The 72089-nt window shown below is 38.3% G+C and overlaps 1 protein-coding gene across 1 annotated transcript; it reads left to right on the top strand.

Moving 5' to 3' along the window:
• Positions 1 to 37701: 37701 nt before the first annotated feature.
• Positions 37702 to 39639, top strand: LOC128127880 (uncharacterized). The gene is made up of 2 exons (XM_052766605.1): positions 37702 to 38275; positions 38351 to 39639. Exons 1-2 carry the CDS (start codon positions 37702 to 37704, stop codon positions 39637 to 39639), a joined length of 1863 nt encoding a protein of 620 aa, XP_052622565.1.
• The last annotated feature ends 32450 nt before the right edge of the window (positions 39640 to 72089 follow it).

Genomic DNA, 72089 nt, shown 5'->3' with positions numbered 1-72089 from the left:
ACAATATAAACATTCGATTTCAAACACTACTTATGAACTCACCAACATTTCATATGTTGACGTTTTTCAAAATACTTGTATTCTCAGGAAACCAGTGAGTCAAGGGAAATCATGCTCAGTGACGGTTGCAGTTCATTTTTGAATGAACCAAACAATATTAATTTTTGGAATTGTAATATCTCAACAATGTATGACATGTAAACACTGCTGGTTGTATTATGTTGATGAATGGTGACGAATGTTGTTTGTTTCATATATATTCAATGTTATGGTATTCAATTGAGTCACGACAGCCCCCGGACGTTTCCGCCGTCTGGTTCGGGGGTGTGACATAAGGTGGTGACTCGGCACTCGGACAGCTCTTCGTTACTTCTTAAAACAATTTTTCCTTGACCAAAACCTTGTATTAATACCACCAGAGTTTAGTTTTAACGTTAATCGCAACTAATTAATAGTCTAGCTATTATTACTATTATATAAGCGTTAAATAACACTCAATATAACTCATAATAATAGCCCAAATAATTATTTTAAGGTCCTAATAATGTTGCTATAATTAAATAAAAGCTATATTAAATATAGTATAGGTGTAACTCACTTACAATGAGTTTTTATTAAAAACCGGGCTTCGCTGGAGCAGCGTTTCCGAGCCGAAAGCTTTTCTTCTCGGAGCCGTCGGGCGCTCCGGGGCTTTCCAATGATGATAGGGAGGGGTTTAGGGAGGCTAGAGAGAAGTTAGAGAGAGAAAGAGAGGCTTATGGTGTGAAGAAAATATGAGGAGTTCACCCTTGTATTTATAGGAGTTTTCTAGTAAAGTAGTCTCTAAGCATCGTCCGTAACTTTTGCATATGAGCTCCGTTTTTGTCTGTCTTTTGACCATTGAGTTCCTATTAATGAGATCTTCAACTTTCATTTAGACCTCGTTAGCTAATTCTCATTCTATCTCGGATTCACAAAACTGTATCGAATTTGCCGCGCTCGAAAAGTAGAGACTAAGCTTCGTCCATAACTTTCGCATACAAGTTCCGTTTTTGTCTGTCTTTTTACCGTTGAGTTCCTATTAATGAGATCTTCAACTCTCATTTAGACGTCGTTGGCTAATTCTTATTCTATCTCGGATTTACAAAACTTTATCGAATTCGCCGCGCTCGAAAAGTAGGGACTAAGCTTCGTCCATATATTTCGCATACGAGCTCTATTATCGAAGTTCTTTATATCCACATGTTGGTATTTATGAGTACTACAACTTTAATTTAGATCCCGTCAGCTAAAAGTCGACCGATCTAAAATTCAGATTTCGGGTTGTGCACTACTATGCTAAATCTTAGAAAAATCATAACTTCCTCATACGAAGTCAGATTTGGGTGTTCTTTTTACCGATGTTCTTAGTTTAACATATTCTACGACTTTCGTTTAGAGCGCTAAGGCTAAATCTCGCTCTATCGTAAACTCACTATTTACGCTTCCCGGTATCGTGCCGGTTTTGTCGCGAAACTTCGACGGGTGATAACTTCTTAATTATAACTCGGATTTCGGCGTTCCTTATATGCACGGAAACCTTGAGACATATTCTACAACTTTATGTAGAGATATTAGGATTATCTCACACTTTAATTTTGACGTTCATTTTTAATTTTTATTAATTATACATTTATAATTAAATAATAAACACATAAACACACATAATTCACATAATACTCAAATATTTCATCTTTATTACTTCAAAAAGAGTTACAAGAGTTGACCTAGACTATTACATTGACAAAAATGCTTAGCCCTGAAATCCGGGCGTTACAACTATGATGAGACCTTCTCACCAGTTGCGAAGATAAAATCTATTAGAGTGATGCTAGCTATTGGCGCATTTCATGATTATCAGATTTGGCAAATGGATGTCAAAACCGCTTTCCTTAATGGGAAGTTGGCTAAGGATGTTTACATGGCTCAGCCAGAGGGTTTTGTCGATCCGAAGCATCCGAATAGAGTGTGTAAGCTTGAGAAGTCCATTTATGGACTTAAGCAAGCGTCTCGCAGATGGAATCTTTGCTTCGATGAGAAAGTCAAAGAGTTTGGATTTGTACCAAGTGAAGATGAATCGTGTGTATATGTCAAAGCCAGTGGGAGTATAGTAAGCTTTCTCATTATGTATGTCGATGACATACTACTCATAGGAAACGACGTCCCGACTCTGCAGGAGGTTAAGTCCTGGCTCGGGAAGTGCTTCGCTATGAAGGACCTCGGAGAGGCTTCCTATATTCTAGGAATAAGGATAGTGAGAGAAAGAAGTAAGAGACTAATAGGACTTAGTCAGAAGACTTACTTAGATAAAGTACTGAAATGTTTTAGTATGGAAAACTCGAAGAAGGGAGAATTACCGATACAAAGTAATGCCAAGTTGAGTAAGACTCAAAGTCCGAGTACCGAAGCTGAAATAGCATAAATGAGCCGAGTTCCATACGCTTCCACAATTGGCTCATTCATGTATGCTATGACTTGTACTCGCCCTGTTGTAGCCTTTGCTTTGAGCATGGTTAGTAGATATCAAGGGAACCCTAGCAGAGCCCATTGGATTGCGGTTAAGAATATCCTTAAGTACCTTCGGAGGACGAAGGAATGGTTCTTAGTTCTCGGAGGGAGTGATGACTTGAAGTTGCGAGGGTATAGTGACGCCAGCTTTCAGACCGACAGAGACAACTACTGTTCGCAGTCGGGCTGGGTTTTTACACTGAATGGAGGAGCAGTAACTTGGAAAAGTTCCAAGCAGGAAACCGTAGTTGATTCAACGTGCGAATCAGAGTACATTGCAGCGAGCGAAGCGTCAAAGGAGGCAATATGGTTGAAGAACGTCATCGGTGATCTTGGAGTTGTACCTGCCATAAAGGAGCCCATGGAGATTTTCTGTGATAATGAAGGAGCATTTGCCTTGACCAAGGAACCGAGAGATCATGGTAGATCTCGACATATCGACAGAAAATATCACTTTATTAGACATCGTGTAGAAGAAGGACAACTCGTAGTGAAGAGGATATCATCAGAAGATAACCCAGCATATCCGCTTACGAAGGAACTGAGTAGGGTTAAGTACTTGCAGCATGCTAGGAGTATTGGGCTGAAGGATGATATTAGTATAGATTAGATAGTAGTAGAAACGTGTAATAGATAAATGTAATTAACATTTGATGATTAAATAAAAGAGTATTATTTATGAGTAATGTTACTGTCTTATGTTAATTGTTTAACTATTGTTTCATTTTGCATGTTTTGACTTCCAAAATAATTGAGTTTATTAAGAATAATCGAATTGTTCAAATTGTCCACAATCGTTCATATGTTGGAAGTAGGTATGAATGAAGATTGTCAAGAATTGGTGTGTAGATTGTCTAAATGGTGTTAGACATAGCAAAAGTTTGCTGCAACGTTCATGAGTGCTTATGAACTAGTTTTGAGCATTGGAACAAACCCGTGCTTGCTGGAATCACCTTATGGAATGTGATAAAAAGGGTGATCGCAAGACGATAATATCATATGGTCTTAAAACCAAGATATATGGTTTGTTATTTGTTAATTAGTTGTACATTTATAATGTGAAACCGCATCAGTAACTTGATGTTATAAAACGCATTGTTGTGTATAGTTGATTAATGAATAAGTAAATGCATATAAGTCGAAGTTTATCTATTACTTTTATCCTAAGAGGGTAAAAGCGATGTCTCGGCCGCTCGATGATTTGATTTGACGTATGTGCCTGGCCCGGTCAGAACTGAATTGATGTGTTCGATTAAGTTCTATGTCAAATAAATCAGAGATCGTGAAACCACATGCTAGACAAATTAGTTCCATATAAATGTCAGCATGATATCTAAACACAGGACTGTACGATCCCTTATCTGAAGGACAAGATTGATTAGATTAGAGTTTGATAGCGTCTTTGAGAGCTACGATTGCTAATCGGATTATACTTGAGTATATATGGTTACTAGACTTATCCAAGTGGGAGACTGTTGGAATAGTGTCTAAGGCTGCAACTATATTAAGCAAGTATTTAACCCGGTTGTGCATGGTCATTTTGGGTAGCCTTCATCATAGCAACTTGACAGGATGATTTATTATAAGAGAAGTAATATTATTAATATATTATGAGAATAATATAAAGATTAATAATATTATTATTTGATTAATATAAGTCATAAATTAATTTGGAATTAATTTGATGACTTAAAGAGATTAATTAAATAAAGGGGGATAAACTGTCAATTGTATGATAGTTGTACTTTGGGCTATAAATCCCTTATGGATAAAGGGGGATGATTTTAGGTGCTTAGGATAGCCATAGAAATTGTCCAAAGGCTTATCAATTAGGGTATTAGATTGCTTAAGGCCTAAGTTATCCAATTAGGGTTTCAGGGTGAAACCCTAGGAGCCTTACAAGTATAAATAGACCCCAAGGGTTAAGGAAAACGGCACCTGTGCTTTAGAGAGGAACCCTGGCCGATTTTGATCCCCTCTCCTCTCTCTCAAATCATCCTCTTGCCAGTTGGTGTTTGTAAGCCATTAGAGGAGTGACAATTGTGACTCTAAAGCTCCAAGGACAAGAAGATCAAGCAAGTGTTTCAAGGTAAACTTCTAATTCGGATATCATATTGTTGTTATAGTCTATTAACCATTAGAAGTCTTGGATTCAATGTATGTTCATATGGCTAAAACCCATTAATTTCTACTTATTCTTTATTGTTAATAGATTGTAATTGCTATTTAATCACTGGTGCGGAATCCCAATCAAACGGATAATGTCAGATCAAATAGAAGAGAACGAGAAGAAGAATAATATGAATCTTGTCTGAATTGATTAGAATGAAGTTGCCTTACACAAGATTCACACACTTTCACACATTTGCTCCTCTATTCTCTTCTGTTCATCAATCTAATCCTCAACCCTAACACCTATATATATATATATATATATATATATATATATATATATATATATATATATACTAGCGATTATGGGCTTGGTGAAAATGGCCCGTGAATGGGTTAACGACCGTAAACACAACCGTAAACACGTATACGGCCGTAAATACCAAACTATTTACGGTACAATCCACATAAATACATTTTCTATAATATTTCTATTTTCCATGTTCTCATAATTCGAACTATGAAGAGGAATGTTGTAACACCCCAAGTTCAGAAGTACAAGTTCAGGGTTCTTAGTGTAAATGAGGAAGGTCGACTCGGCGAGTCGAGTCGCGATTCTGGTCAGGTGTTAAGTGACCGACTCAGCGAGTTGGTGCTGGAATGAGAAAAACCCTAATCTTTGGGGTTGCCCCCTATTTAAAGGACCTTAAGTCCTCCACCCAGACCACTAATCCCCCAGAGAGTCCCAGGCGCCCTAATATCCATGAGTGTGAGCTTGGAGAAGTGTTTGGAGCTTTGAGGAGTGAACTTTGTTAAGGAGAGTTGTAGATCAAGAGGCTAGCACCAAGGATTTCGTGTGAATCAAGAATCCACTCCAGCTTGGGCACGTTTTGGGAGGTAATAAGTTTTTATCTTAACCTTTTCTACTAGAATCATTCACATGTGGAGGCTAGGGCTTTCCTTTGTTAAGGAATTTTTTTATGGAAGCTAGATCTGAAGCTGAAACTTCAGATCTGAACCTCTTTTGAGTCCTAAGCCCATAAACTTTCCAGTTCTTGCAAGGATAAGACTCTCCTAAGGTGTAAAGCCCCATTGGAAGCTTAGTTTGGTCATTTAGAGCCCCTAGAGCTTTGCATGCCCGTAAAGTTCACAACTTTACATTATAATCATGCCCTAGAAGCTTGGATCTACAATATGGAGCTGTTATATGGTTTAGAAAGCCACTTTATGGGTTAAGAACTGAAGCGACTCGGCAAGTCACATGGGTGGACTCGGTGAGTTGCATGTGTTGGATTAATGTCTAAGTCCATAACTATAATTGGTAAGACTTGACCCGACCCGGCATGGTCCATTTGGGTTGCATACCATCATGCACTTGGATAGACTATAATGAGAGAAATAAGACACTTATGGTTATTAATATATTATAAGTTCTAGTATATTAATAGTAAGAATAATAAGATTATTTAATTAGTATTGATCAAGAATTAATCTAGGATTAATTAAGTGATCAAAAGAAGACTAATTAAATATATGGGTTGATTGTGTAAATCATCCATACTTGTATAGTGAGCTAATGCTCCATGGATAATCAAGTTGGGCTAAAACCTATAGGATGGTCCATGGATGCTCCATGGTGTATTTGTACCCATGGATCATGGAAATGAAAGGCCATGTCAATTAGGGCTTACATGGTGTAACCCTAACTATATAAGCATCTTATTCTTGACCAAAATCGACTACTAGTGTGAGTAATGAAGGGCTAGCCGATTTCATGAGTTGTAGAATTCTCTCAAGTTATTCCATGTGTTTTGGTGATTGTGATTCCATTTGAGGCATCCACACTATTGGGGCTAGGAGCTCAAGCTTCATGAAGACTTTCTACATCAAAGAGGTATGTATTCTATCTTGTTACACTCATTGTTTTTGTATGCTAGATTAGGATTATACCTTGGATGTTCTTATTTGCATGTATAATAGAGAAAACATAGATCCAAGGTATTTAGGGTTGCATGTACACTTAGGAGTGTTAGAATGCTCAAAACCCAACAGTGGTGTCAGAGCCAGGTTTGTTTTCTTGTTATACCTGCAATAGAAGCTGAAAAAACGAATTTGGTGATGTCTGATCATCAGACTTGGCGAGTCCATCTGAGGACTCGTAGAGTCCATGCCTAAAATGTGATCAATTCGATCCAACTCGCCGAGTTGGTTCATGCACTCGACGAGTTGGACCCCCAGACAGCATATTTTTGAGTTTTTTGGCTAGAAATGGACTAGGAACATTACCCTAAGTTGTTTTTGAACTTATAAACTTGTTTTTGATGTGGTAATGTTCATGCTAATCCATTATCAAAGATAATTGTCAATAGATTCATGTTTTGTATTAGTTTAAGGTTTAGACTAATTACATGAAAAAGTTTGAGTTGAATTATCTTGTACTTATGAGTTGCTTAGATTAATAGAAAAGTTAATTGAAATAGTTGTTTTCAATCCATTTTAATCTAAGAGTTAAGTATAAAATGTGTTTGTGTAACTTGTCCTCAAGTTAAATGAAGAGTCACATTAAAGACTCATAAAATTCATAAAAGTTGGCAATGGTTACAAAATGAAGAGTCTTGTGTCATTGAATAATTTTTTATGACTCCATAACTTGTCCTCAAGTTATGGAAGTTCAAGAGTCACTTCATTAAAGAAAAATATGTAACCATAATTAAATCCATAAGTTATAAAATAAAGAAAAAGTTAGTTCTTTTATTAGTTTAAAGTCTTCCATAACTTGTCCTCAAGTTATGGAACTTGAAGAGTTTTTGGATTAAAACTACTTTAAACACATAAGTTATGGAATTAATTTGTTTTGAATAGTTTCAAAACTTGCCCTCAAGTTTTGGAATTTGAAAAGTTTTCACTTATGAATACTTTAATTCCAAGTTAGCCCTTAGAATTTTAAAGAGTTAAAATTCAACCCTTATACTTTATAATATTATAAGTTAATAATATATATATGTATAAGAGTAAAGTCAGTCTTACCGCTAGTACGCCTCATTCACGAAGCCGGTCTATAAGGTGGGTATAAGGTTGTTGCCTATAAAATGGCAACTTAATGGGTGTCCACTCTCACCCATCGCTTGCTTGACTGGTGGAGGGTCGTTAGCCGAACGGGTTTGACAGGACTATAATTCTCCCTTCATTAAAAGTATTAATGATAAATACTAAGTAACTAAACTCTTCATAATACCCAATCTTAGTTAGTTAGGAAAATGTGAATAAGGTGCTAATCCATGAAACTACACTTTGCACTTTGTTTAAGTCGGTTAGTGGAGCGTGTGTGGTTAACCGGCACACTAACGCGTATTTAACAATGTAGGCAAAGGGTAACTTAATGTTTATCATAGTATTGATGGAGCGTGTGTGGTTAACCGGCACATCGATTGAGGGGTAAACACTTAAGGGTACCAAGTAATTTGCATGGTTACTTCACACCTTGTTTTGTGATCCTCGGCATCCCGGTCACAAAACTTGAAGGGCACACTCGAGATTGAAACATGCCATTGAACAGTTCAATGAATCTCAAAGATCTAGGAGTTTCAAAACCAATTAAAACCTAATAATACATTTCGTTTATCTTGGTGGAAATTGGTGAATCGTCATTCACCTACCTTCAAATATTTTATAGCTTGGATTACGGCATACCTCTTCTAAGTTATAAAATAGTTTGTTGGGTCCTAGCCTTAATATTTCATATTGGGTGTCATATTAAGGACTTAAAATCAACTATCTTGAATATCTCCCAAAAGATGTCTGGTTTAGACACCTATGATCTTCCTAAATCTCTTGAAACAAGGTTTCCTAATAAAGATGATGTCCCATGGATATCATACTTCTTTCTCCTCCTCCAACTAATCTCCCTAACCGACAAGTTCTTGAAAAAAGTTTAAGGTCACTCAAGCCCTATTGGCAAGGCAAGGTCTAGGTGTGGTCACATCTTGGAAATGTAGTCACATATTGACAAGCCGGGAGAGTTGGGTGTCAAAGTCTTGAGAAAGTTGGTGGTTCAATCACTTTCTAAGTCACATAGTGAGTTCCTTTGGGACACCTATGAAACAGACTATGACAAGACCCTTAATGATCTTATATATTTGCTAAGATCAACTTCCTAAACTTCATGGACATTGACAATGATATCTAGTAAAGCTCTCTCTTCCCAGTGGAAAGGGATCGGCCATAGTCAACTCGGTTGACCAAATGGTAAAGAGAAAAGCTAAGTCTATGATAGTCTCGTGTACCATTATCAAAGGGTCCATATGTTTATATTGCCAAAGGAAGGGGCATTGGTTGCGAAGCTGCCAAATTTACCTAAGGATGTTAAAGTAAATAAGTTTGACTCTACCTCAAGTAAAGTCCACTATCTAACTCTGTTAAGTTTCTATTCTGAGATTCTTGATACATGATGTGACTGGGTCACATGGTGATGTTTTAAGAATCAAAGAAAAGTGAAGAAACTTAAAGAAAGAATATGCTGAATCTGATCACGTAGATGGATTTCTATCGCATAGTTTGAAGATCAGATTCTTGAGCTACTTCTTAGGAGTTATGAGATATTGCTTATGAGTAGATAACAACAAGTTTTCATGTGGATTGTAAGGATAAGTTTTTCCGCAAAGTTTTAAAATAAAAGAAAATTTTTTATTTTATTTATTTTAAAATATCCTTATAATGGCATTTGAGGAAAAATTGTTGCTTATATGATTCCATTAAGAGCAAGAGTGGAAATATGAAATTGATTGTTTCATTTGTGGTAATGTCTAGATTTACCAAATAAGGAAAGATTCTCATCACCCAAGTTTTAATTGGACCAAAACTTGGAATCATGTAAGTTGTATAGCATGATGAATGAGAACTTTCAAGTTTTGGAAAAATTAAGACTAATTACTTGTTCACATGGATGTGTGAGTCAAGTAAAGGACTAAAGGATCGAGTACACATTCTTGTGCACTGATTAAGTCCACCACAAAAGTTTGATAAGACTTTTCGTCATAATTTACTAAAGCTCAGTAAATATGATTATACTTACATGCTTAAGCGTAATTCTTAGACATTGGAAAAAGGTTCCAACGTATGGCAGAGCGAATAAGAAGAATCAACTTAGGCAGAAGGATAAAAGTTTCTCAAATCTAAAAAGGTGGGAGAGTACTTTAGTATCAGTTTTGTGATCATCTTAATGATTAAGAAACCATATCAAAATTACTTCTCAAAGGAAATCTTAGTGCATTCTTATGACTAAGAAGAGGAACTTGAATTGTTGAAATGGTTAAATCAAGAAGATGAGTCATACTTCGTTCCAGTACAAGTCTTAGAGTCATACTCCAAGATTGTAATTTGAGTGAAATGTCTCAAAGAAGGTTTAAAACACTTGTCAAATGTAAGAGTAAAAGTTTTCTACTCTTGTACATTTGAAATTGGTAAGTTGTGATGTTTTGGATAAAACAAAGACCAACTTAGGCCAATTGTGTGAAGTGTTTGTCTTGATTAGAATCCACACTATCTCTTGGATGTTTGACAACGGAGTCTTATAGGTCAAGAGGACAGTGGGAGTCTTAAAGGTCTTGAACGTCTCAAGAACTAATCAAGAATAGAATCTGAAGTTCTTCACTAGCACACGGCTTGAGGTTTATAACCTATCGTTTTGACATATTCTGTGCCCATTCCAGTTAAAGTTGGCTTTGCAAATGAGTTCTTAGAGTTCTCAATTTGTTGCTTAACAACTTGGAAGCAATGGCAGGCCCTTAAGCTGCCAGGTGGCAAGAAATTAAGATTGAGTCCAATCCATATGAGTTTGGATTTGTCGTTATCCTTGTCTTGTGATTATGGTTTTGACAAATTCATATGGGTAGGAACTCATACACCATAAAAATCTAAGTGTCATAAGGTTTCTCTCCGATTCATGAAAATGATGGTGAGGAAACACATTCACTACGTAGATTTTATCTAGATAGCAATTGTGATATTTGCATTCTCAAAGTCGTTAGTGGAGCGTGTGTGGTTTACCGGCACACTAACCTGGACTTGTGAGAAGTGGCAAAAAGGTCTAACCATTATGATTACGGCATACCTCTTCATAATTGTTTAGACACACAAGTGTGCTATCTAAGGGAAGGTGTATGATTTTGATAAAGTTTTATCAAAACAATCTAGTATCAGAAATCTGAACTTTGGTAAATGAAGTATTGATTTCTAGAAGTCCAGGTGATTTCTGAGAACATGTCAAAGCTAGTGGGAGCATAAGTGTTATGCTAATAATCATCATGTTAGTGGGAGCATGATAATTATGATAAGTATTGCAAGCTAGCAATGTTAATTATAGAAAACAAAAGGTTTCAATTGGGAAAAGGTTGTTTTGCTATAATTAAGGGAGACGAAATTATACTTCATCTCAAATCTATAAGCTTAGCTCGTGAGGTTTTAATCATTAGTCAAGGATATATATGAATTTCATGTTGGAATGGCTCAACATAAGGAAATTCTATATACGGATCCATTATTTGCATTCTAAAATTCGATTATGATTACGGCATCCCTTTTCATAATCTGAATTTTGAGAACTTGGCAAATAGAAATGGAAATGTTATAGCAAAAGACTGGTTTAGTCTTTATGTGAGACATCATGAATCGTGTCCCATATGCTTCGGATATAGGATCGATTACATGTTCTATATTCATCCTTTCTAAAATTTTCCAAATGCCTGGGGCATTAAGAAGGGAAAAGGTTTAGAACTGGATATAACTAAAAGGATTAAACAATTGTCGAGAACAATCTAAGGTTTACCAAAGATTGGTTGCTCAAGGATAATTGGAAGTGTAGTGATAATTCTGGAAGGACCATATTGACATAGTCTGTAAGGAGGCAACTCTTGGTCAGAAGAGATAGTCAAAAATGGAATCTGGAAATGTTTCAAAGTTAGAATTTTCAATCTGTGTAAGATTAAGGAAACTTAATGCAAGAAGGATGTTTCCAAGGAACTGATCTCCTTTGGAATGCTCTGTAATGTTTGTTGTCAAGTCTTTATGACTTTGTGCATAATCATTACGAGAGGATCAATGCATATAAGTTTAGAATCTAACAGATTTCAGTAAATGGCATGAATTTGGAATTGTTGCATTTGCGGTAAGGATTTGGGAGTGTGAAAAGAGAATCATTGAAGTTATGTTCAATTGATCTAGTTCACAAAGTAAAGGTCATAGACAAACATAGTATGCATACTTGGTGTATGGCATGTCTAGTGTCTAGAAAACATAGTGTACATGCTTGGAGCATGGGACAACTATTGTTTTAAATTCAAGAATAAAGTTGATAGTTGAAACAGTATACAATGAATAATGTGTAATCATATGGTGATAAATAAAAGGTGTTTTATTTATGTTCAAAGGGTTGATACCATATTGGATTCAATTATTATTGTGCTTCATTTTGCATGTTTTGACTTCCCGAATAAACTGGGTTATTCTTCTGGAATGACTAAGTTATTCAAACCATCCACAGTCGGTCATATGTTGGAAGTAGATATGAATTAAGACTGTCATGGGTTGGCTTGTAGAGGTCTAAGGTGTTGGACAAAGGGCTACAACACTCATGAGTGCTCATAAGTTATGAGTATTGGATTCAACTCGCGCTCATTAGAATCACTTCATTGATTTTTATCACGAGTGATCATGAGACGATAATATCTTATATTCTTCAAACCTAGAGATATGAGTTGTTACTACGAGTTGATAGTACATTGATTGCACGAAAACGCATTTGGTAACTCAGTGCTATAAAACGTGCCTTTGTGTATGATTCAACAAGTAGTAGAACAAGTCATATGAGTCGAAGTTTATCCGTTCCTTTTACCTTCGGGATAAAAGCGATATCTGTGGGCCCCTCGATGATTTGATGATGACAAATGGAAGTGCTCAGCCGGGCCAGGACTGATTTGATTTGTTCAATTAGTCAGTCGTCATAAATCGAAAATCGGGAAACAACAAATGGACAGAGAGAATGATTATAATCCATGTCTCAGTCCATATGATATCTAGAATGGAGGAATATATGATCCCTTATCTAATGGACAAGTCATTGACAAAGGTCAGAGTTCATCTAAAAGGTCAGAGTTCGACAGAAGCTTTTGAGAGCTATGATTGCCAGATGGTTCCTGAAGTCATACGCAATAATAGTTTTAGACTTATCCAAGTGGGAGACTGTTGGATTAATGTCTATATCCATAACTATAATTGGTAAGACTTGACCTGACCCAGCATGGTCCATTTGGGTTGCATACCATCATGCACTTGGATAGACTATAATGAAAGAAATAAGACACTTATGGTTATTAATATATTATAAGTTCTAGTATATTAATAGTAAGAATAATAAGATTATTTAATTAGTGTTGATCAAGAATTAATCTAGGATTAATTAAGTGATCAAAAGAAGACTAATTAAATATATGGGTTGATTGTGTAAATCATCCATACTTGTATAGTGGGCTAATGCTCCATGGATAATCAAGTTGGGCTAAAACCCATAGGATGGTCCATGGATGCTCCATGGTGTATTTGTACCCATGGATCATGGAAATGAAAGGCAATGTCAATTAGGGCTTACATGGTGTAACCCTAACTATATAAGCATCTTATTCTTGACCAAAATCGACTACTAGTGTGAGTAATGAAGGGCTAGCCGATTTCATGAGTTGTAGAATTCTCTCAAGTTATTCCATGTGTTTTGGTGATTGTGATTCCATTTGAGGCTTCCACACTATTGGGGCTAGGCACTCAAGCTTCATGAAGATTTTCTACATCAAAGAGGTATGTATTCTATCTTGTTACACTCATTGTTTTTGTATGCTAGATTAGGATTATACCTTGGATGTTCTTATTTGCATGTATAATAGAGAAAACATAGATCCAAGGTATTTAGGGTTGCATGTACACTTAGGAGTGTTAGAATGCTCAAAACCCAACAGTATGATGATGGGCAGGAACTCGACGAGTTAGAAGAACAACTTGGCGAGTCTGATAAATATTGCCTTGCACTCGGCGGGTCTGTTCTTGGACTCGACGAGTCAGGTCGCAGAACCCTGATCCCTTTCAGTAAAGCCTTGGATTAGCGATTCGATTGGGGACTCAGTGAGTTGGTCAGGATGGAACTCAGAGATCGTTGGAATCGGCGAGTCTTGGGGCAACTCAGCGAGTTAAGTGTGTTATGAAAGTTTTCTGGAAAAGGGAACTCGACGAGTCGACGGGGGGACTCGGCGAGTAGAGTCAACCAGGAAGGTTTACATTGACTTTGACTTGGACCAAGGGTTGACTAGTTTGACGTCCAAGGGTATTTTGGTAGTTATTGGTGTTTATTGGTTTTGGTTATTTGGTAATGATCAGTGGTGGAGTTCGCGCTGCCGGACGGAGCACGTGGTCTTATTTCTTTAAGTCGGCAGTGGCAGGTGAGTTATCCTCACTATATCGACACAGTCTAAGGCACCAAGGTCGGCCCTTTATCAGATGCGAATCCGGGTAGTTGTTTGTATTGTTATTGTTTTGCTATGTCTACATCCGGGTAGTTAGGATGATATAAGATAGAGACCTGGTTAAGGCCGGCATCCTGGTATATAGGATGATGCTATGATAGTGACCGGTTAGGTCCGTATCCAGGTTAGGGTGTTGCTATGTTATGTGATTTGCTAGATTGGTTGGTTAGTTGTGAATTGCTATATGACTATATGTTTATGTGCACACAGTTATTGGACTGGGGTTGGGTTGAGGCAGGTCCTGCTTCGTGCTATAGGCCAACATACCCAGGGCGGACCGGTTAGACCGAAGGCCCGGTGAGCGGTCCAGATAGGCTAAAGGCCCTAAGAGGGCGGACCAGACGTGCCGAGGCTCGGAGAGTGGACCAGACACACTGAAGGCCTGGTGCGGGCGGACCAGTCATCCTGTAGACTCGATATGCATGGCTATTCTGTTTATGATATGATATGTTATGTGTATGGTATATGTGGTTGGTATTTTGGGGGTAACTCACTAAGCTTTCGGGCTTACAGTTTTCAGTGTATTGTTTCAGGTACTTCAGGAGATCGTGGCAAGGCGAAGGCATGATCATACCGCTCCTTATGTTTAATGTACTTATGATGTGGTTCTGGGAAATACTCTGATAATAAATGAATTCAAAACTTTTTTGTAATAAATTAATGAATATGGGTTGTTTTTGAAAAGTTTAAATTGGTTGAAATTTTTTTTGGACGTTACAAGTTGGTATCAGAGCCTTGGTTTGAGTGAATTGGAGGAACATTCGTGTGAATGTAGTCTCAAATCAAGGAGAGTTTTCAAAGTGAAATTGAAATGGTTTTCAAAAATAAGTAGAGGAGGATGCGGAGGTACGATTAGCCAGAGCCAGTAAGTAGATCCCATAATACCAGACAAGTTATTTGATTATGTGATATGTTAGAACAGCATGGTAGTACTAGGCCAGGGATCTTCAGGGATTGCATGATAGAATTGCCTGATTTCATGATGCCTATTAGCCTAGGGTTTTTCTATATGAAATTGACATCCTTACTATAGCTGTTTAATGTATACATCATGGTTGTGCATAATCAAGATCATATAGCCTGAGAATGTTTGATTCGACCTTAGGGTAGAAGTGGGTATTCGAAAGTCTATCGGGTCCAGCGTTATGTGTGGCTAGTATACACTAATGTTGTAGGGTCGGTGGAAGTTTCATGGATTAGGTAGGTAGTGAGAGGTCGGGAGGCCAGATATGAGATGTTTAGCATTCCTTTAGGACTGACGATTTGATCGCTCGTTACATTTATGTATATTGTTAGGGCATTGTGATGATACTTGAGACAAATATGGGTAGGTGTGGAAGGTAGTATGGGGCTGTACTACTGAAAGCAAATGACCCATACGCGTGGCAACGAAGTCACAACCCCTAGGGTTGGGTTTTGGAGTTGTTTCGCTGTCATTATATAGGTTACTAGAGACCTTTTGGTGTATTTCCAGAATAGTGGTCACAAGACGTCTTTTGACCGGATCCAGGTTAGGATCGGCAGCTAGCAGCCAGGATAGGCCAGCATTGTCAGGGGATCGTGTTAGGGGGATCCTCTGGAAGGAGACGATCGAGATTGTTCAGGGATAAATTCCGAAGATGATTGGGTCTTTCAAGACCGCCATGGTTGGGAATTTTGTCGAGCGTCATGCAGACATTGTTGAGACGGTTGCCGCAGCAGGTTTGGCAGCTGTAGTGACGGCAGGGGGAGGAATCGGTAGAGGGTTCAGTATCAGGACTTTGATAATATGAAGCCCCCTACTTTTGATGGACTTCAGGATCCGATTATTGCTACGAGATGGTTGTCAGAAGTGGAGGGCTGCTTCTTCACGTGTTCATGCCCTGCTGATCAGAGGGTGAGGTGTGCTCTGAACCTGTTGAGGCTCTCGGCGAAGGATTGGTGGAGGTTGACTATGGGGTCTTATTCTGATGCGCAGCGGGCTGCGGTAATGTGGGATCAGTTTCGAGAGATGTTCAGCACTTGTTATGTTCCACGAGTTGAGAGAGAGAGGTTGGCTCAGGAGTTCCTGAAGCTGAAGCAGGACACAGAGTCAGTGACGGAGATCACCAGGATGTTCACTGAGAGGGCGATGTTTTAGCCAGAGTTTGCTTCAGAGAAGGCTCAGATGTCCCAATATCTGAGTATACTCAAGAGGGACATCAGGAAGTTTGTGTCCACGCAGAGATGTGATAGCTCGTTAGAGTTACAGGAGGCCGCCGGGTGGCGAGTGTTAGAAATTGAGTTGCAGTTGAGAGAGTAGAGGCAGGCCCCGGTGCAGTCGCAGCCGGCGCCAAAACGGTCGAATTTGTAGGTCCGGTGGTGCGTGTCGCAAGTGTGGGAGGGAAGGGCATTACGGGAGGGATTGCCGTCAAACAGCCCCAACACAGGATAGGAGGAATTGTTATAAGTGTCATCAGGTTGGACACTTGAGGGCCAACTGTCCACAGCTTACTGCATGACCGGTGCAAGCTCCAGCACCGGCCACATTGAGGACTTCAGGAGGAGGTCAGGGTGGAGCGAAACCTCTAGGGGCTCCGGGACACTGGAAGGGAGTGATGATTATGTTCAGCTAGGGTTTTGCAGCTGGAAGTGAAATGGCTAATTGATGAATTGGATTGACATTTGGTAGGGAAAGGATTGTGCCCTCTCAATTTCTCGAGATCGAAGGAGTGAGCAGACTTGTGACCTGGGGGCAGGTTGTTCTCCAGCATTGGGGTCAGCTGGTTGCGGAGGTTTGAAACATTATTCGAGCACCGGTAAGCGCAGGTGGGTCGACTTGGCATAAGTAAATGTGGAGTCTGGTTTGCCTTGGATCTCTTGCATCAGATGGTAAGGATTGATTGTACAATCTATTGCACATTGGTAGTGTAGATTATGTTTTGGGAGTAGTTGTAGCCCCGTTTAGGGAAGAGGTTGTTTCAGCTGCTGCAGTTCAGCTATGGACATTTGAGTTGATAATTGGGTCACGGTGCGAACCCTGAAGAGACTGATTCTAGTGCCTGGGAGTGGGAAGTTTATTGGAACACCTTTGGAAAAAGGGGTATTATTGGGGATGTCCGCGGATAGGGTTTCTCAGGATGGTCATACAGCATTTTCGGGACTCAGTGGTATTAGCAACCGTTTGTGATTGATGGACGAAGGCGCCAATGGAAAGGGGATTCGTTGTTGAGGTATTAGTCGGAGCATTTATCTCTTGGCCTTCAGGACATGAGTGTGGGGCGCTCAAGCATTAGTGAGTGATTGGTTCACTGGAGTTCAGCAAGTTCTCATCTGGTTCTTGGAGGTGTGTGATTATTCGGTATGGGCAAGTAATGGAACAATAGTGGGAAAGAGTTGGTCGACCTCAGATTGGTCGTCGGGAAGTGAGAAGGATTGAGAATCCTCTGGTTTTCATGTATTATGAAGGCTTACTCAAATCTAAGTGGGGCAGTGTTACCCCGCGATGCGGAAGTGGGAGAGGTTTTGAAACGGGGATAAGTTTCATAACCCGAAAGGGAGAATGGAGGCCCTAGTGGCTGTTTGGTTCGGGGTTATGTGAGTTGGGGGTTCGGTAAAACTCCCCATTATGTGTATCACATCTTCTCGGTTGTTGACAACAGAATTTGGGGATTCAGGTTGGAAGTGTGGTTATGATTGAGTTAAGTTCAAGTATTCACTCGAGGGTGTGCTCAACTTTGTGGCTTTTGGATTGATAGGTTGAAGGTTTTGTTAGCTGCCAGGGCTCGGCAGCATTGCAGCCCGGGTATGCGGGTCATTTTCCATGTGATAGACGCGTAGGGCAGGTAGCAGACCATGGGTTCAGATGAGGTAGTTGATCGATGCGAGGCCTGGGTTTAGGTCGAGGGAACAATTCAAGAGACGGATTTGGAGTTCGGAACCCCTAGAGGGCTAGAACAGACTGCATGGGAGAGATTTCCAGGAAGAATGGTTCAGGGTGATTTACAAGGGTTTTTGAGTGGTCCGGATAGACTGAAGGCCAGTAGGCGGTCCATTCAGGCCTAAGGCTCGGGGAACGGTGCAGAGAGCCTGAAGGCCCAGGAGGGCGGTCCAGACATGCTGAAGGTTCCGAGAGTGGTCCAGATAGGCTGAATGCCTAGAAAGGCGGTCCAGTCATGCTAAAGACTCTGTATGTCTTATTGGATCGGTATGAGGAGTATGAGTGAATATGTCGCCATGAGATGGTAATCAATATGGTCTAGCCCCAAGTATTGATCATGATGATTGAGTTGGTTAGAGGTCGTGCGTGGGCCTAGTTAGTATGTGATCGGATTCAGAGTATATGGGAGTTCGAGAATAGAAATTGCTCTACATGGATGGTGTAGAGTGGAGTTTAGCACAACGGCACTTGCAAGTGTGGCAAGGATTGTTGAGTAGATTCCCTGGAAGGAAAAGGTATATAGCTCCAGAAGGAGTGTGGGTCCTCTGAAAGGAAAACAGTAGTGTGAATGGATGACCGAAAGTACTTCAGTTATTGATAGTAAGCACTGAGGTTTTAGCAATGTTGGATAATGCGCAGACATGTTTTCAGTCTCCTTGGGAGAGGAGGAGGATAGTGGTTCCAGATTGGAGGTTTGGACAAAGGAAGGTGAGACAACAGGTTAACAGACTCGAGAGTAGTCTGGACTAGTGCTGAGGACTTTGTGAGGATATTACAGTCGGAGGTCAAGGACCTAGAGGTCTTGATAGGAAGGTGTGAGTGGGTTGCACTCCGTTGTGTAGAACCAGAGGAGTTCGGAAGGGATGCAAGGAGGGAGCCTTGGATTTTCTATATGATTGTGATCAGGAGGTTACGTATGTAGTGGTAATTCATCCTGGGGATGTCTGGAGGTATCGTCAATGTGTCAGGTTTTCCAGCCCGAGGATGTTAGAGTAGGTTCAGCATGTGTATGTGATTGCAGGGGAGAGCTCATGGGAGTTTCTCAGGAGCTGAAGGATGTGCCATCCTGTCAGCTCGCAAAGAAATGAGTGGGATTTGGAAAGGAAAGCAGGATAACTCCCAGAAGACAATGCAATAAACGATATGCCAGTCGAGGACCCGGTGGTTCAGGGTGATACCTAGTTTTTAAAAGTCAAGTGTTTGTTGTGATTTGGATTGATGAAAATATCATCGGTTGAACATTGGTTAATAAGGGTTGTTATCAAAGAAAGAATCCGGTGGCAGGTTTGAATCGGTTGTCGTAACTCTATGAGGGAAGAGTCGGACTTTATAGAGGTTTGATAGCAGTGTTCGTAGGAACCTGGGTCAATTGATCCCAGGAGGTGCATTGTGGGAGTATTATCTTAAATTGTGTGCCGTAGCAGGCTTCGATGACGAAGCCTAATTTAAGTGGTGGAGAATTGTAACACCCGGAGTTCAGAAGTACAAGTTCAGGGTTCTTAGTGTAAATGAGGAAGGTCGACTCGGCGAGTCGATGGATAGACTCGGCGAGTCGAGTCGCGATTCTGGTCAAGTACTAAGTGACCAACTCAGCAAGTCGGCGGCTAGACTCGGCGAGTTGGTGCTGGAATGAGAAAAACCCTAATCTTCAGGGTTTCCCCCTATTTAGAGGACATTATGTCCTCCACCCAGACCCTTAATGCCCCAGAGAGTCCCAGGAGCCCTAATATCCGTGAGTGTGAGCTTGGAGAAGTGCTTGGAGCTTTGAGGAGTGAACTTTGTGAAGGAGACTTGTAGATCAAGAGGCTAGCACCAAGGATTTCGTGTGAATCAAGAATCCACTCCAGCTTGGGCACGTTTAGGGAGATAATAAGTTGTTATCTTAACCTTTTCTTCTAGAATCATTCATATGTGGAGGCTAGGGTTTTCCTTGGTTAAGGAATATTATTGTGGAAGCTATATCTGAAGTTGAAACTTCATATCTGAACCTCTATTGAGTCCTAAGCCCATAAAGTTTCAAGTTCTTGCAAGGATGAGAGTCTCCTAAGGTGTAAAGCCCCATTGGAAGCTTAGTTTGGTCATTTAGAGCCCCTAGAGCCTTTCATGCACGTAAAGTTTACAACTTTACGTGATAATCATGCCCTAGAAGCTTGGATCTACAATATGGAGCTGTTGCATGGTTTAGAAAGCCACTGTATGGATTAAGAACTGAAGCGACTCGGCGAGTCACACGGCTGGACTTGGCGAGTTGTATGATGATGGGTAGGAACTCAACGAGTTGGAAGAACAACTCGGCGAGTCTGATGAATATTGCCTTGGACTCGGTGAGCCTGTTCTTGGACTCGGCAAGTCAGGTCGCAGAACCCCGATCCCTTTCAGTAAAGCCTTGGATTAGTTATTCGGTTGGGGACTCAGTGAGTTGGACATGATGGAACTCAGAGGTCGTTGGACTTAGCGAGTTAAGTGTTTTATGCGAGTTTTCTGGATAAGGGAACTCAGCGAGTCGACGGGGTGACTCGGCGAGTAGAGTCTACCAGGAAGGTTGATTTTGACTTTGACTTGGACCAAGGGTTGACCAGTTTGACGTCCAAGGGTATTTTGTTAATTATTGGTGTTTATTGGTTTTGGTTATTTGGTAATGATCAGTGGTGGAGTTCGTGCTGGCGGTCGGAGCAGCGTGGTCTTATTTCTTCAAGTCGGCAGTGGCAGGTGAGTTATCCTGACTATATCGAAAGGGTCTAAGGCACCATTGTTGGCCCTTTATCGGATGGGAATCCAGGTAGTTGTTTGTATTGTTATTGTTTTGCTATGTTTGCATCTGGGTAGTTAGGATCGTATATGTTAGAGACCTGGTTAAGGCCAGTATCCTGGTATATAGGATGATGCTATGATAGTGACCGGTTAGGTCAGTATCCTGGTTAGGGTGTTGATATGTTATGTGATCTGCTAGATTGGTTTATTAGTTGTGAATTCCTATATGACTATATGTTTATGTGCACATGGTTGTTGGACTGGGGTTGGGTTGAGGTGGGTCCTGCTTCGTGCTGTAGGCCAATATACCCAAGGCGGACCGGTTAGACCGAAGGCCCGACGAGCGGTCCGGATAGGCTGAAGGCCCTAAGAGGGCGGACCAGACGTGCCGATGCTCGGAGAGTGGACAAGACAGACTGAAGGCCCGGTGCAGGCGGACCAGTCATCCTGTAGACTCGATATGCATGGCTGTTCTGTTTATGATATGATATGTTATGTGTATGGTATATGTGGTTGGTATTTTGGGGGTAACTCACTAAGCCTTCGGGCATATAGTTTTCAGTGTATTGTTTCAGGTACTTCATGATATCGTGGAAAGGCGGAGGCTTGATCGTACCGCTCCACATGTTTTACGTATTTATGATGTGGGTCTAGGAAATACTCTGATAATAAATGAATTGAAAACCTTTTTGTAATGAATTAATGAATATGGGTTGTTTTTGAAAAGTTTAAATTGGTTGAAAAAAAATTTGGACGTTGCAAATGCCGTAATCATAATCGAATTTGGAGAATGCAATTAACATTTCCATATATCGAATTTCCTTATGTTGAACCATTCCAACATATCATTCATATACTTTTGACTAAATTTGATTAAAATCTGAATCTTTTAGATTTGAAATGAAGAATAAATTCCACTCCCTTAATTATAGCAAAGCAACTTTGCAAAAACTGCAACTTCGCAAATTGAAACCTTTGTTTTCTATAACTAACATTGCTAACTCGCAACACTTACCATAATTAATTATGCTTCCACTAGGATAATAATTATTTCTTTTTTAGCATAACATGTATGCTCCCACTAGCTTTGACATGTACTCAGAAATCAGCTGGACTTCTAGAAATCAATACTCATTGACTTTCATTACCAAAGTTCAGATTTCTGATACGAGATGCTTCGATAAGAATTTATCTAGGATTCTTGAACTCATACACCTTCCCTTAGATAGCCAACATATGTGTCTAAATAATTTTAGAACTTACAATAATAAGTCTCAAATGCTTAGACCTTTTCCATTTCTCACAATTTGAACTATGAAGAGGGATGTCGTAATCATAATGAAATTTGAGAATGAAAATATCACAATTCCTATCTCCTTAAAATCTACTTAGTGAAAGTGTTGCCTCAAAATCAATTTCATGAATTGAAGAGAAACCTTATGACACTTTGATTTTTATGGTGTATGTGTTCCTATCCATTGCGAATTTGTGAAACCACAATCATAAGACAAGGTTTGTGACAAATCCAAAATCATATGGACTGAACATGTTCAATCTTAATTTCTTGGCACTTGGCAGCACAAGGGAATACCATTGCTTCCACGTTGTTATGCAAACAATTGAGAACTCATAGAATCACATGCATAGTCAATTTTAATTGGAATGAGCATAGAAATAAGAATATGTCAACACGATAGGTTACAATCCTCAAGTCGTGTACTAGTAATAAATGACAGGTTTATTCTTCATTAGTTCTTGAAACTTGGAAAGAACCATTCCTTGACAAACAAATATTCAAGAGTTAGTGCAGATTCTTATCAAGACAAACACTTCTAACAATTGGTCTCAGTTGGTCTCTGTTTCATCCAAAACATCACAACTTACCAATTTCAAATATACAAGAGTAGAAAACATTTTACTCTACATTTGATAAGTGTTATAAACTTTTTTAAGACGTGTGACTCAATTTACAATCTTGAAGTATAACTCTAAGACTTGATTTTGGAACGAAGTATAACACATCTTCTTGATTTAACCATTTCAACAATTCACGATTCCTCTTCTTAGCCATACAAATGCACTAAGATATCCATAGAGAATCAATTGTGGTATGGTTTCTCATAATCATTAAGATGATAGTAAAACACGATACTAAAGTATTCTCTCATCTTTTCATACTGGAGAAACTTTTATTTTCCTGCCTAATTCGATTCTTCTCATTCGTTTTGCCATTCATTGAAAATTGTCAATGACTCAGAATTATACTTAATCTTGTAAGCATAACCATATTTACTAAACTTTAGTAAAATATGACCAATAGTTTTATCGATCTTTGTGGTGGACCTGACTAGCGAACAACCAAGTGTACCCAATCTCCTAGTCCTTCACCCAACTCACATATTCATGTGAACAAGGAGTCAGTCTTTATTTCCAAAAGACAAAGCTTCTTATTCATCACACACTACAAGTTACATGATTCCAAGTTTCTATCCAACTGAAACTTGCTTGATGAGAATCTTTCCTTATTTGGTAAATTTTTACACTACCACAAATAAAATAATCAAATCCATTTTCAAGTATTTCTAGAAACATACAAACATCAATTTTCACATGTGCCATTGCAAGGAAATAGAAAATAATGTAAAAACAATTTTTTTCTCTATTTTATAAGACTGCGGAAAAACATTTCCTTACAATGCAATTACAAATGAAAACTATGTTATTATAAATTTGTAAGTAATCTATCATAACTCTTAAGCTACAGCACAAAAATCCGATCATCAAACCATGTGATTTAAATCCATATTCGCAACCAGATTCAACATACTCTCTTTTAAGCTTCCTTCTTTTTGTATGATCCTACAAAACATCAAAATGTAACCTTGTCACATCACGTATTAGGAATCAACAATTAGGAACTTAATAGAGTTATATAGTGAACTAACCTAAAGTAGAACCATATAATCAGATTAAACTTCTCAGGTAGTTAGGGCAGCTTCACTTCCAATGTCCCTTTTCTTGGCAATAGAAACACAGGCTCATATGGAACAATCTTAGAAGTGGCCTTTCTCTTATGATCAAAACTTTTGACCATGGCCAATTCTTTTCCTTTCGGAGAAGAAATCATTTTTGGGATGTCCATGTCAGCTTGGGATGTAGATCTTCTAATCAAATTTGCTTAACCATTATGCCAAATCATTGTTGATTCAGCAGTAATTAACAAATAGGTAAGATCAATAAGGGTCATGTCTTGATCTGTCACATAGTAGTCATTAACGTACTCACTATAGGAATCGGGAAGTGACTGAAGAACCCAGTCAACAGCCAACTTCCTTGGGAAGACGACACCCAACATCCTAAGCTTGTCAAAATGCAGCTTCATGTCCCTGACATGAGCACATACAAGCTTTCCAACTTTTTGATTACTATCTAATAGGGATTGAGTGATCCTGAATTTGACACCCGCAGATCCGAGCTAGTTAACATAGAGATAATAGGGGTCGAAAACGACTTTTCGAAAAAATATTATTTATAATAAATAATCTTAACCAAGTTGTATAATATGTCTCAACGGTTCCATACATATAAAGAATGCCGAAATCCGAGTTATAACGAAGATGTTATGGCCCGTCGAAGTTTTTCGGCAAAACCGGCGCGACACCGGGATACGTTAATAAAGAATTTAAGATAGAGGACTTATTAGCCTTAGTGATCTAAAAAAAAAAGTTGTATTATACATTAAACCGAGAACATACAAAAAAAGAACGCCAAAATCTGACTTCGTATGAGGAAGTTATGATTTTTCTAAGATTCGGCTTAGCAATGCATGGCCCGAAACTCGAATTTTACTTCGAGCGATTTTTGGCTTACGCGACCTAAATGAGAGTTGAAGATCTCATTAATAGGAACTCAATGTTAAAAGGATAGACGAAAACGGATTCCGTACGAAGGAGTTACGAATTCTTCACGGTCATTTAGCATTCTAATCTCTTCCTACTGTTAAATTTAAGATTGCTCAAGAATTAGCTGACGGAGTCTAAATGAAAGTTGTAGATCTTGTCTTTCCCTACGCGTGGATATAAAGAACGTCGAAAACTGAGTTCGTATGCGAATGTTATGAATTTTTGAAAATTCGCTGATTTCCACCCAATGTGCGATGCCCGTGTCAACACCAGGCTGCGCCTGGCTGTAGCCAACCTGGCTCACGACGTGAATATAAAAAATTCACGACGTGAGTGACCTTGCAGCCTCCTATAAATAGAAACGCCCCTCTCCTTCATTCCTCACACCTTAACCCTTCATTCCTCTCTCTATACTCTCTCTCTAAGCCCTAAAACCCCCCGAAAAGCCTAGGGAACCTCCCTAGCACGAGGCGGAAGCCCCAGAGCACCCGACGGCTCCGAGAAGAAGAGCCTTTCGGCTCAGGAACGCTGCTCCAGCGGAGCCCAGTTTTGAGAAAAACCAGCTGTGAGTGAGCTACGCCTAACCTATCTTTAGTATAGTTTATGTTTTAATATAGTAACATTATTAGGACCTTAAAATAATTATTTGGGCTATTATTATGAATTGTATAGAGTGTTGTTTAACGCTTATATAATAATAATAATAATAATAATAATAATAATAATAATAATAATAATAATAATAATAATAATAATAATAATAATAATAGCTAGACTATTAACTAGTCACGGTTAACGTTAGACTAAACCCTAGTGATAATGATAATAGGTTTTATCGAGGCATAATTGTTTTGAGATAACGAAGCGTTGTTCGAAGACAAAATCACCACCATTTCAGGTGAGTGCATAGTCCCTTTCATCTTACACATAGATATGAAGTATTTTAATATAAATTACGTGCTATGTGTGCATATTGTTTTATACTTGTTGTCTATGCTGATGAAAGATTTTTATACATGTTTTAAATGATGTAAGCTGTATAAAGTATTTTATATCTACAAAATATGTTAGGTAAAACATGGGTAGATGAATGATGAGGGATAAAAGCTGAAATAGAGGAACATTAGTAGTACGGAACTAGTATCCTATAGGTATACATTGGCAGCAGTGGACCTAGTACCCTATACATGAGGACTGGAAGTTGCGCCACAACCCGTAGATATTTTAGATCTATGGTAAACGTCCTAGCAGCTGTGCTCTAAGGACAGTATCGGCAGCTGCGCCTAATACGAAGCCTAATGACCATGACAATAGCGTTTAAAGGTCAATACCGGCAAAAGCGCCTTATAGAAAATGTCCCAATTCTGGCAGCGGCGCCTATGTGATAGAACTAGCAGTTGTGCTTGAAAGTTGTGTCATTGAAAACAATGGATTTTGTACAGATTCGTTAGGATAATCCTTAGGAATGAATGAATGAGAAATAGCTGATCCTTAGGGTAAATCCTTAAGAAGATAATGGGAATGGGAAATTGGGTTGATTATTTGATGTTTAAATATAATAATTATATTATTGTGGGTTGAAAACCCTATGTACTCACCAGGTTTCCCAACCTGACCCACTCAGTTTATTTGTATCACAGATGTCGATATGAAGTTACATTACACTGAGAGATTTAAAAGAGATGTAGATCACTAGTGTAAATAAATGTCAGTTCTGTGTAACATACCGAAAATAGGAGACAAAAATTTCATTTTTAAAACATACAATTTGCAGAACATTAGAATTAAAACATTCACGGTTCATATCATTTTATAAAAGATGTTGCTTGTCTGGAAACCATTTTGTCAAACATAATACTGTAAGAGTACAAAATCCCAGGAGGATCCCATAGTACGGAATACAAAGCGTGTGTGTGATGTACCGCTACCGTGCCAGTTCCTTCCCCTTCGAAGAAGAGGTACCTGAAACCAAAACTGAAAACTATAAGCATGAAGCTTAGTGAGTTCCCCCATCTTAACACATACCGTACAATCACATATCATACACACTGTCGGGCAATTCTGGGGTGCCCGAGCTACCTGGTACGACCATTCTGGGGTGCTAACCTACCCGTGTCAAGCCGTTCTGGGGTGCTGACTACCCATGTCAGGCCATTCTGGGGTGCTGACTACTCATCGGTCCTAACAACCGATCCTCGGGGACTATTTCACCCCCTACTGCTACTATCACATATATCATAACATAACATATTATCAGACATATCTATGGTGTCCGATCTACCCTTCGGTCCTAACGACCGAACTCTACTACCATCACATACAACATACCATGCTAGCAAATAACATATCAGGTAGTAGAAAACCCAGATGATATCACATAGACAATCATCTAACATACAACTCCTACTGGTGGGCCGGCATTGTGGTCGTAGACCCACCGCTACTGGAAGGTAACTCACCTCAAAGTAGCTGCTGATCTGCGTGGGAATTGACTATCTTCTACAGCTGTCCCGGAAGTCCTCTGACTAAAATCCCCACAAAACACCCAGTCAAATACTGCTAACCGACCTCAGTGTAAAATGACCATTTACCCCTGACCGAACCATGAGTCAAAGTCAAAGTCAACTTCCAGTTGACCAGACTCGCCGAATTGGCCTGCCAACTTGCCGAGTCCTTATCCTTTTGTCTGACCATAACCCCGTCTCTACTCGTTGAGTTAGGCGTTGACTCGATGAGTTTTCCTTTTAATCCAAGGTCCAATAGTCTGTCATCCTACACGCCGAGTTGTATGAATAACTCGCCGAGTTCATCTTCATTCGAAGAACATGCTATGCTGAGACTCACCAAGTTGTATGAACAACTCGCCGAGTCTGTTCTTGAGGCAAGAAGATTGCCTTGGACTCGCGGGATCAGGGCATTGACTCGCCGAGTTTCTTCATGGGTGAGTCTAGCTTCCGACTCACTGAGTCACACCCCATGACTCACTACTCCACTCCGCATACACACAAATGGGAAACTCGTGGACTCGCGACTCGACTCGCCGAGTCCGATGAACGACTCACCGAGTCTGTCGCATGCAAACACTAAATATTCGATTTTGCTTGGATCTAGCTCATGCCATACATAGATCTAGGTTTCTAGGGCCTGTTTAACACGCAAAGTTTCCAAATTTTCGTGTAAATAAACGCTAATGAAAGTTTTAGGGCTCAAATTGCACTAAAAGAGGAGATCTAGGGCTTTCATGCAATATGGCTCCATAAAGGCAGTAGATCTAAGCTCCTGGAGCTCAATCATGCCTAGATCTAATGGTTAATCAACTTATTACAAACCCTAATTCATAATCAAGCTTGGAAATGGCTCAAGAAGGACTTTAATGAAGCTATAAAGGTCTAGAAGAATGAAAACATAGGGAAACTGAGTTATACCTTAAGGGAATCACTTGAAATAACACCAAGATGTTTGGCCTCCTTCTTCTCTTCTTGATTTACTCTTCTCTTCTCTCAAAATCTTCAAGAAACACACCAAAACACTTCAATCTCTCAAGGAATAAGGGTTTGGACGATGTTGGGAGCTCTGAGGGTGAAGGGGGCGAGGTTAGGGCGCATAAGTTTGGTTTAAAAAGGGTGCAAACCCTTGAAATTTAGGGTTTGATCAGACAGCAGGGACTCGCCGAGTCCAGAATGTGGACTCACCGAGTCGCCGACTTAAACGTGCTCCCAAACCCGTCTCTACTCGGCGAGTTTGGCCTGCAACTCGCCGAGTCCAAGGCCAAAATGCAAAATATATAGATTAATTTTTACGTACCAGGAACCAGGTGCTACATTCTGTTTATGCTTATGTCTCTATATTGATGATGACATCCGAAATGTTTTAAAACTGAATAAAATATATTTCTTTAGAAATGCTTTGATAACGTGATTATCATGTTTTTCTGGGAACAAATTCCGAAACATTTTTATTAAAAGAGATACTCTGATTTTTATAAAGCATAAACAAAATTGGTCTTTTCTGGCCGTAAAAATGGGGATGTCACAGTTGATATCAGAGCATTAGTTTAAGCGAACTAGGAATATGGATTTATTTCTAGACTTAAACTTAGAATGCTAAGCGATGATTGTGAGGTGTGAGCACTAGCTTACTTTAGGAATTGTGCCTAAAATGCTTTTATGCGCTAAATGTTTGTGCCTGGTATGCTGTTATTTGTTCGGATCTATGGTCTATTGCCGACCGGATCTGGAAAGCTTATGTGTTTAGGATTCTAAGCGATTAACTACGATGTTAGAACTAGCATATAATCATTTCGGGGTGATAAGGATGATTTAAACATCAATCCTAAATAAAGATCTAGATTCACCTTATTCGGTGTATAGATCATGATGGCAAGGACCCGTAGCGGAAACGTGAATGCAAATGGAAACCGAGATCAGCCCCCAGTGATTGAGCAAATACCAGTTGTGGTAGCCACTGCTGAGCCAATAACGATGGCCGGAATGCAAGCGATGATCCAGGCGACGTTGGATCGTCAAATGGAGGAAACCAGACGTTTGCTCCAACAAAATCGAGAGGAAGAGACCATACAGACCGAACAACCCAAGTTGAACGAAGGGCGGACTGAGGAAGGGAACTACAGTGGAACCGTTGGTCAAGTCAACCCACCAATAGTTTGACAAAAAAACCAAGATGACAGAGTCGAGAGGAATGGATGCAAGTACAAGGATTTTATAACTTGCAAGTCATCGACTTTCACTTGAAAGGAAGATCCGATCGGGGTCATGGATTGGATCTCGGAGATGGAGTTAGCTTTCATGACGGGTGGTTGCAGAGGCAAACTACAAACCACGTTTGTGGTACGCCAGTTCAGAGAAGGCACGGTTCGTTGGTGGAACACTCTGGGGAACACACTAAGCCACAATGAGCCCGTGCAACTGACGTGAGCAGAGTTTTTGGTGCAGTTCAAATGTAAGTACTGCTCAGCCCAAAATCTGCTCGAGCTAGAAAACCAATTCCTTACCATGAAGAAAGGAAGCATGTCTGTTGATGAATACACAAACAACTTCACAGAGAAGATGGAGTTCGCCTTATGTCTTGTTCCGGATGAGTTGACAAAAATTGACAAGTACACTAAAGGACTTCCATGGGAATATGCAGTGCCAGTACGCCAGGCACCTACTTTGGAGGCAGCTATCTGGGCTGCCAAGTCGGTTGAGGAGATGATCAAGGGAAGAGCCACCATCAAGACCGAGGTTGGCGAAAAGAGGAAGTTTGAGGGGTCTGCGAAGCCCGATGAGAGAAGCAAGTCCAGTACAAGGAAGTTTAGAGGAGGAGGGAGTGAAGAAAGATGGTGCGAGAAGTTCAAAAATAAACACTTTGGAAAATGCAGTGAGGAGGTGACTTGTTTCAAGTGTGGGAAGCATGGGCATTATGCCAACGAGTGTACATTCAATAAAAGGGTGTGTTATGGATGTAACGAGGAAGGGCACTTCAAGCAAGACTGCCCAAAGAGAGACGGGGCTACAAAGCCAAATGTGCCGCCAAATCCAAAGGCGACAACATTTCAAATGATCCTTAACGAAGCAGATGACAATGCGAGGATTCAGGAGTGAAGGCTTGACATCCAAAGATCGAGTTATGAAGTAGTCGTGTAGATAGTACCTCGCGATGTAGCCTGTTAGAGGCATAGTCTAGGCTGAACTTGAACACCTACGTAAACATTTCAAGGAATAATATAAAAACCTTCCTTTTGATATTTGATGTGTTAAGCTGTTATGTGATTTTCTTGTATGGTGACATGGAAAACTGCGGGACAATACTTGGGACGAGTATGACTATGTGTGAATGGTAGTAGAGGCCTATACTACCGGAAGCACAGGACCTACACATGGATCAGGGAAAGTCACAAGTTTACCAAAAAACTAGTAATTGATTTCGTTTTATTCAAGTATGTCGTTACCATTGTTTCGGTAATGACTAAGAAGATTGTTGTTATCCCGACCCTAGTGGCCATATCAAATTGAGTCCCACTACGATGAGTATGTTACATGGTTCAGGGAGCCAATTTCGATGTAGCATCTGACATAAGCTGGAAGATTGAAAAAAAAGATAATCAAAGCGATTAGTAGAAGTATCACGATAGTTGTTAAAGAAGCTTGTAGCTAGAAATACTATATGCTAGAATGTGATTATATCACATTAGAACATGAAGGAAAGTGTATTCCATTCCGAAATTTGACTCTAAGAGACCTAAGTGTAAGCGTTGCGACACACAATGATAAGTCATTGGAACATGATCCATCGGTCTATTGTGGAAATCAAACAACTTATCTTAAGTTGTTAAGAAGAAGAAGGAGTCTCCAGTAAGGATCGAGATTGTTACTTGAAGGTCATCATTTGGAGTCTAACGTGAGATAGGGAGCAGGTGCAAGATTAAGCACCGCTGCAGTCAGGAAGACTTAGAGTTAGATACTCGTTTGAAGAAACATAGAAGTTACGATTATTACCTAGGATGAAGATATAACTTATGGAGTCATTATACTTCCATGTTTTGTTGATGATTCCTGGACTTAATCATCCAAAGGGGGAGAAAATTATAACGCTCGCAGATCCGAGCTAGTTAACTTAGAGATAATAGGGGTCGAAAATGACTTTTCGACAAAAGATTATTTAGAATAAATAATCTTAACCAAGTTGTATAATGTGTATCAAGGTTTCATTACATATAAAGAACGCCGAAATCCGAGTTATAACGAAGAAGTTATGACCCATCAAAGTTTTTCGGCAAAACCGGCACGACACCGGGAGACGTAAATAATGAATTTAAGATAGAGGACTTTTTAGCCTTAGTGATCTAAACAAAAGTTGTAGTATTCATTAAACTGAGAACATACAAAAAAAAAAAAAGAATGCCCAAATCTGACTTTGTATGAGGAAGTTATGATTTTTCTAAGATTCGACTTAGCAGTGCACAGCCCGAAACTCGAATTTTAGTTCAAGAAGTTTTTTGCCTTACGCGAACTAAATGAGAGTTGAAGATCTCATTAATAGGAACTCAATGGTAAAAAGATAGACGAAAACGGATTCCGTATGAAGGAGTTACGAATTCTTCGCGGTCATTTAGCAGTCTAATCTCCTCCTACTGTTAAATTTAAGATCGATCAAGAATTAGCTGACGGAGTCTAAATTAAAGTTGTAGAACTTGTTTTTACATATGCGTGGATATAAAGAACGTCGAAAACAGAGTTCGTAAGCGAAAGTTATGAATTTTTGAAAATCAGCTGATTTCCACCCTGTGTGCGATGCCACGTGTCAGCACGAGGCTGTGCCTGGTTGTAGCTAGCCTGGCTCACGACGCGAATATCAAAAATTCACAACGTGAGTGACCCTCCAGTTTCCTATAAATAGAAACTCCCCTCTCCTTCATTCCTCACACCTTAACCCTTCATTTATCTCTCTATACTCTCTCTCTCTCTCTCTCTAAGCCCTAAAACCCCCCGAACGCCTAGGGAACCTCCCTAGCACGAGGCGGAAGCCCTGGAGTGTCCGACGGCTTCAAAAAGAAGAGCCTTTCGGCTCGAGAACGCTGCTCCAGCAGAGCCCGGTTTTGAGAAAAACCTGCTGTAAGTGAGCTACGCATAACCTATCTTTAGTATAGCTTATGTTTTAATATAGTAACATTATTAGGACCTTAAAATAATTATTTGGGCTATTATTATGAGTTTTATAGAGTGTTGTTTAACGCTTATATAGTAATAAGAATAATAATAGCTAGACTATTAATTAGTCACGGTTAACATTAGGTTAAACCCTAGTGATAATTATACTAGGTTTTATCGAGGGATAATTGTTTTGAGATAACGAAGCGCTATTCGAAGGCAGAATCACCACCTTTTCGTGTGAGTGCATAGCCCCTTTCATCTTACACATAGATATGAAGTATTTTAATATAAATTATGTGCTATGTGTGCATATTGTCTGAATACTTGATGTCTATGTTGATGAAAGATTTTTATACATGTTTTAAATGATGTAAGCTGTATAAAGTATTTTATATATACAAAATATGTTGTGTAAAACATAACTAGATGAATGATGAGGGATAAAAGCTAAAATAGAGGAACATTAGTAGTACGGACCTAGTGCCCTATAGGTATAAATTGGCAGCAGTGGACCTAGTACCCTATAGATGAGCACTGGCAGCTGCGCCACAACCCATATATATTTTAGATCTACTGTAAACGTCCTAGCAGCTGTGCTCTAAGGACAGTATCGGCAGTTGCGCCTAATACGGAGCGTAATGACCATGGCAGTAGCGTTTAAAGGTCAATACCGGCAGAAGCACCTCATAGAAAATGTCCCAATTCTGGCAGTGGCGCCTAAGTGATAGAACTAGTAGCTGTGCTTGACAGGTGTGTCATTGAAAACAATGGACTTCGTACATATTCCTTAGGATAATCCTTAGGAATGATTGAATGATAAATAGCTGAACCTTAGGGTAAGTCCTTAAGAAGATAATGGGAATGGGAAATTAGGTTGATTATTTGATGTTTAAATATAGTAATTATATTATTGTGGTTTGAAAACCCTATGTACTCACAAGGCTTGCCAACCTGACCCACTCATTTTATTTGTATCACAGGTGTCCATATGGAGTTACATTACACTGAGAGATTTAAAAGAGATGTAGATCACTAGTGTAAATAAATGTAAGTTCTGTTTATGCTTATGTTTATGTATTGACGATGACATCCCAAATGTTTTAGAAGTTAATAAAAATATATTTTTTAGAAATGCTTTGATAACGCGATTATCATGTTTTTCTGCGAACAAATTCCGCAACATTGTTATTAAAAGAGATACTCTGATTTTTATAAATCATAAACAAAATTGGTCTTTTCTGGCCGTAAAAATGGGGATGTCACACTGAACTTTTCAAGTCTTCGAGTGTGGGCCAGGGAAAATAATTCGAGGAGGTGGAGGAAGTGAAGTATGATTACCACGTCCACGATCCAATCGTGGAACATCATCTTCATGAAGAAAGCTTGTTCCAAAAGATTTACGAAGACTATAGTTGTCTGAACTAGACATCTACAAGGGATAAATTCAAGTTAGTTGATTTAAGTCCTTAATATAACACCCAAATGAAATATTAGGGCTAGGACCCAACACAATAATTTACAATTCGGAAGAGGGATGCCATTATCCAATTGTAAACTACTTGAAGGTCGGTAAATGACGATTTACCAATTCCCACCACGAAAAACGAAAAAGAATTTTAGGTTTTAAGTGAATTGAAATTCCTAGATCCTTTGAGATTCATTGAACTTTTCAATGGCATGTTTAAATCTCGATTGTGCCCTTCAAATTTGTTACTTGGATACCGAGGATCACAAACAAGGTGTGAATAACCATGCAAATTAGCTTTGTACACTCAATGTTACAACCACCTAATCAATGTGTCGGTTAAACACACACGCTCCACTGATCTATGATTAACATCAAGCTACCCTTTTTCATACACTGTCAGTACCAGATTTGTGTGATGGTTTACCACACATGCTCCACTAACGACTTAACAAGGTGGAAAGTGCAGTTTCATGGGTTAGCACCGAATTCACATTTTTGCTAAGTAACTAAGATTTGGAATTTATAAGTGTGTAGTTACTTAGTATTTCATTATAGTTTTAAAGGTCCTGTCAAACCCATTCGGCTAACGACCCTCCACCAGTCAAGGAAGCGGTGCATAGAAGTGGACACCCATTAAACTGCCATTTTATAGGCAGTAACCTTATACCCCCTTGTCTTATATATATATATATATATATATATATATATATATATATATATATATATATATATATATATATATATATATATATATATATTAAACCTACTAACGGTAAGACTGACTTGTCTTATACATATATATAATTATTAAACCTATAATATTATTGTAACATCCCGAAATTCAGGTGAAGCTATTTAACCCTTCTCTTTTGTCAAGTTGTCAAGATTAGCCCTTGAGTGAATTTTGTGGCAAATGAGTAGGCTGGGCGTACTGGGAGTACGCTGCGCATACTGATGCGCTTAATTTGGACGCGGACTCGCCTAGGTACACTGGGCGTACCTAGGGTTACGTTGGGCATAGAGGGCCCAGATGCAAACCCTAATACTCGGCTTGTGCACTATATAAGGGATGCTAAGGCTTATTCCTTAGCCACCATATCTGAGAGTGAAACCCTAAGAGAGCCTTCCTTCATCCATAATCTTGTGTGTGAGTGTTTTGAACTAAAAGTTCCTTGGTGTGTTGGTGAAGAAGAAGGATAGGAGCTTGTGGAGGCTAGGGCTTGAAGTGCAATTTTGGATATGAGATCTTCAGAGGAAGGAGCTTCATCTAGACGTATAAAGTTCAAAACTTTCCTCTTTATTTTGGTTTGGTGTAGCGTTGACCATTTCTAGGGTTAAAACTCTCAAAGGTGGAGACTTTATGAGTGTAAGGGACTCCATGGACCTAGATCTGTCCCATTTCAGTGATGTTTGTGTTATAGATCAATAAAAATCCCAACTTGGTCGTTGTTATGGGGTCATGCTTGAGTTATGAGCTTTTCTAAGGTTGGAAATGGAATGTTTTGGGTGTTAGTGACTTGTCCAGCCATACAAAGGCTTAAAGTCAAGAACTTTATGGATTAAGAGGCTTAGAAATGGTCAGATCTAGAAGTTGGACGTGTGTCTTAACTGTTTAAGACCCCAAGAGCTAAGGAGTCTGGAACTGGGAGTTACGCGGGGCGTAATCCCAATACGCACGGCATAGGGTGTCGTGTTCCCCGTTTCTGTGAGGTCGCCGGGTACCCCCAGCGTATAGGTTTGGTACGCGCAGCGTAACTCAGAGAGCTGACTTTTGTTGACATTTAGGGTTTGGTCAACTTTAGGGTCTTTGAACCATGAGAGGGGTAAGATGGTCTTTTACCCTTCTTAGAGTGCTAAGAGAGGCAATAGTCTTGCCTTGAGAATGGTATTAATTAGAGTGCTTATTCCATGTGATTAGGCGGAGGATAGACCGGGTTTTACCAAGTTCGTGATTTCCGAGTCACCCGAGGTGAGTCTTCTCACTATATTGTACCTGGAAGGGTACCTATGTGTGACCGGAAGGTCTTATATGCTATGAGATATATATGCTATATGCTGGTATGTGATATGTATATGTTATGTATGCTGTGTATGATAAGGACCGGATGGTCAAGATGATATGGACCGGAAGGTCGAGAGGACATGGACTGGAAGGTTAGGAGGTTACAGAACGGAAGGTCGATATGGGTAGGACCGTAAGGTCTACTGGGATTTGGGACGGAAGTCCCCTGAGACACTCGGACCGGAGGGTCCCACATAGTTATGGCCTGGAAAGTCGTATGTGTTGTATGTGGTATTTTGGGGAACTCACTAAGCATTTATGCTTACAGTGTTGTGTTATGTGTTTCAGGTACCAATGAGGATCACGGGAAGGCGCCGGTATGATCTGTACACACTGAGAGGATTTATGTATTTAAGATCTTTTGAGATTCTGAGATTTGCTTATTATGATGACATTGGATACAATTGTTGGATATTGTTTTTAGTGATTGAAAATATTATTTAAAAATGAAAAATTGTTTTGAAAATTTTGTCGTTACAAGTTGGTATCATAGCCTTGGTTTGAGGGATTCAGGTGCAACTTCGGATGTATCTGGACTCAAACTGAGGATTTGAGAAAGTTTGTCATAAAATAAACAATTTTTCTAAGAGAGTAAAGGACTTTGGAAAAAGGCAAAACGGAGCAGTGTGTATGTTCAGTCAGCACCAGAACAGTGTTTCCCAAAATACCCTTACATTATGTGTGATGAAATATGTTATGATATGATATGCATGAGTAGGCTAGGTATTCATATTAGGACTAGAGTGGCCTGATTTCTGATACCTTAGCCTAGGAAGATTTCTGCTACTATTAGATGCTTGACAGTGAGTAGGTAGAAGTGACGAGCTTATGAGAGGTTTACCGAAGGGTAGCCTATTTTAGCGAGATGTAGAGTACTTGTGAACCGATATCCAAGGAGGAGGACTTGGGGTGAATACTGATGTGGGGTGGACGGTAGTATAAGGGCCCGTACTACCGAAGACACCGTATCAGTGTGCAGTCCAAGTAAGAATCCTTAGGGTACTAGGGAACAAGTAGGGATGTGTTATCGAGTGCGAGTATGCTCGAGCGGGTCTCTGATATTTTATGTTCTATCAACCACCCAATTACTTGCAACAAAATCCCAACAACCCCACTCCACCCAATCCCCCTCAAGAGTTGACACTTAGACAAATGATGGAAACGGATGTTACACATACACCTCTTGCTATTGTTTATCCCGCAAACCGCCGAGGGATTGAATTGAAGTGAAGTTTCATCCATCAACTTACCAAGTTCCATGGTTTGGATAGAGAAGACCCTCAAAAGCATTTGAAGTCATTTCATATGATATGTGTTAGCATGTTGCCCGACAATGTGACATTGGATGATTTCACGTTAACCGCCTTCCTGCTTACCTTGGAAGACAAAGCTAGAGAGTGGTTATTCAACTTACCACCGGGATCAATTCACACATGGGAAGAGTTACTCAAGGCCTTCAATAGCAAATTCTATCCCACCTCCCGGATATCAAGCCAACGAAGTGACATTTTGGGGATTCGTCAAGGGGAAAATGAAACATTTCATGATTTTTGGGAGCGCTTCAATAATTTGTGTACAAGTTGTCCTTAACACAATATACCCGAACAACTACTTCTTCAACAATTTTATGAGGGTATGAATGAAAAAGATCGGAGGATGATTGATGCTTCAAGTGGTGGTGACATCTTCAACAAAACCCCTCACGAGATCCGATTACTTTTTGGTACCATTTCTCAAAATCAAAGGAATTTTGGGACTCGAAATGACATGAAGAGAAATTCTACACAAGTGGTTGGTGAAGTTAGCAACACTCAACACTTGGAATCAAAGCTCTTGGATTTGACTAATGTGCTAAGTCAAATGGTGGTGGAAAGTGGTCAACAATTGATGGTGTGTGGCACTTGTGCAATGACGGGCCATTATACGGATAAGTGTCCCACACTTGGAAGTGAACTGGAAGATGTGAATGCAATTGGCGGATATCAAAGTCAACCAAGACCCACGAGATTTCAAAACAATTTCAACCCAAATTGGAGGAATAACCAAAACAACCCTTATCCACCAAAGCAAAATCCACCAAATCTTTTGATGAGACCCCAACATCCACAATACCAATCCCAAAAACCTCCATATCCACAAAAGTCTTATAACCCTCCAAATTACCAACAACCTCCACAACAAGGCCAATCAATTGGTACCCATCAAATGAGCCTTCAAGAAATTGTCACTTCTCTTGCTCAAAGCCAAACCCAATTTCAACAAGAAACCAAGAATACTTTCTCCAACATTCAAGCACAAATTGGAGACTTGGCAACCGCTATCAACAAGATAGAACAAAGGGGTAGACTTCCATCTCAAACCTAGAAGAACCCCAATGTGAGTGCAATAACTTTGAGAAGTGGCAAAACACTTGGAGAAAGCAACCCTAAAAGAGTTTCAAGAGAAGAAGAATATGAGGTTATTGTTGTTGAGAATTCAAAGGTTGAACCTACTCCAAAGGAACCGGTTGTGCCAAATGTTGATCAACCCAATCCTTCCAACAAACCCATCAAACCATTGATCATACGACCTCCCTTCCCTTCCCGGTTAGCCTTTTCCAAGAAGATAGAAGAAGAAAATAAATTATTTGAAACTTTCCGCAAGGTCCAAATCAACATTCCACTATTGAATGCTATTAAGCAAATTCCAAGTTATGCAAAATTCCTCAAGGATTTACGCACCAAGAAGAGAAAACTCAAGGCAAATGAAAAGATTCAAGTTAATGCAAATGTGTCTGCGGTTATCCAAAAGAAGTTACCTCCCAAATGCAAGGATCCGGGGATATTTTCTATCCCTTGTACCATTGGTGATTTGAATGTCGAAAGTGCCATGCTAGATCTTGGAGCCTCGATCAATGTGATGCCATATTCGGTTTTTCAATCTCTCAATGTTGGACCTTTGGAAGAAACTGGAGTAATCATTCAATTAGCAGACAAGTCAAGTGTGTCTCCAAGAGGAGTGTTGGAGGATGTGTTAGTACAAGTTAATCAACTTGTTTTTCCGACGGATTTTTATGTCATTGATCTTAAAGAGAAGACTCCTTCCAAATCATCTATGATCCTCCTTGGAAGACCTTTCATGCATACCGCTCACACAATCATTGATGTCCATAAAGGAAAGATAACTATGGAGTTTGATGGAGAAACCATTCACTTCAACATCTTTGAAGGAATGAGGTACCCTAGTAACATTTCTCCATTGTATCGGGTTGATGTGACTGAGCCAATAAATAAGATAATCCCTAATGTATGCACAGACAAGATAATCATGGAAGATGATTGTAATCCTAAGAGGGAACCTCAAAGAAGATTGGATCCTCCAATGATGGAAGTGGTCAAGAAGAAGATAATTAAAAGGTTCAAAAGGTGCAATGAGAAGAAAAAGGCATTTCATGACAAGCACATAACCCAAAAACACTTTATTCCGAGTCAAAAAGTTCTTCTTTATCATTCACGCTTAAAGCTATTCCCGGGAAAATTGCGATCTCGATGGCATGGACCTTTTATTGTTATAAAAGTGTTTGATCCTAGTGTGTTTGAAATCAAGAGTTTGGAAACAAAACAAATCTTCAAAGTGAATGGGCACCATTTGAAACTATTTTATGAAGGCTTTGACACAGGAGAATTCGACAACATAACAATGGAAACACCGATTTACGAAGGTTGACGAAAGCGGGGCTATCTCTTGGCAAAGACGTTAAATAAATGCATTGTGAATAAATAATCTCCGCTTGAAGTTTTGGGTGTTTCTAAACTTGAAGTTGGCCTAAAAATAAGCATATAGAAGTCTTCTAGTGATTTTGGTGAAGTTTGAAAATTTCCAAAAATTTGACTTTTGCGCGGGTGCCCGCGCAGACTTTACGCGACCGACCCCAGCTGCGCAGGTCCCGAGTTCCAAATTACACCAACATGGGGTGCTCTCTGATTCCTGCGCGCGGGTGCCCGCGCAGCCATTGCGCGACCGACCCCCAGCTGCGCTGATTCCGAGTTCCAAATTACCCCAACATGGGATGTATTCTGATGTGTGCGCGCGGCTGCCCCCCACCCGCGCAAAGTTTGCGAGGGTACCCGCGCAAATATGTCATTTCATAAGAAAATTTCAAGCCATTTCATATGTGTCCTTTGCCCGACCAAGCTTTCATCCATGTGTCTTTAGGCGGTCAAGAACTCCGTCCAAGCATCATTATGCGACCCATGTGTTGCTTCCATACCGTCCTCGTGGGCCTCCTCCACCTTGATCCCGGTATGATCCTTCCTTACTCTCATCCTAAGCATTAAGGACAATGCTTAATTTTAAGCTTGGGGTGAGGTAATTTAATCTTTTATTTTTATTGCATTTAGGTTGTATATAGTTGCATTTAGAGTTAGTCATTTAGGGCATTCATAAAAATTGCATAAAAAATTCAAAAATATTGCATATTTTCTTTCTTTCTTTTCTAATTTTCATACTTTTTAGATGCATTCTAGGTTAGGTTCATGCATTTTTGTTCTCTCTTGTCTTCTCATCCCTACAGGTACCATAGCGCCGAGTCATAAGTATTGAATCATAGATTGGTCCCGGGTCTTGATATGGAATTCCTTGTATTTGATGAATGGGACACGTTTTAAGCCTCACAGACCACTTTGAGACCTATTGTGTGGGGGTTAGATGCAGGTAGCTTGATTGGGTCTAGGTGCGGAGGGATGTGGTTGGTCATGCCAATGTGTGCGAGCAAAGACTAGCCCGGTAAGGTATTTTGAAGACATTGAAGACATTGAAGACTTGCATCTTGGTTTTGGGGGGAGTAACCCTTAGTACTCCCGAGTCTCGTCCGAGCCTTAGTTAGTTAGATTCTCACCGCCTTTTTAGGATAGGTTATCATTTTTCTAGGGGTCTAGAATAGATAGTTAGATAGATTTTGTTTATCACACCTTGCATTGAGGTGCTTGATGAACTTTGAAGTGGGTCCCCCAATTCACATCTTTTGGGACCAATTCTTTTCGGTAACACCCATTTTTTGAGTCATTCCCCACCCTTTTTAGTTGATCTTGGCACATTGTCAATGATCATTAGGTGTTCATATTAGCCTCTATCTATCACTCAATTTTCACTATTGTAGTCCTATGTTACTTGGTGAAACTCCTTAGACCTTCCAAGAAGCAACACAAAGAATGAAGAAATTTGAAAAAGTGAAGAAAATAAGAGCCTATTAAAGATGATTCAAGAAAAGCAACAAAAAAAAGAAGAAAAATGAAGAAAGAGAGCAACACAAAAAGAAGAACAAGATTCCAAGTTCAAGACTTATGTTATATATCTAGTTTGCAAAAACAAAAAAAAAATGTCTAGCAGCAAATGTGATTGACGATCCATTAACAGAAGTTCAAGATTGAAGATTTAGGTTGTTAAGTTGAGATTTAGGTTAAGTAGAGTTTTTATTATTTTATTTTATTTTTGATTTTTAGTGAGAAAAGGCCCCGACGATGAGACGGTAGACTGTAAAGGACAGTACAAGGGAGAAGCCTATGAAACCGGATGTTTGCCCGGAGGCCATGCTACAAACCCCTATTTCATTATTATACACTTTGGCCTGACAAATGTAGGAATCATAGTGTGTGAAGAGGCGTCTTTCCTTCGTGCACTATGGTATACATTGGTGATTTAAAGTGCCCCCACTGGGCGCATCTCTGTTTCTTTTGTCTTGCACACCGCGACCACATCCAACCGTGATCTATTCGCCCATCAAGTGGTTGAGAATGTGTCTTGTGGTTCTAAAGCGGGGAACATTTTGAAGATGCATAGGGTCCATTGAAGGACTAATTCTGACCATGTTGACTGATGTTGACCAAGTTCTATGGTATCTTTCTTTTTCCTTTTTAGATAGTTCATCCCGAGCTCATTTTTAGTCTTGTTCTAACTTGAGGACAAGTTAGGTTTAAGCTTGGGGTGATTTGATAGCTTATTTTATTTCCTTATTTTTATTAGTTTATTTTAGATTTTTATATCTTTTTATCATTAATGCATTGTATTTTATTTATTTTTCTTTAGTATGGATCGTACCGGGTGCTTGTTATGTTGCATGAGATATTTTATAGGTTTTTCGGTGCTTGTTGCGGTTTCGGGTTGATTAGAGACGAGCTTAATGGGCTCCCGAGGCATTATTGGGCTTGGCGGAATCAAAGAGGAAGAATTGGGCTTTGAAAGTTATTGGCTTGGATTATTTGGGCTTGTGAAGATGGATCATAAAATTCAAATTTTGGGCTTGGAGCATCCATTTGGTGGCTAAATGATGATTGGTGCATTTCAAATTACATGGACAAGGAGGGGGGACCAAAGGAATCTTTGGTAGTGGAAGGGTGGAGTGGCTTGGTGGACCAATAGCATTACTGCAACATTTGCACGGGTACCCGCACAACTGCCCAGTTTGGGCATTTTGGTCATTTGGCTTGCCATAACCCTTGGGGATCAGATCTAGAGGCTATTTCAAGATTTTCCACCATTGGAGACCTGCAAGAGGCGATTTTGGGAGATAGAAACCATTTCCATTCATCTTTCCAAATCGTAGGTAGTTTCTTTATGCAATTAGATTATTGTTCTTGTTACTTTGTTTCCATGAGTGGCTGATACTCTTATTTGGTTGACTTTGGCTGAAAACCAATGAATGTTTGTGGGTTTTGAAGGATTTATGTTGATTATCAATTTATTCCATGTTTATGATTCTAGTTTGCAATTCTTATGCTTATTTGATGTTTTGATCATGAGCTTAGTATTTGATTGAGCAATGGTTGATTTATTTCATTGATTTTGCATTGGATCATTGAATTTATCTAGAACAAAGGCTTTATGATGGTAGAAATCATCTCTAGCTTATGAATCATATCTCATTTATGGATGTGTAAGCATTTGACATCCTCTAGGAATTGGGGATTCCTTCATTCTTAAGGCTAATTGATTTCTTGGGATTCATTGCTTCAATTGACTTTTGATCTTAATTAAGAAGGTGTGTTGTTGGCTTCCCCAACCTCCATACTACCTATGAGGAATCTTGGCATATCATGCTTCATGATTGCTATAACCAATTTGGGATGAAGGATAAGCTTTGTATTAGATCCTAATGATAAACACACAAATGTTCATTGTGTTGAATTGCCTTAGTTAACCAATTATTCCCAACCTTTGAGCATCTCATCAGCTTGCTTAATTGCAAGGTTTTTAGTTATTCAAATATTTTAGTTTTCAAGTTATCAAAAAATACCCCTTTTAGTTTAATTTTAGTTAATTAGTTTAATTTCACTAGTTCTATTGAATTGCATTGGTAATTAAATACAACCATTTCCCCGAGGATCGATACCCCTTTTTACCATTATATTATGTTTATTTAGCAATCAAAAGGTGTAATTTGCTTGGTGGGCTTGACATCCCATCAAGTTTTGGTACATTGGAGGGGGTTGGTAATTGGGTTGATTTGGGTAATGTACTTTTTGAATGCCCTAAATGACATTTCGTATTACCTAGTGCCCATGACATTTCGTATTACCTAGGGTCCATGGGTTAAACCTCCATGGACTACCATAATGGTTTAGCCCATCCTAAATAACCATTGGCCCACACTATAAGCATCATTGATTTACCAAATAAATCCCCATATATTTAATTAGTCTCTGTTGGGTTAAAAATATGGTTTATACTTTGCTTTTCTAGGTAATTGTATTTTTCAGTCATGTTATATGTGTTCCCGGTCAGCAGGAGTCCTCGCACGCGTCATCCTTGCATCAATGTTCACTTAATTGGGGTTGCCAAGTTTCGAACCTAGGTCCCCTGATTCCTCAACCCTCCGCCTTTCCAACCGATCTAGCTTGCTAGATGGTATACGCCTTCCAGATTTAATTCAAATACAATATCTTCGATTCCAATTTTGCATTTTTTAGACTTTCAGCCCAAAAATATATATTTTATTTTCATTTTCATTTTCAACCTAAAATTTTGGTTTTTTTTTTTTTTTGACTTCTAAAATTTTGAGTTTGAATTTCAAGTTTGACCTTTGACTTTAAACTTTGACATTTTCGTTTAACCTTCAAAATTTCAAATTTAGTTTTTTAGTTTCACTTTTTAGTTTGACTTTTAAGTTTGACTTCTTAAATTTGACTTTAAAGGTTAACTTTTGAGTTTTTAGTCAAAGAGCATTTTTGGTAAACAATGAGTTCGTCAAACATCCCGGTCATTAAAATTTCATGTTCTCAAGCATGCATTGATAATGTTAAAAATTTACGAGAACACATCGATTTATTATAAATAGAAAATGAGGAACTTAAATATGAGGGGTACCAACTTAGGAATGGCCAGAAACCATTAAAAGAACAACTAGACGCCAAAACTAAGGACTTTAGAAAATTGCAGGAGGACTACAACAACAAATGTGTCCATTATAGATATCTTCAGAAAGATCTTACTGCTATGACTGTCGAACTTGATGCATTAAAAGAAAAATATATTGATGCTGAATTCAACTTTAAGAAATTTAATGTATCAAGTGAGGTAGTTGTGTCCATGATTGACAACTGTTTTAAATTTAAAGATAACCAAAAAAGGGTCTAGGGTATGAAAGTGCTCCTCCTACTTTGCATCAAACTTACACATTCACCCCTCTGACTAAGTAAGAAATAGAAAATGAAGCACACCTTAAGTATGGCCAAGCCCTGCACCAGCTTCAGTTAAGACTGAACATTTAGAGCCAACTGAGGGTGTTGAGGTGAAGAATATTGATGCATCTACTTCTTGTGCAGTTAAAGTAGCGGAAGATGAGAATAAGGAGAAAAACTACTGGACAAACAAATGTCTCCTTGAACCCTGAATTTGTCGCATCTAAGTCAGTTGCTTCTGATCAACCTCCTATTGATAAATACAGGCCACCATTTCAAGCTAAATAGAGTGCGTGTTGCAACTTGTGGGAACAATCAGAGACAAGGCAATGGTACGCCACTAGGGGCAGGAAGAAACAACTTCCCAGTGAAGAAAAAGACATTTTTTCACTGTGGAAAACCTGGACACTATGCACAAGGGTGGCAAAATGCACCAAGAGGGAGATACCCCAAAAAAGCCCTTCTAGGCTACGTTCAAACAATGATAACTAGAATGCACAGAAGGCCAAGAATCAAACCCACAAGGCCAAGAATCCAACTCCCAAGAACAAGAAGGGAATGACAGCGAAGAAGCCCAATCCATGAGATGCTCCAGTGAAACTAAAATCAAAGTCATCTCGAATATCAACTTCAAGTTCAAAATCAAGTGCTGAGGCACCCATCAGATCAAACAAGAAATGAGTTAAACCCGACTACAGATGGGTACCAAAGGTTCAATCTCCCAAATCACCTAATGATAGTAATATTTCTTCATCTTCTATTTGTGATAAGAAGGACATGTCAAGGGAGAGAGTACCTTGCATTGATGACAAAGGTCAACCTAGTTTCAAAATGGTCTAGGTTCCAAAGACCAACTGATCCCGCTCTATGTCGTTACAGCTATGGAGGCATATCAATAGGCTTCGGCTTCTTGATAGTGCCTATTCCAGGCACATGATAGGAGACATCTCTCAACTGTACAGCACTTAGAAGTTTGTTTGAGAGTATGTGTCCTTTGCGGGAAAGGAAGAAAGGAAGGGATCACTCATGGGGTTTTGTGCTTAACGATGTGAAGAATTTTCGAATCTTTTCTGAGATAGAAATATACGTGTTGTTCTCAGACCTTCTGGATGCAAATTCAATCGGTGACTTACGGTTTGAGTTTTTCTTCTTGATACTCCTGAGTTTATCTTAAACCAAATCATTTTGAAATATTTTATTTTCTTTTAGTTTTTCGTTTGTAGGTATTGTTTGGGAAGTAATACCTATAAAGTGATAACGGGTAGTCTAAACCAGTGTAAGGTACTGAATCTGAACTGTCTAGACTTTCTGTTCAATGTGCTGGTAGGCACGAAGGATTTGACATTGTGGATTTAGATAAGATTGTTTGGGATGACCATACGACGCTCGGATAGATTGAGCAGTGAGATAAACACGGGAACCTACAAGATACACTAACTTAATATGCATCTAGAACTGTGATTCGACTTTTCCTTGATGTACAAACTTATGTCCTTAATTCTGGTTCTGAGAGGTTGACTGGGGGTTCTGATAAAGTAGGTATGTAGGAAATTATTTTCTTGCTTTCTATTTGTCAGTCATATGTTGCTTCCTATGAAGAGATCCGACATGGAATGCAACATATGCAACTCTATTTCAATACATCTTCTTTATCTGTGCAATTCTTTCTATCTGTTAGCCATATGTTGTCTCCTTTGCGTGATTGAAATGATCCGACCTAGAACACAACATATGCAACATTCTACCTCTCAATCCCTCTATCCTAGTTAGCCATATGTTGTCCCCTCTGCGTGATTGAAATACATCCGACCTGGGACACAACATATGCATCTATCTCTAAATTTGTCTTCCTCCATAATAATATTTTACTCACCTAAAGTAAGGAGTCCTTAGAATGTTCTTGATAACCAGGGTATATCGAGAAGTGGGGAACACGTTCTAGTGCAACTAAAATTGAATCATTTAAGAGGTTGTCTGTAGATATCACTGCTTAATTTAAGTGGACAACAATACCTGTGGTCGTCATCAGCTAAATAGTTTATTTAGAAAATTTTGTTGATATCCTTCGTGTTTAAGTGGACCACAATACCGACAATTGACCAAATCTATTCATGAAGGTGAAGGTACTAAAAAACAAGTTGAGATTGTCTCACAACTTTGATCCCAAACTTTTTTGTTTTTGTTAAATTTGTTCATAGTTTTCCTCTATGCACAAATTTAAGGGGGGGGGGAATTAAAAAAAAATAAAACAAAAATTAGAAAATTCAAAAATCAAACAAAAATCAGAAAATTAAAAATCCAAAAATAGTGTTATTTATGTTTTATTTCTTTTTCAGAAAAATCAGAATATCCAAAAATATTATGTGCTAAGTTTTCTTTTAGTTTTTTTTTATCTTTAAAAGTTAATTCAAATGTAGATGAGACTCATGGAGACTGTATCAACATTTTCTGAACCAAGGCTTCATCCGTGATCATTGAAGAATTCTCATTCGAAGGAACAAGAAATGAAGACTATTCTTTCAACATACAATCTTTCAACCCCAAAAGCAAGGTGAAGCTGCACTTGAAGATTATGTGACAGATTGCACTGAAGCCTCATCAATCAATTTGATGCTATCTTGTACCTAATGAAGTGATCTAGAAGATTAGTTCTCTATGATATTCTCTATGAAGATTCTCAAGCTGAAAACACAATTTTTCAAAGAATCTCTACATGAAGCTTCCTCTCCCAATGTGCATTCATAATCAAATTTTAAAGAAAAGCCCAACTGCTCAAGATGAAGTCGTTTCTTGAAGATTCATCAAGTTCATCTTGAAGCTGTGAAGAAATTGAAGATTAAAGCTGAAGCCAAGCTCCAAATGAAGATTGACAAGGAAAGCCAACTACATTTTTAGGGGGAGCTTGTTGGGTCAATTAGAAAAGAAAGCTATAAACCAAGGGGAAGATTGGTGGGTCAAAAATATGGTTTATACTTTGCTTTTCTAGGCAATTGTATTTTTCAATCACGTAATATGTGTTTGCGGTTGTGTTTACGGCCGTGAACTGGTTCACGGTCGTGAAACCATTTGCGGCCCATGTCCACTATATATAGTTGTAACAGTGATGAGTGCAAGAGGGGATGTGAGGACATAGTGCTACACGACTGGGAGAGAGAGAGAAAAAGAGAGAGAGAGAGAGAGAGAGAGAGAGAGAGAGAGAGAGAGAAAGAGAGAAAGGAGCTTAAGTGTGTGTGTGTGTGTGTGAATCTCATGTAAAGGAGCATCATTCCATTCATCAATACATTGAAGATTCATATTATTCTTCTTTTCCTTCTTCTACATTTGATCTTGCATAATCCAATTGATTGGGATTCCGCACCATCTATTTGATCTAATTGATACACAAGCGAATTCGGGGACTTACAGTCTCTATTGATCACAAAATTGATTCCAAATTAATTCTTAATCAATACTAATTAAATAATATGATTTAATAATAATATATTAGAACTTATAATATATTAATAAATCATAACTAACCTCTTACTCAAGTATGCATCCTATCAAATTGTCCTGGTGATATGCAACCCAAATGGACCATGCTACTCTCCGGTCAAGTTCATACCAAATATAGTTATGGGCTTAGACACCTAATCCAACAGATCCCACCCGGTGGGTCACCTCCTCCCACCAGTCCCTTGCTCGGTCCCTCAACATACAAGAAACAAAGCCCACTTTTGCCGCCACGGGAAAAGCACGTGCGCTAGGCATTCTCCATGTCTGCCACCCAGCATCGACAGACTATGGGGTCCCTGACCCCAAAGAACTCAGGCACACCCCAAAGAACTAAGGGACTCCACACGCCTTGAACTCCCAGAACGAGGTAGTTCGGGCCCCAACCTGGCCTGCAGCAATCTCGGCTCTGAAAGACTTGAGCTGCTCCTCCATGATCTCCATCATCCCGTCCTTGATGGTCTCGAAGATCACCAGGTAGCGTCAAGGATAACTCCCGTAATCTTGGTTGCAATAAGCTCACGCAGCCTCTCGTCAATGGGCAACATAGCATAGCCCGACCCAGACCCGGATCCTGATCGTGATCCGGATCTTGATCCCTCCGCTCCATGTTGTGTCACCACCATACTAAACTGAAAAACCATAAGAAATATTTATCAAGATATACAAAAAAGGGATCCTTCCACACTAGTTCTCCTTAGAGCTTCCAGATCTAACACTGGTTTGGTACATGTCTTGTGCTTCCAGTCGTACGGGCCCAATACTGCCTTCCACACCTACATGTACCTTTCCCAAGGCTCTACCTGATAACTCTAATTCGTCCAAGAACAAAACATATCTCACAGACTACCATATAGCTCAAATCGTAGGCTATCCTAAGATTTGCTCAACCCAATAAAACTAGAGCTTGAATCATAACACATTGCCTTATGCACATAAATTTTACACAAAACACGATTAAATAGAGTGTCAAATAACATACTCTACCCTAGGACCACAACATAACAAGGAACATGAAATAAGGCCAAATCAATTATTCCAAGGCCATAAGATTCTAACCGTATACAATTTTTAAAGCATACAAATAGCAAGACCCATATGATTATCACATTCCAAATATCAATATAGCACGGCTAACATATTGGGGAAAACACTTACTAGAGCTCGGCCAATTGCGCACGTTGCACTCTCACTTTTTCTTACAAGAAATCAGTTTCAAGAATTCTTTAACTTTATTTTTGAAAAACAAAATTACCATTTCCTCAGTTTGAGTTCTGACACACCCGAGAGTGTTCCCCAGTCCCTCAAACCAAGGCCATGATACCAACTTGTAACAACCCAAATTAACAATAAAATTTTTCATTTTTAAATAAAGAAATCGTTTCCATAAAACATACAATTCAACCAAATGTTTTCTTTAAAAATACATAAGATTAGACACTACAAGAAAAAGACCCTTTTATGACGTGCAAAGAGCAAAGAACGATGTAGTAACCCTATGAAACCCATAATCATTCTATTTCCACTTTTCCTTCCCCTGTCCCCTCCTGCCGATCCTCTGGCCCAAATAAACCTTTGAGCTTCTTGTACAAAGCCCAAATAAACCGGAATCCCGTGCTAATTTCTCATATTCTTTCACAATTCTTCCAACTTCCAAATTTTCAATTTCAAACATATCGTAATTAGAAAGCAACCAAAGAAGGGGTTTAGGGGTTTTGGGCTCAATCAAATTCCATGCTTGCTGCTAAAATCTCTATGCACAAAAGCAATAATAAGCGCAAACGTGACGACTTTTACAACTAGTATTCACAACCTTCTTTCCACCATAGCTCTGACTTCAAACCATCACCCCTTCTCCATCCGCAATGTAAATCATTAACAATTTGAATTCTAGTTATTAGAATTTGTTTAATTTTACAATTTTGACTTTCACATTATGTCTATGCAGATTTCTCGTTCATCTTCAGTATGGAACAAAGCTTCATTTTCAGATCCAAAGGGCGCCAAATTAAGGTGGGTAGGGTTGGTGACAAAATGACCTATGTTTTACCACATCTTCTAAAGAAGCCTAAAATCACTACAGATACCTGTTCAAATTTTGAGAACGAGGGTTCTCATATAAGTGGGGATTGGAAGAACTGATGAGAGGGTATTCGGATGATTTCAGAACTTCACCTCAAGTACTCTAGTAAGTGGTACATGTCAACGAAATCTTACTAATTTTTCTCACATTATATTATTAAAAAAAAGCTCTAGTTACAAATTTCCCATCATTACTCTTTTAGGTAGTTTTAGCAGCTCGGAACTCTGCTACAGTTGTCTTCTTGGGGACATTTTGTGCAATTGGTAAGTGATAGACATATATAGTAAGCTATATTTCAAATTATTCATGTGACAATATAATATATGTATTCATTTATTAGGAATTATCAAGATAATGATTATCATATTTGTTGTTCTTGGGCGAACTTTTCACTATGTAGATGAAATCCTTCCCTTCAGGTTTCTATTCTCTTTAATTGATGGTAATTAAATCCATTTTATTCGTTCATCCTAATAATATACTATCTTGAAGTCCATATTTGGTGACATGGACCTTCATATTGATGATAGTGCTACAACATTGCTTCAATGTTGCTTTAAAAAGTCAGCTGTTAAGTTGTTTATAACAATTTGATTTATGCAAACTAGTAGGTTTTTCTGTAACTTGATAATTGTTAAACATGGATTGTGTGGGTGTATTTTACTTGAAACTTGAAAGTTTCTTTTCCTATTTATAGAAAAAGAAGGATTGAACACTCTATCAGTTGGTCAAGATTCACCTACTGAACCCTTAAGTTCCTAGTTTTGTCTTTTATGATACAAATTATACCCACTACAATGTATTGTTTTCCAACTCTTCCTGCATCCCTAATCATATAATCTATAAGCACAACATTTTTATTCATTTGTCATTCTTTCTCCCAAAATGATGAGGATACATACAATATTTAAGTTGAAAGGACATGTCATACAATATCCCTAGACAATATAGTTGTTATTTATGCTTTCAAGTGATTCAATTTTACACTTTTCTTTAGGAACAGGAATATTAAAGTGGTGGAGTGAAGAATGTAAGTTGGTGAAGGTGCCCTATCTGTGATGGGCCCATACCCAATGGATTTATCCAACATTAATCCGTATAGTAGGAGTGGGATTATGACTGCAGCTAGCACAATCATTAGCACTTTCCTTTAACTAAATTAAGATTTAAGACGTTGTGTTTGTTCTCCTCTTACTACAGCCTTGTCACCCCTTGGTGTCATTGGTGTGGCCCTAGCTAGTCATGGACTTGCAACTCTGGTAATTTATTAATTTATATCATTTTTTAATTTATTTTTTGTGGTTTATTGAACTGAAGAATATGAATTATTTGTGGTATATAATGAAACCAATTCTTGTAGTTGGCTGTTCTTGGAGTGTCGTTACCGAGAAGTTTCTTATCTGAAAAGGTTACATCGATTATTGAAAATAATTCATCATACTACATAATTATTAAAAAAACTACCAATAATAATAAAATTTGATATTATTTTGAATTGGTGGTTTCATACATTGGAGGTGTTCTTTTCTTTGTGTTTGCAGCAGTGACAGTGGTTGAAATTGTGAGTTAGAATCTGTTTCTTTCTTTCCTTCAATTCAATTATTGACCTTGTTCATAATATTTTAATTTCGTAAGGTGATTGCTTCATATGATTATTAGCAGATTTTTAGGGATTTAGATTCTACTTTTTTTTGGGTAGTTTCTATTTAGAGGTTAATATTTCTTCCAACTTTCCTACATACTATCCGATTATTTTGACCCAAAATAATCACATTTTTATGACCCGAGTTTAGCTGACTTTTTGCAATTTTCATCTTACTTGGTATAGTGACCAAAACAATTGAAATAAGAACCAAAATTACAAGACGTATTTGTTGTGACCCAATTATAAAGATAAGTTGAACCAAGGGACCAAAAAGTAAACTATTAAAAAATAAAAATTTTGGTCCCTGAGTTTAGCTAACCATTTTTGTCCTCATTTGAGTTATTCTACTTGTGTGAATGTGTTTTTAAGAATGGTTAGTCGAATAGAAAACTAAATAATTTGAAAAAAAAAGAAAAAGATAGCTAATTACCCATCTAACACTTTAAATTAAATAGAAATATGTAATTAACTTAATGTTCCAACTAAATGTTTAATATTTTTAAACTCATATGCAAAAAATTTTATATATTGTTGTTGTTGTTGGTGTAATTCCAAACCGAGGACAAAAAATTGTACAAGCGCATTTTGGGAAAACTGCCATATTTTAAGTTTTTGTTCTCTCTCTATGAACACACTTAAATACATGCTTTAATGTACTTTATTCTTCACTTCTTTAAGCTTTAAACTTCTTAGGATTTATCTTTTTTGAAATTAACCCCTTTTTATTGTTATGCTTTTTCTTACATGATTTTTTCATTCTTCATTTAGAAAGCAATTTTAAAAGAACCAAAGTGCTCAAAGGTATGGTTCTAAATCTACCAATGTCTCCACTCATTATTTTACTTAAAATCCTCTATTTTTTCCATTAATTGAAAATCTTCATGCTAAATCTTCTATTTATTTCACTTTAATCTACAAAGAAATTCGGCCTTTAGATTTCTAAGAACTTCTCGCGTGTCTAGTTAGACAATTTGGGACATTTCAGATCACATTGGTGTAAAATAGGTAACCAACTTAAAATTTTCTTAACAAAGCCATTACCTTAAACAATAACCACTATTGTTGTTGCCAAATGAGACTGTTTCCTTCGTGTTGTTTTAATGGAAGTCCCACCTCCAAGGACGCTATTAACAAAAGTTGAACTCCATCATAAATTATTCCATGAGTTACTACATATGTATTAAATTTTAATATTTTATAACATAGATGAAAATAGGTATCATGTGGAAATAGAAGCATAACAATAAGAAGTAGAAACGAGAAGGTGTTCCTTAATAGCAATGTAGTATTAGGTTATATGGTTAGGGAAAACCTCTTAAAAACAATGTACAATCAGATCCCCTTAATACCAATGTATTACAATTTTTTGACATTATGTTATGGATGAAATTGATTGTTTTGGTATATATTTGTATCCATATTTATGTATTACGCATAAATGAGTATTGTAAAGACGTGTCGTAAATGTACATCATAAATGGTTGCTGAAGTTTATGACACTCAAATGCTTGTCATCTTCATTTATGACACGGGCTTTAATGATACGCAATGCATGTCCTACGCGTGCGTCGTAAGGTTACGCCACACAAATGAGTGTCGTCTTCCTTTATGACAGGGGTTTCCTTGATACGCATTGCACGTCGTAAATAGGCGTCATAAATGTGTGTCATAAATGCACGTCATAAATGCGCGTCGTCTATAGACAACGTGCAAAAGTGTGTCGTCTCTCGTTATGACAGGGCCTTCATTGACACGCATTTGCGCATTGTCTGAGCGTTTTACAACATGCATTGCACGTCATAAAAGGTTGTTTTTCTAGTAGTGAGATAAATTAATCAAAACATCATAGTGTCGCAAATAAAATGTCATAGAGTGCATGTCGCACCATAAAGTCGGGCCCTTTCCCTTATCTCCTGAAGTATCTAAAATAATCGACAAACAGTAACCTAATGCTTAGTGAGTTCCCCGCAACATACCCAAAACAATCCACATAATCATATAAACCATATCATCCATATAAGCTACATAAGCCATGCATATAAACATATAAGGATGCAATGGAAACTGTGACAACCCGAAATTTCTGTCTTGTACAACCATTCAACTCAACCAAAGTCAGACTTGTTTCTGCTATCTTTTAGCATTGTTTAGGGTCTATTTGAGCGTTCTAAGCCTACTACATCCAATGAATGAGTGTTAGGAAGTGTCTGCTGAAGTTCAAAACCATCAAACAAGCCATACACTCCATCATGAGGAGTTTATGGCCACATCACATGAGTTTACGGCCGTAAACTCAAGGTGGTCATAAACTCATGGCCTTAAGTATGATATTTCTTCACTTTTCCTCATTATTCACCATTTCAATTCAACAAACTCGAATTCTCTCTCAAGTATCATAAGGATCTTCATTTTTATCTTCAAAAATGTAAGTGTTTCATCCTTTGATTAGTTGATACATCTCCTTAACTAGTATCACCCTTTGATTTCCTCCATGAAATTCATCTTTTGGGTTAGGTCTTCAAGAACACCAAGAACACACACTAGTTCTTTGGGCCGAAATCAACCCTTTTAGCTTCCATATCGTAAGTATCCATTCCATATACTTGTTATCTAGCAAAAGCACTTGATTTACACCCTTGAAAACAACAATTTCACTAGAACAATAAGATTTTATGGCCATCAGCATCTCGTTTTGCCGTAAACCCTTGTTAAGTTCCCAAGTTGTCCATAAACTTCGCTAAAGCTAAGCAAGGGACCTAGAACACTTCCTTGATGCTTGATAAGGCCTTAAAACACTCTTTGGCACAAGACTTCATGAGTTTACGACCATCAACTCATAGGGACATAAACCCTATGGTCGTAAACACATAGGGCTGTGAACACCTTGGTCATAAACACCATTGTGTGGCCATACATCCCTTATATACAATCATATGTGACTATATTACCTCCATTTCAAGTGTTTCCTAGTCCCGAAGGTGTTTTCCTTACATGATTAGTTGTATAAATACTAATTATATTCACATATGTTTCATTATATGCTAAATAGGATCTGTTTGTGCTCAAGTCTTCACTTGACACTTAGCATCCTTTACCGATCTTAAATTCGCGTCACTCACATCAGGTGAGTTCATACCCCTTAACTTATCTTTCAATGATTTTAAATGCTTTTATGGGGGAATACAAGTTGAAAACACTATTGTTATTATATCAATCACATGTGATGAATGACTATCAAACAAAGGTTTTCTTATACTTCAAACTGCGTTATTAAACAAACTGTTTCAAAATCGCTTTATAAACTAACAACAAGTCATCAATATTTATTCAAACTATTAAACTCATCAAATGTATTTCAAAACTTCTTTTTAAACTTATATATTGTCAAAAGCATGTCTATATATGTATAGTTATATAAGTAATGTTTAAAGGACTTAGGACTGATAACTCACTCTATTTCATGTTCCTTGTTTGGTTGTGGGCTTAGAGTAACCGGTTGTTTGTCCGAAGGTCGTTTAAATCTTAGTTATATATCATGTATGTGTATATAGATATAAAAGTTCTTACATCAGGTCAACACCTTTGGGTAGCAAAGGTGTACAAACATACTCAGTTATTCAAACGACATTACTAGTAAACTATAATGGGTATAGTTTAGAGGTCTACTTTTCACTATTTCTAGTACAAAGAAACCTACATGAGTCAGTTCAAACACACTGTAACGAGAAACAGAAGGAACATACTATTATGAGAAACAAGGAAGAATATACTACATACTATACAAAGAGAACACACAATACACTATAACAAAGAGAACATACTATACAAATACAAGAATAGTATAACATAATGTGAGCCACTACTTCATGGTACGACAACCTTCGGCCGTGTCATGTTTTGTAACTAGAATCTCCTGGAGGGAGAGCACGAGTTTCTGTATAGTACTATACGGGATAGACTATCCTACACCTTGTTGCTAGCTATAGTGGGACATTGCAAGTCTAAGGGTGACAAATGTCATATCATTTCGACGTCTTACATCGTCGAGTTTCATTAGTCGGTTAAGCATGGTTATAACTTCATCACATTTTACCTTAATTGAACATATGGTATAAGGTAGTTATTACTACAGTAGTTACTATATACAATAATACCGTACACAAGTATCTTGCCATTACATTTAAGTTGTGATCTTCTCACATAAACAATAATGTAAACTATATTTTGTTAATGATAGTCATATTTGGGAAAAATATTTACTTTTACAAAAAAACAAACATACAAAACAGTCGTGTCTTAGTAGAAGACTACTTTTCATACTGGTAGAAAATATAGGATTTTCTAGGAGTTTTCAAATGTATACAAACTCTTACATTAAACATTTACAAACACTTTCAGCAAACTTATACAAGCATTGACACTAAATACTTATGAACTCACCAGCTTAAAAGTTGATCTACGCTTTCAAAATAACTTGTATTCTCTGGTCGACAGTAGACTGGTACCAATGACCAGGTTTTGAGAAGACGGAGCATATACACGACTCATCTTTATTTCGATTCATATTTTTGTGTCTAATTACTATGAAAGAACACTTGTATGAAATAATACTATTAATGCAATGGATGATGTTGTTTCTTGTTTACTACTTTACATTGTTATGATATTTTACATGACGTCCTCCACCTCAGAACGTTTCCGTTGTTCCAGTTTTGGGGTGTGACAGATTGGTATCAGAGCATTGTTTATAGTGAATCTAGTATATTAACCCATAAAAGATATACAAATATAAACACATTGGGATTATAATACTCTGACCAAGAGTTTATACTTTTTAATAATAAAATATTTAATTAAAGTATACGTACCTACATACTTACTATAGAACAGTGTCATACTAGAACAAAACAAAAGTAATTTACATGTTGGATACTACAGTCAAACCTGGGCAGTTATGTAATCGTATCTGAAATCAATATAGCCGGATCAACTATATTTACTTGAGATACGATGAACATGTGTTTGGGAGTGATAGTGGTGTTGCGAGAGGTCTAAAACTTACCAAACTATACTTATACTACATACAAAAGAATGTTAGAACAAAATATAAAGTAAAAATACTATAGGAGAATTTTAGGCACTATTCATTTGAAGAACAAACTTCATGAGAACAGAAGGCTTTTGCTGATAGCTCTATGTATACTAAGTGCATGCACCACAATCATATATAATTAGGTTTCATAGACATAGAATTTCTATGTCTAAGCTTTATATCCTTTTCCTTGTTTGAATGTGGACTTAGAGTAGGATCATATATTCGAAGGTTATTCGACTCAAGTGGTATATAACTGGTATGCGCTATGTCCTCATAGAAGGAACCAGTAAAAGTCATATTAATTAGAATTACTTTAATAAGTAACCTGTAAGTTTCTTTTATAGAAAATTTTATTTGTTTATCGCTTTATTTTAGAATTACTAAATAAATTCCTTACCCTTATTTCTCGTCTATATAAATGGCTGGATTTCATTTCCCTGGAGATCCGTACTTCCCAAATCAAGGAAATGTTGGTTGGCTCGACGTCGAACCAGAAGAAGGTCCTGCAATCCCCTTAGATGATGACTTCACAGAATATTTCCTAGAGGATCTTGAATCTGAGCCAGAAGTTGAGAATCTACCCCTAGGAGCTCCAATCCCAAATCCTAACCCTTGTTCGGCGTTTCTAGGACCTATGCCTCTGTGGGCCATAAAGATAGACAGGTGGAGTGATGAACAAGGTCATAATCACCCCTACCAAGAAGACCTAAGCTTCTACAATCTAGAAGCAGGAGGGTCAGTAGATAGGGCACTTCTCATACTGGTTCGTAATACCGAACAAGGAAGAGCTACCATCGATCGTATGATGCAGAATGAAGCTACTGCTGGAGTGGATGTTGTTTATCTTCATAATCTTGAAGACCGACATGACACAACTAGGGATCGTACCAACTTCTTGTAGAGAGAGCATGTGGCATCCTAAGCCAAAGTTCGAGAGTTGCGAGATCATCTGTTGGTACAGGACGGGCGTATGTATGAATTAGAACGCCTACTATCTAATTCCAAAGCAGGATCTAGAAGGAAGTATATTGTGCTCTACTCTATCTTTTGGATATAAATTAGGTCTATGTTTAGACGCTAGTATTAATTTTCCACTTATGTTAAAGACCTTGAACTTTCAGTCTATTAGGTCTTTGTGCTGTCAAAATTTTCTTACTTTTAGGTATGATGTAAGACCTACTCCTAGGTCAATTTTCCTGAATTTGTTACATCTTGAATACCAATGTTATTGACAGACAACAAACCTCTTGTGAAAATCTTTGTCTAAATGCTTTCATCATTTCTATTGCTAGAACTCTATCAAATTCACACTCTCATCTAGTTGTTGAACTATGGTGATTTAGTTCATGAATCAATTTCTCTGGTATTGCTATTGAACTCTTATCATATTTCATCTTTGTAAGCTTAAAGTTGAAAGATGCCTCCACGCAAATCAACAAGGTGCAATCCTCTGATAATTCCAACTCACCCACCTCCTCTACAATTTGATACAACAGCTCTTAATGCTGCAGTAGATGCAGCTGTTGCGATAGCTATGGCTCAGTACAACAGTAACAACAACAGTACTAGCGGAGGTGGAGCAGTTGTACATTCCAATCAAGGTGATGTCATTGTGCGCTCGAGAGAGTTTTCATACAAGGACATCACCAACTATAAATATAAGTCTTCAACGGCCTCTGCGGAGTTATTGTTTCGTTGCACTGGATCGAAAAGACGGAGTCGATCTTTGAGATCTGCTCCTGTCCAGAAGGAAGCAAAATAAAATTTGCTGCATGCACCTTCTCGGATAGAGCTTTGACGTGGTGGAATGGCCACATTAAGGCACTTAATCTAAGAGTGGCTAATGCAATGGGCTGAGAAGCTCTGAAAGGGCTCATGATTGAAGAGTACTGTCTGAGGAGCGAAATCCAGAAACTTGAACAAGAACTCTAGAGTCTAGCCATGAAGGACTCCGACATAGTAGCCTACACTACCAGGTTCAGCGACTTGATGGACCTATGTCCCAATATGGTCCCTTTTGAGGGAAAAAAGATAGAGAGGTATATTTGGGGGTTGGTGACTCCATTTCAGGGGAATGTGTTATCTTCAAACCCCACTACTTTTGATAGTGCGAAGCGATTAGCACAGCGACTCATCGATCACGGAGTCCACACACCAACAATAGTCACAACAACCACCACTGTCCCAGAAACATCCAAAACTGCCAACAACAAGTGAAAGTTTTGGGATAACAAGAGGGGTAAAAAGGCGCAGAACGCTGCCAAAAAACAGTAGGTCATGGCCGTTCATGTTGCGATAGCACCAACTACTACTGTGCCAATGAAATAATATGCTGGAAATTTACCCGAGTGCAACAAATGCAATTTCCACCATGGTGCATGTTGGGAAATGCAGTGCACTTACTGCAACAGCAAAAGGGCACACTACCTATTTCTGCATGCATACTATTAGATAATGGAGCGGAGAGGAGTTTCGTTAATAAAAATTTAAACATCTGCTTACACAACAACCACAAATACTGAAAGAAAAGTTCACAGTAGATATGGCTAACGGGAAAACGGAGAGCACTAACTACATATATATAGGATGTACCCTTAGACTATAACTGTTCATTTCAAATCAACCTTATGCCGGTCTCAATTAAAAGTTTCAATGTCAAAATTGGCATGGGTTGGTTGAGTCTACATCGCGCCGACATCATGTGCTTTGAGAAAGCCGTTCGTCTTAATCTCCCTACCAACGAAACTCTAGTTATCTATGGCGACAAACCCATTACGAACCTTCGCATCATCTCGTGTATTCAAGTTCGGAAGTAATTACGAAAGGAATATCATGCATTCCTTGCTCACATTGTCGATACGAGCCAAGAAGTGAAAGACATTAAGAGCATCCCAAAGGTACGTGACTTTCCCGATACTTTCCCCGAGGAACTATCGGGACTACCACCGCAACGTCTAGTCGAGTTCCGAATCGACTAAACTTCAGGAGCTACCCCATTAGCTAAATCGCCTTACCGTCTAGCCCCGGCAGAGATGTAGGAACTTTCCAGTCAGCTTAACGAACTTCTCAGAAAGGGATTCATTAGACCAAGCTTCTCACCATGGGGAACACCAGTCTTGTTCGTAAAGAAAAAGACAAATCGTTTTGTATGTGCATCGACTACAAAGAACTGAACAAGCTTACTGTTAAGAATCATTACCCTCTGCATCGCATCGACGACTTATTTGATCAACTAGAAGGGGCGAACTACTTTTCAAAGATTGACGTACGATCCGGGTACCATCAATTACGAGTGTTAGAGGAGGATGTTCCCAAGACAGCCTTCCGAACTCGATATGGACACTACGAGTTCGTAGTGATGCCATTCGGATTGACCAACGCACTAGCAGTATTCTTGGATTTAATGAATAGGGTGTGTCGTCCTTAATTGGATCAGTTTGTCATTGTCTTCATTTATGACATACTTATCTACTCTCGTATTAAAGAGGATCATAGTCAACACTTACATCAAATCCTTGAAACACTTCGAACAGAGAAACTTTACACAAAGTTCTCTAAATGCAAATTTTCGATTTGAAGAGTCGAATTTTTGGGACATGTGATTAGAGAAGAGGGTATTCACGTGGACCCTTCCAAAATTAAAGCCATTGAGAACTGGTCAGCACCAAAAACGCCTACCGAGATTCATCAATTCTTAGGCCTCGGTGGATACTATCGTAGGTTTGTTCAGAACTTCTCAAGGATCGCAAAGCCACTTACAACATTGACCCAAAAAGGCGTGACCTTTGACTGGGAAGAAAAACAAGAGAAGGCATTCCAAACATTTAAACAAGCTTTGTGCACTGCACCAATATTATCCCTCCCAGAAGGGATGCAAGATTTCGTCGTGTGTTGCGATGCATCCAACCAAGGGCTTGGTTGTGTTCTTATGCAAAGAGGAAAGCTCACTTCTTATGCCTCACGCCAGCTTAAGACACACGAAGTCAATTACACCACACATGATCTTGAGTTAGGAGCAGTGGTATTTGCTCTGAAGATCTGGAGACAGTACTTGTATGGTACAAAAATCACTATCTTTACAGACCACAAGATCCTTCAACATATATTCGACCAAAAGGAGCTCGACATGAGACAACGATGGTGGGTCGAGCTACTCAATGACTACGAATGCGAAATTCGTTATCATCCCGGTAAATCCAATGTAGTAGTTGACGCCCTAAGTCGAATAGAATATTCTGGTCATAGAGTCAAGTCTTTGAGTATTACTATCCATTCACACTTGTCCGCACAAATTAATGAGGCCCAGCTAGAAGCCTTGAAACCTGAAAATGTGGCAGGTGAAACCCTTAGAGGGATGGATAAGCACTTAGAAGACAATGATGATGGAACTTTATACTTCATGGACCGGATCTGGACACCAAAACATGGTGGATTCAAAGACGTGGTCATGACTGAAGCACAAAACACTCGATATTCCATTCACCCAAGTTTAGATAAGATGGATCTGCATCTCAAGAAACTATATTGGCGGCCTAACATGAAAGTAGAGATTGCTACCTTCGTAAGTAAGTGTCTTACTTATGCAAAGGTCAAGGCGGATTACTGAAAACCCTCAGGTTTTCTAAAAAAATCGGAGATGCTTGAGTGGAAATGGGATCGAATTACTATGGACTTTATAACCAAGTTACCCAAGACGACGGGTGGACTTGATACCATTTGGGTCATCGTTGATAGATTGACCAAATCCGCGCATTTCCTACCAATTAAAGAGACTGGAAAGATGGAGAAACTAACTGGTACTTACCTTAGGGAAATAGTGCGACTACATGGTGCACCCATATCTAATATCTCCAATAGAGACAGTAGATTCACCTCAAGGTTCTGGTAGTCATTACAAAAAGCACTAGGAACTAGGCTGGACATGAGTACAGCCTATCATCCACAAACGGACGGGCAAAGTGGGAGTACAATTCAAACTTTGGAAGATATGTTGCGATCTTTTGTGATAGACTTTGTAAAGGCATGGAATACTCATTTACCCCTTTCTGAATTCTCCGCCATTAACATTTATCACACGAGCATAATGGCTGCTCCATTTGAAGCCCTCTACGGCCGTAACTGCAGATCTCCTCCATGGTGGGCTGAGGTGGTAGAGACACAGTTGGCTAAAGGACGAGTTCCTGACATCACTCTCACGGGTCCGGAAATCATACGGGAAAACGACAGATAAGATCGTTCAGATTAGTGAATGATTGAAAGCCTCTAGAGACCGATAGAAAAGCTATGCAGACAAGAGAAGGACACCATTGGAATTTCAAGTTGGACACCACGTTCTATTGAAAGTCTCACCCTGGAAGGGCTTGATACTCTTTGGAAAGCGTGAAAAGTTGAATCCATGATACGTAGGGCTTTTCGAGATTCTCGCTAGAATCGGCCCTGTAGCTTACAAACTCAAACTACCTCACAAACTTAGTAACACACATCCTACTTTCCACATTTCGAACATGAAAAAGTGTCTGTCCGACGAGACACTTGTAATCCCACTCGACGAGATCGAGATCAACGAGAGCCTCAACTTCGTCGAAGAACCAGTAGAGATCATGGACCGAGAGGTCAAGCAAACGAAACAACACCGCATCTCGATAGTGAAGTTTCGCTGGAATGCTAAGTCAGGACCCAAATTCACATGGGAGCGCGATGATCAAATGAAACTGAAATATCCTCATCTTTTTACTTAATTATTTTTAACTACTTAATTGCTTAAAATCTAATTTTGGGACGAAATTCTCTCTAACGGGGGGACGATGTGACAACCTGAAATTTATATCTTGCACAAACATTCAACTCAATCAAATTCAGAATTGTTTCTGCTATCTTTTAGCATTTTTAGGGTCTATTTGAGCGTTCTAAGCCTAGTACATCCAAGGAATGAATGTTAGAAAGTATCTGCTGAAGTTCAAAACCATCAAACAAGCCATAAACTCCATCATGAGGAGTTTACGGCCAGATCACATGAGTTTACGACCGTAAACTCATGGCTATAATTATGATATTTCTTCACTTGTCCTCATTATTTAACATTTCAAGTCAACAAACTCGAATTCTCTCTCAAGTATCATAAGGATCTACATTTTTATCTAAAAAATGTAAGTGTTTCATATTTTGATTAGTTGATACATCTCCTTAACTAGATTCACCCTTTGATTTCATCCATGAAATTCATCTTTTGGGTTAGATCTTCAAGAACACCAAGAACACACACTAGTTCTTTGGGCCGAAATCAACCCTTTTAGCTTCCATATCGTAAGTATCCTTTCCATGTATTTGTTATCTAGTAGAAGAACTTGATTTACACCCTTGCAAACAACAATTTCACTAGAACAATAAGAGTTTACGGCCAGGAGCATCTCCCTTGGCCATAAACCCTTGTTAAGGTTCATAAGTTGGCCATAAACTTCCCTAAAGTTAACTGAGGGACCTAGAACACTTCCTTGATGCTTGATAAGGCATTAAAACACTCTTTGGCACAAGACTTCATGAGTTTACGGCCGTAAACTGATAGTGCCGTAAACCCTATGGCCGTAAACACATAGGGCCATGAACACTTTGACCGTAAACACCATTGTGTGGCCATACACCCCTTATATATATAATCATATGTGATTGTATCACCTCCATTCATGTGTTTCCTAGTCCCTAATGTGTTTTCCTTACATGATTAGTTGCATAAACACTAATTATATACATATATGTGCCATTATAAGCTAAATAGGATCCATGTGTGCTCAAGTCTTCACTTGGCACTTAGCATCCTATATTGATCTTACATTCGCATCACTCACATCAAGTGAGTTCTACCCCTTAACTTATCTTTTAATAATTTTAAATGCTTTTATGGGGGGGGGATACAAGTTGAAAACACTATAGTTATTATATCAATCACATGTCATTAATAACTACCAAGCAAAGGATTTCTTATTCTTCAAACTGTGTTATCAAACAAACTGTTTCGAAATCACTTTATAAACTAACAAGAAGTCATCAATATCTATTCAAACTGTTAAACTCTTCAAATGTATTTCAAAACATCTTTTTAAACTTATATACTGTCAAAAGGATGTCTATATATGTATAGTTCCATAAGTAATGTTGAAAGGACTTATGACTGATAACTCACTCTATTTCTTGTTCCTTGTTTTGTTAGAGTAACTGGTTGTTTGTCGGAAGGTCGTTCAAATCTTAGTTATCGATCATGTATGTGTATATAGATATAAAAGTTCTTACATTAGTTCAACACCTTTAGGTAGCAAAGGTGTACCAACATACTCAGTTATTCGAACATCATTACTAGTAAACTATAATAGGTATAGTTTAGAGGTCTACTATTCACTATTTTGAGTACAAAGAAACATACATGAGTCAGTTCAAACATACTATAACTTGAAACAGAAAGAACATACTATAATATGAAACAAGGAAGAACATACTACATACTATACAAAGAGAACACACAATACACTATAACAAAGAGAACATACTATACAAATACAAGAATACTATAACATAATGTGAGCCACTACTTCATGCTACGACAACCTTCGTCCGTGTCACATTTTATAACCAGAATCTCCTGGAGGGAGAGCATGAGTTTGTGTATAGTACTATACAGGGTTGACTATCCTACACCTTGTTGCTAGGTACAGTGGGACATTGCAAGTCTACGGGTGACAAATGTCATATGATTTCGACGTCTTACATCGTCGTGTTTCATTAGTCGGTTATGCATGGTTATAACTTCATCACATTTTACCTTAATTAAACAAATGGTTTAAGGTAGTTATTACTATAGTAGTTACTATATACAATACTACAGTACACAAGTATTTTCCCGTTACATTTAATTTGTGAACTTCTCACATAAACGGTAACGTAAACTTTATTTTGTTAATGATAGTCATACTTAGGAAACACATTTACTTTTACAGATAAAAAAACATTCAAAACAGTCGTGTTTTGGTAGAAGACTACTATTCATACTAGTAGAAAATATAGAATTTTCTAGGAGTTTTGAAACATATACAAAATTTTACATTAAACATTTAAAAACACTTTCAACAAACTTATACCAGCATTCACACTAAATACTTATCAACTCACCGGCTTAAATGCTGATCTACGCTTTCAAAATAAGTTGTATTCACAGGTCAATAGTAGACAGGTACCGATGACCAGGTTTTGAGAAGAGGAAGTATATACACCAATCATCTTTATTTTGATTCATATTTTGGTGTCTAATTACTATGAAAGAACACACTTGAATGAATTTATACTACTAATGTAATGGATGATATTGTTGCTTGTTTACTACTTTACATTGTTATGATACTATACATGACGTCCTCCACACCAGAATGTTTCTGCCGTTCCAGTTTTGGGGTGTGACAGAAACCCTCCAAGGTCTTACACGTGGTGCCACTGGAACCCCCACTGGTCTTAGTCCACTGCCATGGGGCCCCCCATAGGGTCTTAACTATCTGCGATGGGAACCTCCACATGGTCTCAATTACCTGCCATGGAACCTCCACATGGTCTTAACTACCTGCCATGGGAACCCCCACATGGTCTTAATCTACTGCCATGGGAACCCCCCGGGGTCTTCCATACAAGTATCACATGGACAACTATCCTATCACATATCATGTAATCAACTTGCAATCCACATAACACATAATGGGTCGGCCTTGGTGCCTTAGACCTATTGGTATGTTGAGGAAACTCACCTTAGTCTGCTAAACCCGAAAGTTGCTCGTATAACAATCGGAAACCACCCGCGTTGATCAATAATACCATTAAACTTAAATTAGGGTTAAACACAATCTAATTTTAAAATCCCATTACCTAAGCCCAAGTCCTTTCACAATGGCCCAAAAGTCTCTCCTTGCTAATGGGGCTAAAGTCCATGTCCAAACTTTTAATGGGCCATATGGCCCAATAAAGCCCAACCATAGCAACCATGGCCCAAATCAGATAAATTGGTCCACCAATCCAAAACATGTCCAAGCCCAAAAGTGGTCAAGGCCCAAAAAGGATTACAAGCCCATACGAAGCCCAAAACCCATCTGAGTGTGTACGCTCAACATACCCCTTCAATACGTTTACCATACTTATGTCTTAGTCAGTACCTGTTGCGTACAAATTGCTATGCGCAACATACTAGTCTGGCATGCAAAAATGATCATTAAGTGATTAATACTTGCGACTTCAACGTCCAACTTTGGATCTGAGTCCATTAACACGTCCTAAGGCATAAAGTTGGCAACTTTATGCCTTTGCATGTTCCATATGCTCCCAAGAAACCTTTAAAACCTTTCCAAGAGTCTTAATCCATGCATGAGGTTAAAACACCCATCAAGACTCCACTTTTTTGCTATGAGAGAGTCAAGGGATCTTAGATCTACTCTTCCTAAGCTCTAGAGTTGCTTAAACTCCAAAGAGATGATCCTTGAACATAAAAAGGGACTATAGAGAAAACCCTAGTTCTAGAAATGAAAATGATGACCTAGGAGAAAGCTTTTTGCCTCCTCATGCTTCCTAAGCTGCTCAAAATGCAAGATCCAGAAGCCCTTCCTCTCTCAAGCTTGTTTCCTCTTCTACTTAGTAGCTAACACACCAAGAAGATGGTATTAAAGCACTCACAAGCTCAAGAGCTCACAGTATAATAATTCAAGGGTTTCAGGGACGATTGAGGGTAAAGGAGGCTGGTTAGGGTGAAGCTCAAATGAGATAAGTATGCTTATGTAGGTCTTAAGTCCGAAAATTAGGGTTTGCATGTTTATCACGTACGCCCAGCGTACGTACTGACCCTCCGCGTTCATCCATTCTTAGTAAGGTAAGCGTACTCCAGGAGTACGTCTAGTGTACTTAAGGGACCATTATGCCATTTTTATTAACACAAGGGTGTAAAGAGTAATTAACTGATTTTGGAGTGTTACAGATTGCTCAAAACTCCACTGTCATTTGTACTTTTGGAAGTAAGTAGTGAATTAAGACTGTCGTGAATTGAATTGTAGATTCTCTATGGGGATTAGACATGACAATGGTTTTTATGCAATGTTCATGAGTACTTGAAAATGGGTATTTTAAGTATTGGATAAACCATGCTCAGAGAATTACTTCATGGATTTTATCAAGTGTAATTTTGAGACGATAATATCTTATATTCTTGAAATGGAGATATATGAGTTATTGTTTACGAATTGGTTGTGCATTGATAATACGTAAACGCATCAGTAAATTGATGTTATAAAAACGTATTGTTGTGTGTGATTTGATAAGTAAATAGTAAAAGCATATAATTCGAAATATATACATTCCTTTTACCCTAAATTGGAAATAGCGATATCTTTGGGCCCTTAGATGATTTGATGATGACAACTAAAGCGCTTGGCCGAGCTTGGACTAAATTGATGTGTTCAATTAGTAGTATGATATCAATCATCATAAATCGTAAATCGGGAAACAAATCTTGGACAGAGAGATTGATTATAATCCATATCTCATGTCCATACAATATCTTGTAGAACTGAGGAATATTTGATCACTTATCTAAGGACATGTCACTGACTGGGTCAGAGTTCTTGCATTAAGTTTTCTAATCTTACATAGATTTAAATATTAGCTTCCACTTATGGAAACATTTCCATAGTCCCATTTTGACTATCACTTCTGAACAAGACTTTCCTCTTTTCAAAATATGTCAATATGGTCCATCCATTTCTATACTTCCAACTACAAGCGACCAATCCTTGGAAAACCTTAGATTATCCTTAACAATTGTTTAACCACTTTGGTCATATCCAATTCTATTCCTTTTTCCCTTTTAATGCCCAAGGCATTTGGAAAATTTAGAACGAATAAATATTATAGCACATGTAATCGATCCTATACCTGAAGCATATTGGACACGATTCATGATGTCTTACATAAACACATGATACTTGACCAGTCTTTTTCTATAGTATTTCTATTTTCCATGTTTTCATAATTCAAACTATGAATAGGGATGCCGTAATCATAATCAAATTTTGAGAATGTAATTAACATTTCCATATATAGAATTTCCTTATGTTGAACCATTCCAACATATCATTCATATACATTTGACTAAATTTGATTAAAATCTCAATCTTTTAGATTTGAAATGAAGAATAAATTCCTCTCCCTTAATTATAGCAAAACAACTTTTCAAAACTTGCAACTTTGCGAATTGAAACCATTGTTTTCTATAATTAACATTGCTAACTTGCAACACCTTTCATAATTGATTATGCTCCCACTAGAATAATAATTATTTCTTTATTAGCATAACACGTATGCTCCCACTAGCTTCGACATGTACTCAGAAATCAGCTGGACATCTAGAAATCAATACTCATTGACTTTCATTTCCAATGTTCAGATTTCCGATACGAGATGCTTCGATAAGACTTTATGTAGGCTTCTCAAACTCATACACCCTTCCTTAGATAACTCACATGTGTGTCTAAACAATTTTATAACTTACAATAATAAGTCTCAAATGTTTAGACCTTTTCCATTTCTCACAATTCGAACTATGAAGAGGGATGCCATACTCATCATCGAATTTGAGAATGCAAATATCACAATTGCTATCTCCTTAAAATCTACTTAGTGAAAGTGTTTCCTCACAACCATTTTCAAGAATTGGAGAGGAACCTTATGACACTTTGATTTTTATGGTGTATGTGTTCCTATCCATTGTGAATTTGCCAAACCATAATCATAAGACAAGGTTTGTGACAAATCCAAACTCATATGGACTGAACTTGTTCAATCTTAATTTCTTGCCACCTGGCAGCTCAAAGGCCTACCATTGCATCCAGGTTGTTATGCAAACAATTGAGAACTCATAGAACTCACATGCATGGTCAATTTTAATTAGAATGAGCATAGAAATAAGAATATGTCAACACCATAGGTTACAAACCTCAAGTCATGTGTTAGTGATAAATGACAGGTTTATTCTTGATTAGTTCATGAAAATTACTAAGAACCATTCCTTGACAAAGAAATATTCAAGAGTTAGTGCAGCTTCTTATCAAGACAAACACTTCTGACAATTGGTCTCAATTGGTCTCTGTTTTATCCAAAACATCACAACTTATCAATATCAAATGTACAAGGGTAGAAAACATTTTACTCTACATTTGATAAGTATTATAAACCTTTTTAAGATATGTCACTCAATTTAAAATCTTGGAGTATAACTCTAAGACTTGATTTTGGAACGAAGTATGACTCATCTTCTTGATTTAACCATTTCAACAATTCACGATACCTCTTCTTAGCCATACGTACGCACTAAGATATCCATATTCACACAATTTACAATCTTGGAGTATAACACAAAGATTGATTTTGGAACGAAGTATGACTCATTTTCTTGATTTAACCATTTCAACAATTCACGATTCCTCTTCTTAGCCATACATATGCACTGAGATATCCATAGAGAATCAATTGTGATATGGTTTCTCATAATTATTAAGATGATCATAAAACACGATACTAAAGTACTATCCCATCTTTTCATACAAGAGAAACTTTTATCTTTCTGCCTAATTTGATTCTTCTCATTCGTTTTGCCATTCATTGCAATTTGTCAATGACTCAGAATTATACTTAATCTTTTAAGCATAACCATATTTAAAAAACTTTAGTAAAATATGACGAATAGTCTTATCGATCTTTGTGGTGAACCTGACTAGCGCATTACCAAGTGTACCCAATCTCTTAGTCCTTCACTCGAATCACATATTCATGTGAACAAGGAATCAGTCTTAATTTACCAAAGTCAAAGGTTCTCATTATTCACACACTACAAGCTGCATGATTCCAAGTTTCTATCTAACTGAAACTTGGGTGATGAGAATCTTTCCTTATTTGGTAAATTTTGACACTACCACAAACGAAAAAATGAAATCCATTTTCAGGTATTGGTAGAAACATACAAACATCATTTTTCACAAATTCCATTGCAAGGAAATATAAAATAATGTAAAAACAATTTTTTCTTTATTTTATAAAACTGTAGAAAAACTGTTCCTTACAATGCAATTACAAATGAAAAGTATGTTATTACAAATTTCTAAGCAATCTATCATAACTCTTAAGCTACAGCTCAAAAATCCGATCGTCGAACCATGCGATTGAAATCCATCTTTGCGACAAGATTCAGCATACTCTTCTTTTAATCTTCCTTCCTTTTGCATGATCCTACAAAACATCAAAATGCAACCTTGTCGCATCATGTATTAGGAATCAACAATTAGGTACTTAATAGAGTTAGATAGTGAACTAACCTGAAGTAGAACCATATAACTTGATTAAACTTCTCAGGTAGTCAGGGCAGCTTCGCTTCCAATGTCGCTATTCTTGGCAATTGAAACACACAGGCTCGTATGGAATAGTCTCAGAATTAGCCTTTCTGTTATGATCAAAACTTTTGACCATGGAAAATTCTTTTCCTTTTGGAGAAGAAAACATTTATGGGATGTCCATGTCATCTTGGGATGTAGATCTTCCAATCAAATTTACTTGACCATTACGCCAAATCATTGTTGATTCATCAGCAATTAGCAAATAGGTAAGATCAATAAGGGTCGTGTCGTGATCTGTCACATAGTAGTCTTTAATGAACTCACTATATCACTCGGAAAGTGACTGAAGAACCCAATCAAAAGCTAAATTCCTCGGGAAGACGACACCCAACATCCCAATCCAGACAATATGCAGCTTCATGTTCAAGACATGAGCACATACAAGCTTTCCATCTTTGTTTTTACTATCCAATAAGAATTGAGTGATCCTAAAATTTTCAAGCCTTCGAGCTTGTGGGTCAGGTAGAATAATTGGAGGAGGTGGAGGAAGTGAAGTATGATTTCCACTTCCACGATCCAATTGTGGAACATCCTCTTCTGGAGGAAAGCTTGTTCCGAAAGATATGGGAAGACCACAGTTGTCTGAACTAGACATCTACAAGGGAGAAATTTAAGTTAGTTGATTTAAGTCCTTCATATAACACCCAAATGAAATATTAGGGCTAGGACCCAACACAATAATTTACAATTTGGAAGAGGGATGTCATAATCCAATTGTAAACTATTTGAAGGTAGGTAAATGACGATTTACCAATTTCCACCACGAAAAACGAAAAAGAATTTTAGGTTTTAAGTGAATTGAAATTCCTAGATCCTTTGGGATTCATTGAACTTTTCAATGGCATGTTTAAATCTTGATTGTGCCCTTCAAGTTTGTGACTGGGATACCGAGGATCACAAACAAGGTGTGAATAACCATGTAAACTAGCTTGGTACACTCAATGTTACAACCACCTAATCAATGTGCCGGTTAACTACCCATGATCCATTGATCTATGATTAACATGAAGCTACCCTTTGCCACGCAGTGTCAGCGCCATATTGGTGTGCTGGTTAACCACACACTCTCCACTAACGACTTAACAAGTTGCAAAGTGCAATGTCACGGGTTAGCACCAACTTCACACTTTTCCTAAGTAACTAATATTGGGAATTTATAAACGTGTAGTTACTTAGTATTTCATTATACTTTTAAAGGTCCTATCAAACCCGTTTGGCTAACGACCCTCCATCGGTGAAGGAAGCGGTGGGTGAGAGTGGACACTCATTAAACTGCTATTTTATAGGCAATAACCTTATACCCCCGCTTATAGACCGGCTTCATGAATGAGGCCTACTAACGGTAAGACTGACTTGTCTTATACATATATATAAATATTAAACCTATAATATTATAATAGTATAAGGGTTGAATTTTAACCTTTTAAAATTCTAGGGTTTGGCACTAAATGTTTCAAAAGTAAGACTTTACATTTACAAATTCCAAAACTTGAGGGCAAGTTTTGAATTATTCAAAAACTTGAGGGAAAGTTTTGAATTATTCAAAAACTTTTTTTTTCCATAACTTATGAGTTTAATATATGTTTTATGAAAAAGACTCTTGATATCCATAACTTGAGGACAAGTTATGGAAGCCATAAAAACATTTATGAAAAACTTTTCAAGTTCCTTAACTTGAGGACAAGTTATGGAAGACTTAAAACCATTTAAGATGACATTTAAAAAT

The sequence above is a fragment of the Lactuca sativa genome, chromosome 8 (genome assembly GCF_002870075.4).
Source record: "Lactuca sativa cultivar Salinas chromosome 8, Lsat_Salinas_v11, whole genome shotgun sequence".
Lineage (NCBI taxonomy): Eukaryota > Viridiplantae > Streptophyta > Magnoliopsida > Asterales > Asteraceae > Lactuca > Lactuca sativa.
The sequence above is the reverse complement of the archived record's forward strand: the minus strand, read 5'-3'. Positions and strand labels throughout refer to the sequence as shown.

Coding starts and splice junctions, on each gene's coding strand:
- LOC128127880 (XM_052766605.1), top strand. CDS start 37,702: ATGAAGAGAAATTCTACACAAGTGGTTGGTGAAGTTAGCAACACTCAA. Junction 38,276..38,350: donor CAACAAGATAGAACAAAGGG/GTAGACTTCCAT, acceptor AAACACTTGGAG/AAAGCAACCCTAAAAGAGTT.